Source organism: Rhinoderma darwinii, chromosome 3 (assembly GCF_050947455.1).
Source record: "Rhinoderma darwinii isolate aRhiDar2 chromosome 3, aRhiDar2.hap1, whole genome shotgun sequence".
NCBI lineage: Eukaryota > Metazoa > Chordata > Amphibia > Anura > Rhinodermatidae > Rhinoderma > Rhinoderma darwinii.
In genome coordinates, this window is record NC_134689.1 from 417,296,606 (window position 1) to 417,368,694 (window position 72,089).

At 39.9% G+C, this 72,089-nt stretch overlaps 3 protein-coding genes and 1 pseudogene across 3 annotated transcripts in view; 3 read left to right on the top strand and 1 right to left on the bottom strand.

The window, feature by feature from the left end:
- Positions 1-9,715: 9,715 nt before the first annotated feature.
- Positions 9,716-24,654, top strand: LOC142750574 (extracellular calcium-sensing receptor-like). Its single transcript, XM_075859572.1, has 7 exons — positions 9,716-9,720; positions 15,062-15,283; positions 16,362-16,653; positions 17,365-18,195; positions 19,917-20,129; positions 23,380-23,503; positions 23,756-24,654. The coding sequence occupies exons 1-7, from the start codon at positions 9,716-9,718 to the stop codon at positions 24,652-24,654; spliced, it is 2,586 nt and encodes an 861-aa protein (XP_075715687.1).
- A 12,385-nt stretch (positions 24,655-37,039) lies between these two features.
- On the top strand, positions 37,040-48,617 carry LOC142750575 (extracellular calcium-sensing receptor-like). Its single transcript, XM_075859573.1, has 6 exons — positions 37,040-37,285; positions 38,320-39,147; positions 42,878-43,105; positions 44,974-45,045; positions 47,208-47,331; positions 47,701-48,617. The coding sequence occupies exons 1-6, from the start codon at positions 37,040-37,042 to the stop codon at positions 48,615-48,617; spliced, it is 2,415 nt and encodes an 804-aa protein (XP_075715688.1).
- A 6,138-nt stretch (positions 48,618-54,755) lies between these two features.
- LOC142750576 (vomeronasal type-2 receptor 26-like) lies at positions 54,756-64,531 on the top strand (annotated as a pseudogene).
- Positions 64,532-70,310: 5,779 nt separating this feature from the next.
- LOC142750578 (extracellular calcium-sensing receptor-like) overlaps positions 70,311-72,089 on the bottom strand; it is an 8,983-nt gene continuing 7,204 nt past the window's right edge. Inside the window, exon 6 of the mRNA XM_075859574.1 lies at positions 70,311-71,230. Within this exon, the coding sequence (XP_075715689.1) occupies positions 70,311-71,230 (920 nt within the window). The remainder of the gene's footprint in view (positions 71,231-72,089) is intronic.

Sequence of the window (72,089 nt, forward strand, 5' to 3'; positions counted from 1 at the left end):
ACCCCCAATAACAGTGACAACAGTAGTAACCTAATAACATCCACAGGACCCCAATAACAGTGACAACATTAGGGCCCTAGTAACAAACACAGATCCTAATAACATCCACAGGACCCCCAATAACAGTGACAACAGTAGTAACCTAATAACATCCACAGGACCCCAATAACAGTGACAACAGTAGGACCATAGTAACAAACACAGAACTTAATAACATCCACAGGACCCCCAGTAACAGTTATCTCCATAGGATTAGTTAAGTATTAGAAAACTATTACCAAATTTTTATTGATTTAAATATTTAGGCTGGTATCTTCAAACTTTAAAATCAACATATAGAATAGGGACTACGGTCATCGCAAGGAATTGCAGTGAACAATACCCAAAGGACCCCCATAACACTGAAAGTCGTAGTACCCCCTATAAAAGTGACAGGTATAAACCCACTGTCCTCCAGTAACATTGCAACCACATTGCTCCCCATTTCTCCAAGTAATAGAATACCTTTCAAACCCCTTATGGCAGCTACCTAGCTGTGTGAGCTGGACATCAATCAATGGCATCACCTCAATTATTCTTCCTCCCCAAAGTCCAGGTGGTCTGGAGCTCGAAACAAATAGTTGTGCGTGCCACTTCCAGCATGTGTGCCATGTGTTCTCTATCAGTGTAGTAGGATGTAGACTGGAAGTAAGGACTCCTAAGCTACTATCTCTAACTCGGGAATGACCCTACTATGTACTATGCACAGACCTTAGATAACTAAGAAATGATGATAAAAACGTAAACCTGGAGTCCCACCATGATGTCCTTGTAATATTCAATCTATGACCTTATAGACACTCCGGCTTAGACAGGACGAGTTTACTATTTCTTGATCCATCCTCTAGAGACCTGGCCTTTCTCATCGAGAATCTATTCCAGACTAATAAAAAAACATTATCAACTTCTTAATGGCAAAACAAATCTCTGCCCTGTAGGATTGGATTCACACTGGGCTTCATGCCTGCTAAATCTTAAACAGATGGGTTACCATGGGGGCTTCTTTGGGGCACCAGTCTTCAGTCCATCCATAGTAGCTCTATTTATTCTGATAATGTATCAGAACCCTTCCTTCATCTCAACCCTATCTCAAAATAACGTTTACTGAAATACACGGGAGGCTTCTTTTGAAAATTTTCGGGTTTGCTTTGCCGTCTCCACCATATTCTAGTCACTACTAGATGTTCATGCTGAGTCTGGGGCACAGCCTTATAGTAGCCTATGATCTTATGATCCGGTACTGGTGACAACTATGACATGGACTGAAAAGTACTGCTCGGATCTGTACCACACTGGTCACATTCACACGCGCATACATCGTCTGGACTTATTTCTACATCTCAGGTAGTTGAGAAGGTAAGGAGTGGACAGCCAACGGTAATAAGAAGTAAATGATCTAGGACATCAATAGACAACTATAGCTTCCTGCTAGAGAAGGGAAATAAAATTATTCTTTCCTCTCTAATATTTCTGCACACTGTGATTACATAATGGCAAAATACTTGGCACCGATATAAAGTTGGTTCCTCTTTGATATTTAAAAGAAAAACATTTTGAAAGTTTTTCCTTAAATGGTTATTCAACTATGTCGAGATAATTCACTTGCTTCTGTTTTAAATTCCACTTGTTAGACATTGAGTACAGTCATTTTGTAATTTTAATGAGGGTCATAGACTACGCTGTTTTACCTAGTAATGGTGACTGACAACCACACTCCCATATGAGGGTACTAAAATCCCATAGACAGTTCCCATTGTTCCATAGGAAGCTGCAATAGTCCCATAAAGGGTACCCATAGTCCCATAGAAGGCTGCCATTTTTCCATATGAGGTTAGTATAGTCCCATAGACGGTTCCCATAATCACATAGGAAGCTGCAATAGTCCCATAGAAGGTACCCATAGTCCCATAGGAGCTTACCACACCCCCATATAAGGTTACTAATGTCCTATAGATGGTTCCCATAGTTCCATAGGAAGCTGCAATAGTCCCATAAAGGGTACCCATAGTCCCATAGAAGGCTGCCATTGTTCCATATGAGGTTAGTATAGTCCCATAGACGGTTCCCATAGTAACAGGAAGCTGCAATAGTGCCAAAGAAGGTACCCATAGCCCCATGGGAGGCTTACACACACCCATATGAGGTTACTAAAGTCCCATAGATGGTTCCCATAGTCACAAAGGAAGCTGCAATAGTCCAATAGAAGGTACCCATAGTCCCCTTAGGCTACATAGAAAAAAAAGATATACCTCCTAGGCTACACCATGATGGTAATTCCGTCAATATTGTGGGATGCTGCTCTCCAACATTTGCAACAGGGGGACAATTATGTATAAGAGGATAACTTCAGCCGACGTTAATCATTCCCATACAACACGTTTACCTGCTGGAGAAATTCTCGTAAACAGGTTACAGATGTTACAGGGTTAAAAAGCATACAAGCTTATTCAGGTAAAATACATACGAAACGCTCATTTACACTACTATGTGATTTCCTACATTTTCAGATTCTTAATTAAATCTAATGTTGTATCAGCAGGAACCAGAATCATATATATATTTGGCAGGGACGTGGTGTGCGAGAAGCCTGTGAGGAAGGAGATGTGAGTGTTCAGTCTGTCCATTGTTTGTGCCTCTATTTGTCTGTGTTTGTGAGTGTATATGTTCCAGTGTGTGTGTCCTTGTGTGTGTGTATTTGTGTGTCTAAGTGCCTATATATGTATGTATCTGTACAGTAGCATAGCAATAGGGGTCGCAACAGTCGCAGATGCGACTGGACCCCCAAGCCTGGGGGGGCCCGCAGGGCCCCTTGTTGCCACACAGCGCTGACCGTGCTTCCAAATGTATTTGCGTCCTCAGGACTTGCTCCAGCATTCACTGTGTCGTGAGCGGCTTGGCGCAGGCAGGCGCGATGTAGTGACGTCATCGCGCCTGTCTGCGCCGAGTCACTCACAGCACAGACCGGAGGAGAAGGATTTTCCACCCGTCGTTGGAACAGGGATAGGTAATTATTTTATTATTTTTCTATCAGGTATGTACATATGGGGGCATTATTCTGGGTTTGGGAGGGGAACTGATATGGTAGCTGCTGAGGGGGCATTATACTATATGTGGGGCATTATACTGTATAGGACAGCTGAGGGGGGCATTATACTGTATGGAACAGCTATAGGGGGCAATATACTGTATGGGGCATTATACTGTATGTGGCAGCTATGGAGGGCATTATACTGTATGAGGGCATTATACTGTATGGGACAGCTATGGGGGTGTATTATACAGTTTGTGGGGAATTATACTGTATCGGGCAGATATAGGGGACATTATACTGTATTGGGCATTATACTGTATGTGGCTGCTATGGGGGGCATTATACTGTTAGGGGGCATTTTATTGTTTGGGACAGCTATGGGGGCATTATACTGTATGGGGGGTGTTATACTGTATGTGGCAGCTATGGGGGGCATTATACTGTATGGGACATTATAGTGTATGGGGCAGCTATGGGGGCATTATACTGTATGAGTGCATTATACTGTATGTGGCAGCTGTGGGGGCATTATACTGTTAGGGTGCATTTAACTGTATGGGACAGCTATGGGGGGCATTATACTGTATGGGACATTATAGTGTATGGGGCAGCTATGGGGGCATTATCCTGTATGGGGCAGCTGTAGGGGGCATTATACTGTATGGGGGCATAATACTGTATGTGCCAGCTATGGAGGACATTATACTGTATGGGTGGCATTATGCTGTATGTGGCAGCTATGGGGGGGCATTATACTGTGTGGGGCATTATACTGTATGGGACAGCTATGGGGACATTATACTCTATGGGGGTGTTATACTGCATGTGGCAGCTATGGGGGCATTATACTGTATGGGACATTATAGTGTATGAGGCAGCTATGGGGGCATTATACATTATGGGGCTGTTATACTGCATGTAGCAGCTATGGGGGGCATTATACAGTATGGGACATTATAGTGTATGGGGCAGCTATGGGGGCATTAAACTGTATGGGGGGCAATATATTGTATGGGGTAGCTGTAGGGGCATTATACTGTATGTGGAAGCTTTGGGGGCATTATATTGTATGGGGGCATTGTATTGTATGGAGTACATTATACTTTATGGGGGCATTATACTGTATGGGGCAGCTATGGGTGGCAATATACTGTGGGGGCAGCTATGGGGGCATTATACTGTGGGGGCAGCTATGGGGGGAATTATACTGTGTGGTAAGGGCATCTATGGGGCATTATACTGTGTGGGCAGCTATGGGGGACACTATACTGTGTGGGGGCATCTATTAGGCATTATAGTGTGGGGTCAGCTATTGGGAGCATTATCATGTGGAGGCATTCATTTGCTCTGTCGAGCAAGGCGGCTGTGCATAGAAGTGCTGTTGGGAAGGGGTAGGGGGACCGAAGCTGAATTCTTGCACCAGGGCCCATGAGCCTTTAGCTACGCGCCTGTATCTGTATGTGTATATATTTCTGTGTGTGCATCTGCTACAGTATCACTGTGTTATCTGTGGCGTTATAAAGAATATATCCAAATAGGAACCTCTAACTAGTTTAACTGAAAAAATAGTACACGGTGCTGTGGCGTTACATAGGACTGCGGGTATCATCTACATTATCTGTACTCAGAGAGTTATCACTGTGTTATTTGTGGTGTTACATAGGACTGCAGGCAACATCTACTACATTATCTGTACTCAGAGAGTTATCACTGTGTGTTATCTGTGGTGTTACACAGGACTGCAGGTAACACTACTACATTATCTGTACTCAGAGAGTTATCACTGTGTTATATGTGGTGTTACATAGGACTGCAGGTAACATCTACTACATTATCTGTTCTCAGAGAGTTATCACTGTGTTATTTGTGGTGTTACATAGGACTGCGGGTAGTAATAATGTTTAAAAAAATACAGAGACAATATTTTATTGAAAAAAAAAAAAAAAAAACACACAACCCTCATTAACCATTTTATTGAGAATCCTATGTAGTCCAACATCCGAACCTGTAAAAAACACAAACACAAATAAATTTGTAACACATAAAAAGCAAAACAATTATGATTCTGGCCTTTCCTGGTTTCAGCGCTGGAGCCGCAATGTCAGCGAGCTGAGCCCTATATCTAATCCTATCATGTGTGATACTGTCTGCTGAGCTGTGTATCTAATCCTATCATGTGTGATACTGTCTGCTGAGCCACTGTATCTAATCCAATCATGTGTGATACAGTCTGCTGAGCCAATGTATCTAATCCAATCATGTGTGATACTGTCTGCTGAGCCCTATATCTAATCCTATCATGTGTGATACTGTCTGCTGAGCTGTGTATCTAATCCTATCATGTGTGATACTGTCTGCTGAGCCACTGTATCTAATCCAATCATGTGTGATACTGTCTGCAGAACTGTGTATCTAATCCAATCATGTGTGATACTGTCTCCTGAGCCAATGTATCTAATCATATCCATAGCTATAGGGTCGTAATTGTATGGATATGTTCTCATATATAAATCCCATTCTAAATCCATAGACATTAATATGGAGTTTGTTAACCCTTTGCAGTAAAATTTCTTCCACTCTTCTTGGAAGGATTTCTACAAGATTTTGGGTTGTCTGTGGGAATTTTTGACCTTTCATTCAGAAGAGCATTTGTGAGGTCAGACACTGATGTTTGGGGGAGGGGGCCTGGCTCGTAATCTTCGTTGTAATTTATCCCAAAGGTGTTGGATGGGGTTGAGGTCAGGACTCTTTGCGGCCAGTGAAGTTCTTTCACCCCAAACTCCCCCTACCAACCAACCAACCATGTCTTTATGGAGCTCGTACCCTGGGACACAGTCATGAGGAATAGAAAAGGGACGAACCCAAAACTGTTCACCCAAGGTTGGAAGCTACAATTGTCACAAATGTCTTTTGTGCCGAAGAATTAAGATTTCTCTTCATTGGAACGAAAGGGCTGAGCCCTGAAAAACACCTCCATAGCGTTACCCCTCCTCCACCAAACTTTACAGTTGGCCCAATGCAGTCAGGTGGGTTATTTCTCTCCCGGCATTCACCAAAATTACACAAGCTTTACAGTAGAAATTGGGTATAGACGCTGCAAAAACCGCAAGTCAGAAAAAAAACAACCGTTCTTTTTGTTCAAATTTAATAAATCCTAAGGGGCCAATAACAGACTGCAGCAGTCACATGGGCTGCAGCGTCATCTCTGGAGGCCGGGCTGCATGGAGAACAGAGGAACATGTCGCTATGGTAACGCCCAGGGGGTAAGTATTGTCCCTTTTTTTTTTCCAACTCTGTTTTCCACTGCAGAGATTCCACCCAAAAAAGTGCAGTTTTCTGGCCGGAATTCCCTGAAGGTTCTAGGTCGGATACGCTGTGTACTTTTACATACCCTTATACTATGGATTGCACTGTATGGATTGCACTGTGCACTTTATTTTGGTTACTCTGCATAACCGGCAGTGATACTTTATTGCTCGCTCAGTGCCCTTTATCCAGGTTGTTCTGCATTGCCTGTATTCATAATTTGTATACTCTGTAATTCGTGTTTCCTGACGACTGGGTGACTTTTGGCATGTTTATATCCTTGAAGATACCATATTTATTGTGTGCAATGTCCTTTTAACTATTGTGTATTTAATCATGTAGTGAACTAATAAAATATTAATTATTTTTATATGATTTGTGTGGCGTGTCAGCCTGTTTTGTAGATGTTGTGTGTATATATGTATATATGTGGGGCCCCACCTGGTTTGGGGACTAGAGTAACAGTCCAATTCTGGTTTTGTCATCCACAGCCTCTGCAGTAACATAAATAAATTCATACCCCAGCCCAGACCCCTAAATAAGTTATACAAAATATAAAAGCGTGCACCACACAGCAAAAGTGATGTTCTCAGTGTCCCCAAATAGTAATAGTGCCCCATTTATTCCCCAAAAAAGTAATAGTGCTCCTTTTAGTGCCTCTTTGTGCTCCCACACAACAATAATGACCTTTTTGTGCCCCCAACTTGTAATAATGTTTATCGTTGTTCCCCCCAATAAAGTAATGATGCCCGTTGGTGTCCTCTAGACAGTAATAACGCCCTTAAAAGTAATAATGTTTCCTGTGTGGCACCTAAAAAATAATGCCCCATGTGCCTTTAAACAGTAATCTGTGCCCCCCACAAACATTTTCACCTTTGTGAACCTAATCCTGAAGGGTAATAGTGCCCCCTTTGGCTAAGGTTCTCCTGATTTTTACAACACAGCGCAGGCGGCGTGATGCAGTAACGTCATTGCACTGCCTGTATTGGGAGGTAACGTACTGTGCGTGGTCCTGGCGACTTGTAGGTTACAGGACTATAGCGACCTGTGGCTTACAAGACAGAGAATGGCAAAGCAAGAAGCCTATAGCTCGGACACAGTTGAAGGTTGCAATCGCCTGGTGATCGGGACCAGGACGGCTTAATGACCAGCCTAGCACCCCGACTATCTGGCCAGTTGGGCAGATTGCTCTTTCGGGCCTGGGTAGTGAACCTGCATGTGCACTGGGCTGACCATATTGGTACACTGGTACAAAATACAGAGTACAAATAGTACAGTCCCTAGCCTTTTCTAAATGCATTGTAATGCAGGCTGGGACATGACATGGACATTGTCATGCAAGCTGGGACATGGCATGGGCAATGCAAATGCCATGTTCCAGCTCGCTTCACAATCCCCATACGACGTCCCGGCCTGCATGACAATTCGCATGGTATGTCCCTGTCTGCATCACAGTGATCATGCCACGTCCCAGCCTGCATCACAATGCCAAGACCACATCCCAGCCTGTATAACAATGCCCATGCCACATACCGGCTGGCATCAAAATTCCCATGCCACATTCTAGTCTGCATCACATTGCCCATGCCATGTCACACCCTGCATCACAATGACCATGCCACATTCCAACATGCATATGCCCATAACACGCCCCAGCTTGCAACACAATGACCATGCCATTTTCCAGCCTTCATCACAGTGCCCATGCCACGTTCCAGTCTGCATCACAATACCCATGCCATGTCCCAGCCTGCATCACAGTGCCTATATCCTTTCGCAGCCTGCATCATTATGGCAATTCCATGTCCCAGCCTGCATCTCAATGCCCATTCCACTTCTCAGCTTGCACCACATTACCCATACAACGTCCCAGCCTGCATCACAATGACCATGCCACGTCCCGGCTTGCATCACAATGCTAAAGCCATGTCCCAGCCTGCATCACAATGCCCATGCCACATCCCAACCTGCATCACAATGCCCATGCCAAGTCCCAGCCTGCATCACAACGCCCATGCTGTGTTCCATCTTACATCACAATGCCCATGACATATCCCAGCCTGCAACACAATGTCCATGCCATGTCCCAGCCTGCATCACAACGTCCATGCCACGTTCCATCTTACATCACAATGTCCATGCCACATCCTGGCCTGCATCACAATGCCCATGCCAAGTCCCAGCTTGCATCACAATGACCATGCTAGTCCCAGCTTGCATCACAATGCCCATTCCATGTCCTAGCCTGCATCACAATGCCTATGCTGTGTTCCATCTTACATCACAATGCCCATGCAGTGTTCCATCTTACATCACAATTCCCATGCTGTGTTCCATCTTACATCACAATGCCCATGCCATGTTTCATCTTGCATCACAGTACACATGAGAACAACAAAAAAACACAAATTTGTATAACGCTCTAAAAATGAAGATTAAAGGTGATACCACACTGTATGACCTGCAGCGAGATGATGGGTAGGAACATTTCTGGAAACAGCAACTCCCAGCTGTAGTTATAGTTTCACCTATACAACTATGAGGGAAATTAATTAAATAATTTACGCCACTTTTATGGTGTAGAAATTGTTTTAATTATTGTGCACGTCATGTTTGTGCTATAATGTGCGACTTTTAACACCTCTTACATCTATGGTGAGAAAAGTTGGCGGGGCTTAGTGATAGGTGGTCTCGTGCGGACCGACAGATTTATCATCACTTACACCAGAAATTAGCATAAGTGATGGCGCATAGATTTAAATTTCTAGTGCACAGACAGCCAAAGATGCGCCAAAGTTATTAAGTGAATAGATTTGTTTCATTGTACTCCAGCGCGATACAGTTTAGGACTGACAAATAAAACGGCCTTCTTAGTAAATTCACCCCTATGAGGCCCGATTATAATGTAGTTCTGTGTTGGAAACAACTGCCGGATTATCAGAATGTCTAAATGATCAGATGCTGAATTTAAGGGATCGCAGTATAGTAGCAATACTAGTCGAAATAGTTCTTGTGCCTCATTGATCATGAATTATAAATCAGTGTTTCGGAATCAGCTGTGATCTGTCACTCTATGTGATTATGTCTCCTGTGTGATGAGTGGGACCCATGTGGTATATAGACGACACATATACCTGGTGGAGACATAAGGCCCCTTATGTTTTACCTCAACTTCTATTATGCGCACTGTGGGAATTGTCCCTATGGTAAAACACACTAGTAATGACGCCGTATGCTGATAGGCGAATAGGATATGATACCTTGAAGCCCTCTAGACATACAGTATATATAGAGGGGAGCGTTTATAGCAGGAGTGAAATGTATCACCTATGAAGGACAATGAGGTAAGTCACATGTATACATGTCTATTACCTATAGCTCTATGCAGGGGTGTAGCTATAGGGGGTGCAGAACTAACAGTCACTGACGGGCTGGTGACTCCAGGCAGCCACAATTGTATAATTTAGGGCAGTAGCTGTGTTAGGGAATCAGGGGGTTTAGAGTTCTGTATCAGAAATTATCCTAAGCACAGAATTTTAACATGGTAGTGTTTGTTATGTGCACTGTACAGTTACATTAGTTATATGTACAGTATTGTAGTGTTAGTTATGTGCACTGCACAGTGACATTTGTTTTGTGTATAGTATGGTAATGTTATGTGCACTGTATAATGGCATTAGTTATGTGTACAGTATTGTAGTGTTACTCGTGTGCATTGTGTAGTGGCATTAGTTATGTATACAGTGTGGTGGGGTTAGTTATATACACTGTGTGGTGGCATTAGTTATGTGTACTGTATGGTAGTATTAGTTATGTGTACAGTATGGTAGTATTAGTTTTGTGTACTGTATGGTGGCATTAGTTATGTGTACAGTATGGTAGTATTAGTTTTGTGTACTGTGTGGTGCCATTAGTTATGTATACAGTGTGGTGGGGTTAGTTATATGCACTGTGTGGTGGCATTAGTTATATGTATAGTATAGTAGTGTTAGTTATGAGCACTGTATGATGACATTAGTTATGTGTACATTATTTTTGTGTTATGTGCACTGTATTGTGGCATTAGTTATGTGCACTGTGTGGCGGCATAAGTTATATGTACAGTCCGTTAGGGTATGTTGACACGGCAGCGTCCATTACGGCTGAAATTACGGCGCTGTTTTCAGGAGAAAACAGCTCCTGAATTTCAGACGTAATGGCATGTTGCAGCCGTTTTTCGCAGCGTCCATTACAGACGTAATTGGAGCTGTTTTTCTATGGAGTTAATGGAAAACGGCTCCAATTACGTCCCAATAAGTGTCAGACACTTCTTTGACGCGGGCGTCTTTTTTACGCGCCGTCTTTTGACAGAGGCGCGTAAAAAAAATTACCATCGGCACAGAACATCGTAAAGCCCATTCAAATGAATGGGCAGATGTTTGCCGGCGCATTGGAGCCGTATTTTCGGATGTAATTCGAGGTTAAAACGCCCGAATTATGTCCGTGAATAGGGTGTGTGAACCCAGCCTTAGTGTTAGCTATGTGCACTGTATGGTGTCATTAGTTATGTGCACAGTATAGTAGTGTTAGTTATGTGCACTCTGTGGTGGGCTTCGTTTTGTGTACAGTATGGTAGTGTTATTTATGTGCACTGCATAATGGCATTAGTAATGTTTACAGTATGGTAGTGTGAGATACGTGTACTGTATGGTGACATTAGTTATGTGTACAGTATTGTAGGGTTAGTTATGTGCACTGTATGGTGACATTAGTTATGTGTACAGTATTGTAGGGTTAGTTATGTGCACTGTATGGTTAAATTAGTTATGTGTACAGTATAGTAGTGTTAGTCATGTACACTGTACGGTGACATTAGTTATGTGTACAGTATGGTAGTGTTAGTTATGTGCACTGTTTGGTTACATTAGTTATGTGTGCAGTATAGTAGTGTTAGCAATCTGCACTGTATAATGGCATTTGTTTTGTTTACAGTATAGTAGTGTTAGTCATGTACACTGTACGGTGACATTAGTTATGTGTACAGTATGGTAGTGTTAGTAATGTGCACTGTGTGGTTACATTAGTTATGTGTACAGTATAGTAGGGTTAGTCATGTACACTGTACGGTGACATTAGTTATGTGTACAGTATTGTAGTGTTAGTTATGTGCACTGTGTGGTTACATTAGTTATGTGTACAGTATTGTAGGGTTAGTTATGTGCACTGTATGGTTAAATTAGTTATGTGTACAGTATAGTAGTGTTAGTCATGTACACTGTACGGTGACATTAGTTATGTGTACAGTATGGTAGTGTTAGTTATGTGCACTGTGTGGTTACATTAGTTATGTGTACAGTATAGTAGTGTTAGTCATGTACACTGTACGGTGACATTAGTTATGTGTACAGTATGGTAGTGTTATTTATGTGCACTGTGTGGTTACATTAGTTATGTGTACAGTATAGTAGTGTTAGTCATGTACACTGTACGGTGACATTAGTTATGTGTACAGTATGGTAGTGTTAGTTATGTGCACTGTTTGGTTACATTAGTTATGTGTACAGTATAGTAGTGTTAGTCATGTACACTGTACGGTGACATTAGTTATGTGTACAGTATGGTAGTGTTAGTTATGTGCACTGTGTGGTTACATTAGTTATGTGTACAGTATAGTAGTGTTAGCAATCTGCACTGTATAATGGCATTTGTTTTGCTTACAGTATAGTAGTGTTTATGTGCACTGTATAATCACTTAATTATGTGTACAATATGGCACTGTGAGATATGTGTACTGTATGGTTACATTAGTTTTGTGTACAGTATTGAGGTGTTAGTTATGTGCACTGTGTGGTGGCATTAGTTATTTGTACAGTATGGTAGTGTTAGATATGTGCACTGTATAATGGCATTTGTTATGTGTACTGTATGATGTCATTATCTATGTGGACTCTGTTGTGGCATTAGTTTTGTGTACAGTATTGTACTGTTAGTTATGCACACTGTATGGTTACATTAGTTATGTGTACAGTATTGTAGTGTTAGTTATGCGCCATGTATGGTTACATTAGTTTTGTATACGGTATAGTAGTGTTAGTTATGTACACTGTATGGTGGCATTAGTTATATACACAGTGTGGTAGTGTTAGTTATGTGCACTGTATGGTTACATTGATTTTGTGTACAGTATTGAGGTGTTAGTTATGTGCACTGTATGGTTACATTAGTTATGTGTACAGTATTGTAGTGTTAGTTATGTGCACTGTATGGTTACATTAGTTATGTGTACAGTATTGTAGTGTTAGCTATGTGCACTGTATGGTTACATTAGTTATGTGTACAGTATTGTAGTGTTAGTTATGTGCACTGTATGGTTACATTAGTTATGTGTACAGTATTGTCGTGTTAGTTATGTGCCATGTATGGTTACATTAGTTTTGTATACGGTATAGTAGTGTTAGTTATGTACACTGTATGGTGGCATTAGTTATATACACAGTGTGATAGTGTTAGTTATGTGCACTGTATGGTTACATTGGTTTTGTGTACAGTATTGTGTTAGTTATGCACACTGTATGGTTACATTAGTTATGTGTACAGTATTGTCGTGTTAGTTATGTGCCATGTATGGTTACATTAGTTTTGTATACGGTATAGTAGTGTTAGTTATGTACACTGTATGGTGGCATTAGTTATATACACAGTGTGATAGTGTTAGTTATGTGCACTGTATGGTGACATTAGTTATGTGCACAGTATTGTAGTGTTAGTTATGTGCACTGTATGGTTACATTAGTTATGTGTACAGTATTGTAGTGTTAGTTATGTGCACGGTATTGTTACATTAGTTTTGTGTACAGTATAGTAGTGTTAGTTATGTGCATTGTGACGTGGCATTAGTTATTTGTACAATATGGTAATGTTATTTATGTGAACTGTATGTTGCCATTATAATAAAGGGGTATTCCCATCTTGAAGTTCAAATTTCAATTGGTCCCTTATCTAAAGTAATAAAACTGTAATAACCCTTATTTTATATTAGTTCACCATTTCTGAGATATTCCTCCTATTGGATTTGTGTTCTCTTCTTTGTATATTGTCTGTTTTCAATAGATAGGACCACCACCAAGGTCCTGCAGCAATGGCCGCGCTTGTGCAGATATGCCTCTACATCTTTCTATTTGTCTGTCTGGGTTCTCAGGAACGCACATTGGTCTCGCATGCGCAAAAACAGCCAGCCTGGCCACCTCTCTTTACATGCACAGTCACCTGAGAGCTGTCCTGTTCAGCTCCTAGCCCGGTCTCCCCCTCTACATTCCTCTCTGCAATAGAATTACCTAAAAACTTTTCCCGGGCATGTGAAGTAGCCGGAATACTGTCCTATTTAGGCTTCGTTTACAACTGCGTCAGGACTATGTTCATGGGTCCCGTCGGACCGTTCCATCAGGGGAACCCATCAACGCAATCTGAACTGGAATCCAAATAGGTTTCCATTTGCATCACCATTGATTTCAACAGTGACAGATCCGATGCAAATGGTTTCCAATTGTCACCGTTGTGTAAAGGTTTTCGTTTGACGGAATCAATATCATAGTCAACTGCGCTATTCATTCAGTCAAAACGACGGAGCACTTACAAGACGGTGACAAACGGAAACCATTTGCACTGGATCCATCCTATGGTTTCTGTTTGTTCCAGTTTGGATTCCGTTCATGACACGCAGGAAAATAGGACATGTCCTATTTTTCACAAACCCTTCACATGCCCCTTTGAAACAATGCTGAATTATCAGGGCTATCACACTTGTCTTGCTCTGAAGTTCTGTTATCTCTATATGTAAATATAGGGATAACAGGGAGGACTTTGGAGCAAGCAAAAAGAGTTTCTATTTCTGTGGACATGTTTGGGAGAACTCAACACTGAACTGGAGGAAGAGGGGAGAGAATTTGTACTTTTACACAAGACAAAGTGGATGATAATGAGGGGGGGGGGCGAGCAAGCCTCCTGTTAGAAGTCATTGTGGCACGATGTTGTAATCCAAATGCTGGATGTAATAATATTCATAGCAGTATCGGGAGCGTGCATGCTGATGCAAGTGACACAGTGATATTTATTACAGCGCCACCTGTTGGTTATGTGAATGGAAAGGGCTTTGTACTACCGACTCAAGCAGAAAAGATCGAGAACAAGGTGTGGCACCATGCACTCCCGTAGTGGGAACATGGGGGTAAGATAAAACAATGGAGGGGTGTAATATATTTTATTTTGATTAAAAAAAGAAAGAAAATGTAGGGTATAAAAAAAAAATCGGGGCGATGGGAATACCCCTTTAAGGTAACATAATCCCAGCAATAAAGATATAGAACAGGGTAAACAGAGAAGATAGAAGCACCTGTATGAAACTGGATAAAAAAAAAAGTACAGTAGTGGCAGCAGCCCCCACTTTAGTCATATCAGTTGGCAAGTCTTTCACTAGAAATAGATATCATGCGTGGAGCTACCCTATAGACTGAATTTACAGGAGAATTTTTTTACAATGTAGATATGATGAGCCAACATATGTTTAGATGTGTAACTTGCGGTCTCATATATCAAGGCTACAGTTTTGTGCTGTAAATAATAAGGTTGCCATGTAGACATGGCTTAGAATATTACATAAGTTCAGAGATAGATAGATAACCTTTCTAATCTTCTTGTGACTGATTTCAGGCTGGTGGAATTCTTCTACAAGACCTTGTGGCAATTCATCCTCCATTACCTGGTTCCAACATCTTATTCCTTTATACAACACTGCACTCTGGATACTCCTGACCTATCGGGTATCTCTGCTAGTGGAGACATCTTATTTGGAGCCATTTTACCTCTTCATATGGAGAAAATCTACCCCAAGCTCTTATATACTGAGAAACCAAGTCAAGCCATCTGCCGAAAGTAAGGCAAGAACCTAATAAATGCTAATATTTATCTCATTGTAGACATTGGGGGACTTTATTAAGCATGACTTTTCATATGCTAGTCTTAATATATAGAGCATTGGAGTAAAATGCACCTAATTTATTGAGGGGAACACGCAAAGGTCGAGAGGGTTAAGCCTGGGAGCTGTTTCTACTCAGCTGCTCTAGTTTCTATCATGAATGAGTTTACATCAGTTACATATAAACCCTTCTGAATCTGGGCTCCTTGTCAGTTATCGTTTTTCTTCATGGTTCATTATCTCTATGTTTTGTGAGTATTCCCTGTTACCCCGCTTTGCATTCTTCCTTATTTCTACTGTGTATGACCTGGATTGACTTGACATTTCTTTGCTTGCTGATTTGGTACCGTTGTGTAAATATACTGTGTATGAGCTGGACTGTGTTGATTTATCTTTTGCTTGCTGACTTTGTATTGTGTTACCGCTCAGTTGCTGACATTGGCTAGTCTGACCTCTCTACATGTCCGTTCCACCTGCCGGCAGATGCATGGTGAAATCAAGATCTCTTTTCCACCAACAAGGTTCATTCAGGGTCTGCTTGCTAGGTTCCTGATAGTGGTTTTGCCTTTATCAGTTTGGTTTATCTGCATTAGGCAGGGCCTTAGTTTCTTCAGGGGCGTCACAGGGTTAGTTCTCCAACTTTTGCTAAATCGGGCAGCTAGCCTCAAGTCTGGAAGTGGGTGTGTTTTTGCTGGATTGTTTACCTTTTGTCTGTGAGATGATGTAGAATTTCACTAAAATTTACGCCAGCTTCTGACGTAAATAGTTGTACATTTTGTCAGTCCTTAGGTGCCCCCCCCCCCCCAGGGTCCCCCCAGGTTGCTAATCTCCTCGACACTTTTTGTGGTGTTTGCAAAGTAAATGCATCAAAAGTAAAAAAAATTGGCGCAAATTGATACTTTTGGTGAATTTGTGACTGTTCGACACCAAAAAAATAGCGTAGGAAATGTATAAATCCCACCTATAATTCTTTGATGATAGTTTCATTGCTCTGTTATATTAATATTATAAATTGTGGTGTTTTTTTTCTTTTAGATTATCGTTGGACACATACCTTCAGCTCCATGTGGTAAAATATGCCACCGATGAGATAAACAGCAGTCCAGATATTCTCCCAAACATCACCCTGGGCTATCAGGTATATGATTCCTGCTCGGTGCTTCAGAGGGAGTTGGAGGGGACAATATGGATGATGACGGGAAACACAAAAGCCATTCCCAACTTTCAGTGCCAAAGAGAAGAGAAACTAGTGGCTATCATTGGCCATTCCATCTCTACCTACTCCATCCTCATGGCTCATATTCTTGGGCTGAGCAGGTATCCACAAGTAAGACAAAAAAGCCAGACATGTTTTACAAATGTCTAGTAAATACTTTGTTAAAATTTATCTGTTTCAAATTTCACTTTTCCATATAATTGGCTATAGTTTCCCTTCTGTTGACTGTTAAAAATGCTAATTGTGCCCAAAAGACCAAACTAAACTACCCTCCTATCTCTCTTAGTAGTCAGTTGTTTTTTGCATTAGGGCCCAGTATCTTCAAGTTAACCCTCTAAGGCCGTGCTTGCGGCCTATAAAGCTCTGTGTGTCATGTCTGTGACTAGATTACTCTCACAGGTCCTCCTGGTATATTGATCACTATTCACCCCTTGTGTCCCTGTATGGAACATTCTTTCTACACAGACTTGACCCCACTCCCTTGTCTCTCCTTATATTTGACAAATTGAATGTGATATTAGTGAAGTGCCTCTTAGCGGACTTGCATGTCCTTTATTCTGCTCCTCCAGGCTCCTCTCACAAACCTTATAGTCCAAGATGGGGCGCAGTGATTGTGAATGGAGAAATCCTGTTCATATAACATTGCAGATTGTACAGGGTTAGACATAGACAGACAAGTAGTTCAGTTTTTCACAGGCGGAGAAAAGCATCTTTCGTTTACAGCATTTTCAAGACTGTAGGATGTCTAAAAAAGTATTGAAAAGATAATTTATACATTTTTGGTAATTGTTCTTATTTGAATGCCTTTTTTTTATCCAACAGATAAGCCACTTATCAACCAGTTCCCTCCTGAGTGATAGGACACAGTTTCCTTCTTTCTTTCGGACTGTGCCAAGTGATGCATTCCAATCTAAAGGACTGGCTCAGCTTGTTTTGCATTTTGGTTGGACATGGGTGGGATTGGTGGCTCTTGCTAATGATTATGGTCAACAGGGTATTCAGGTTATTAAACATGAAATCCTTAAATCTGGGGTGTGCGTAGAGTTCACAGAGTATATTCAGATTGGTAAACCCAGCAGTAACGTTCCTCATATTGGTCAGGTTATAAAAGAGTCTACAGCTCAGGTTGTGATTATCTTTTCTACTGATGTCCACTTTCTGCCCCTACTAGATGAGCTTTTAAGGCGAAATGTAACTGAGAAGATATGGGTAGCCAGTGAAGCTTGGTCAACCACTTCATTATATTCTTCAGAAAAATATTCCAAGCTTCTTGCAGGAACCGTGGGGTTTGCATTCTACAGTGGAACTATTCCTGGATTCCAAGAATACCTAGACCATCTCAGTCCAGTCAACCTGCCAGAAAGACCTTGGAATTGGATGTTCTGGGAAGAAAATGTTGGTTGTGGATTTTTCAACTTTGAAAACTTTGAGTTTCCTCGACAGAAACCGTCAAGAAACTGCACAGAGAAAGATAGAATTGAAGATTTTCAAATTTACCTAAAACGAGGGTCTAGCATTCGCATCTCGTACAATCTTTATGGTGCCATTTATGTGATTGCTAAAGCTTTGCATGACCTAAATGCGTTTAGACCACAAAATGGTCTTTTCATTGACAGACTGTGCTCAGATTTCTGGAACTTTAAACCTTGGCAGGTAAAGATTCATTGGATTATGATGTCGATTATATGATTTTTCTGTGTAAAGGAGAAGTTTAGATGGTTCATGATCCACACAATAAAAATCGAATAATGGATTGATCTGGTTTACAAAAAGAAAACGGGAAAGATTCCTGTTTAGGACCTTCATCTATCACCCAGAGCGGAGAACAGCTTCAAAAAAACAACTTTCTCTCTGGAGGACCTAGCATGTCCATATTTTACAGCCCATTAATTTAGTGTAATGCTTTATTTTTCCTGTGGGGGCACTGCAGAGTATTTGAACACTTGCTGCCAGGTTCACACACAGATTACAAATGATCACTGAGGGACCCAGCAGCGGGACACCCTGCAATCATCTTAATTTTGGGAGATCCTATCAAAATATTGTCAAAGAGGAAGTCCCCTGTAGGCAACTGAATTTTTTTACATTTTTTTCATATTGTAAAATCGGAATGCATTTTGAAAGAACAGTTTTTGTAATTGAAAAATGAGGAACTGAAATGGTGAAATTGGGTGTGGTTGACTTTATATCGTTCCATACATTTGATCTTTATACAATACTATTTCACTCAAGTCTCACCTTCAATTTGCCAATTTGCTAGCCGATAGTTTACAGTGGGTGAATTGACTAGAAATGGCAAATCGGTGGATGTCAACTTTTCTGGGTCAAGTTACTCATCTCTACTCTACCCATAGATTGTGCATATTGTATATGTTGTAATTTTATGGTGTAGGTATTTTAGGCTTCGTTCACATCCGCTTTGAGCCTCTGTCGCAGTATCCATCAAAAATGCTGTAAAAAATTGTGCAGCTCTTTATCTTCCGGTAAAATTACGGTCACAAGGCGGCGGAAACCCGATGGAACCAATTAAAGTCAATAGTGTCCGTTGGGCAGCGTTGTTTTCCGTGAGATGACTGGTTTGTCCACTGAATTCAGTTTTTCCTCTCCAATGACGGAACAGAAAATCACAATTCTTAGTGCAAATGTGAAACTAACAAATTATGGGTAAATTCACACGTAGTGCAAGTAATGCGGAAACTCTGCAATGTAATACAGTAGCAGCAAAGTGGATGAGATCTGAAAAAATCTCATCCACACACTGCGTAAAAAACCTGCCGAAAAACCGCTCATACAGTACATTGATCTGCGGTGCGGTTTTCTTAATCAGTAGAATGTAAATTTATGCTAAGGAATCACTGCTTTTCTTTTGTGGGTTTTCCCAATTGAATTTAATGGGGAGGTAAAACCCGGAACAAATAGCAGATGACGCGGGATGCATGGCCATTACGGGTAAGTATAGACTTTTTTACGTACTGTTTTCCACAGTGGACATTCCGGACAAAAACCGCACCACAATTTGGTGTCGTTTTTCATCCGGAATTTCCTGCGGGCTCCAGGGCGAATACACTGCCTACATTTACGCAGCATATCCGCCCTGTGTGGGCATACCCTAAGCGTTGAACATGGTTTTTTTTGGGGGATCATTGGTAGTAACTGCGCAGTTCAGATGTTGTATACATTCGATTATCTCATAAGTTTTGCCAACTTCTCCATCAAGATTCCATAAAATAAACTCTATATACTCTGATTCTGGTAGTTGAAACTTTATTTTTGTCTTGAAATTGAATTTTTAATATGGAATTATGGACTAACAAATGAAGGTTTAGGATTTGAAAACAGAATCGGTAAATATGTAACATACGGTGTCCTTGCAGATTCTAAAATATATGAAGACAGCCAGAGTGAAGCTGAGCAGTGGGCGAGACATGTTTTTTGATTATAATGGGGATCCTCCTCCTGTGTATGATGTAGTCAACTGGCAACTGAGCCCGGATGGTGGATTGATACACGTCAACGTTGGTCAATATGACTCGTCCGCCTTAATTATTAATACAAGTTCTTTAAGATGGGACATGGGTTACACCAAGGTATCCAAGTTACAATGATCGAAATAATGATATAAACAATAAACTATTTAATCTATAGAGTATTCAATTAATACTACCATTTAGTGCCCACATAAAACTGCCATGTATGTCCCACACAATACTGCCATTCAACGCCCAAATGAAGCTGCCATTTAACCCAATTTTGGCCTTAAGGACGTAACTATTTTTCATCGTCGCGTTCCAAGAACCATAACTTTTTTTTTTAATGCCATCATCTTGGGGTACGTACAAAGTATTGTATGAAATTCATCATAGTTTTTAGGGTGTAGAGAAAAAACAGCAATTCAATTTTTGTTTTTTTGGGTTTTGTTTTTAGGGCGTTCACCCTGCAATTTAAATGACTTGACAAGTTTGTTCTGAGGCGATACCAAATGTAATATTTTTTTTTAATGCTTTGCTACTTCTTCACAATAAAAAAACATGTTTTTATTAATTGTTTTTGTGTCACTGCATTCTAAAATCTGCAATTTTTTTATTTTTGCGTTGACATAACCAGGTGAGGGTTCGTTTTTTGTGGGATGAGTTGTATGATTTTTTTTGTTTTTCTTTATCACCATTTTGGGGTACATATAATGTATTATATAAGTTTCAGATTTATTTATTTTTGAGAGGAATGTGAAAAAAAGCAATTCTGCCATTGTTATTTGTGTTTTGATTACCCAGCGATCACCGTGCAATATAAATGTTTTATTACTTTTACACAATAAAAATACTTTAAATCAAGAAATCTATATTTTCCTATTGCCACATTTAATATTCTGTCAATGGAGCTTTATAAGTACTTGTTTTTTCAGGACGACTTGTGGTATTTGGCAAGCAGGATGTACAAATTACACCAATTTTGGCATTTTAATGTATTTCATTTTTATAGCGTTCCCTGTGCTGGATAAATAACATGATCACTTTATAGCACGAATTGTTTCCAATATGGTGATAACAATTTTGTGTCCTTTTTAGAATTTATTTCACATTTAACCACTTAACGACCACCAATGCGCCTTTTCACGACGACCGTTAAGGGCACTTATGCCAGAGCGCCGCCTTTTCACAGCGCTCTGACATAAGCCTGCCGTCTAAAGACAGCCAGACACCTGCACTAATGGTGGGATCGATCTCAACATCGATCTCACACGTTTAATCCCTTAGATGTGGCGCTCAATAGCGAGTGCTGCATCCAAGTGGTTTTGGAGGGACGGATCACCCTCTCGCACCTCATCGGCTCCCTGCGATTGCAATCTCAGGGTGCCAATGGCTTCTGTGGCAGCCCGGGGCCTAACAAAGGCCCCCAGGTCTGCCTGTAGTGGATGCCTGCTATGTCATGCCTGAGGCATGACCTAGCAAGTGCCTGTCAGTTTTACACTGACAGGCAATAATATGCTGCAATACTGTATTGCAGTGTATTATAAAAGCGATCAGAAGATCGCATAGTGAAGTCCCCTAATGGGACTAAAAAAAAAGTTAGCGTAAAGTTTACTAAAGTTAATAATAAATAAATAAAAATCCCTTATAAAATACTTTAATATGAAAAAAATAAAATAAATTAAAACAATACACATATTTGGTATTGTCGCATCCGTAACGACCCCACCTATAAAGCGATTACATTATTTAACTTGCCCGGTGAACGCCGTAAAAAATAAAATAAAAAACAATGCCAGAATTGCTGTTTTCTGTTCATCCGACGTTCAAACAAATGTGATAAAAAGTGATCAAAAAGTTGCATGTACTCCAAAATGGTACCAATAAAAACTAGACGTCGTCCCTTAAAAAACAAGCCCTCATACAGATGCATCGGCATAAAAATAAAAAAATTATGGCACTTCAAACATGGCGAAACAAAAAACAAATAATTTTGAAAAAAAAGTGTTTTTACTGTGTAAAATTAGTAAAACATTCAAAATCTATATAAATTTGGTATCGCCACAATTGTAACGATCCACTAAATAAAGTTATTATGTTATTTATACCACACAGTAAATGGCGTAAATCTAAGACACAAAAAAGAAAGGTGAAATGTATGGGTTTTTTCCCATTACCCCCCCCCCAAAAAAGTTAATAAAAGTTAATCAATAATGTTAATTATATGTACCCCAAAATGGTGCTATTAAAAAATACAACTTATCCCTCAAAAAACAAGACCTTATACAGCTATGTCGACACCAAAATAAAAATAAAAGTTATAGCTCTTGGAATGTGACGATGGAAAAACACATTAAGGTTTAAAATAGACTGGTCATTAAGGGGTTAAAGCATTTTGCATTGTAATAAAGCAGATTTTTTATGTTTTTTTTTACTTGAATAATTATTTTTTATACGGATGTAGCCATCTTAATCTTGCTGCAGCGTGATATCACACAACAAAAGCCATTGAAAAGTCATTGAAAAAGTCAAGATAAAGGATCTAGCCACTGTTTATTTAATGCATTAAAAGTCAACATAAAAATGGCTACATCTGTACTTCAAAATATTTTGTTACAATATTTTTTAGTCCCACAAGGGCACTTCAACATGCAAACTTTCCATCGCTTACATAATACACTGCATTACTGTAGTCGGTCAGTTTTTTACTGCCAGGAATTCTTTTGACCTGGCCTTTGCCTCATATCCATGGAAGACATGGAGGTCTTTTGTTAGCCCCCCTGGTATTTTAGCAACCTATTGGCAATCTATGATTGCTTCATTGATGGGCTGACAGAGGAAGCTGTGATTTACAGCCACACAGTTCTCCCTATTGTTGGGCAGTAGTCTCTCCACCCTGCTCCTAGAGGTCCAGTCATCAAAGCACTCTAGAAAACAGAAGCTAATGGCATTTGCCCAGTTTGCCAACCCCTAAAATTATCCCTGGCTGAAAGACTACATTTTACTCTACTGAGCTGTATATCAGATTGAACGACTGACAGACTTAGGCTCTATTCACATAACGTTCATAACGTGCAACAGATCCCATCAGCATTAGATAGACCCGGTCGACTTATGATGGGGTTCATTGGGGTTCCGTTGTGGTTTCCAAAGTATTTACTGCACGAATAATATGACAAAAATGAATCTCCAATAGCAATATGAACATAGCCTTGTAACTAGAATATTTTGTGATCTTGTAAATGAGTTGAGAGACCCTTCGTATTATTGACTCATAGATCAGATCACTGATATAAGAAACACCTAAAACATGTTCTCTACTTGGCTCAGATGTTTTATAAAAAGATTATTTATTTGTTTTTATCTTTAGAAACCCATCTCAGTTTGTAGTGAAAGATGTCGTCCAGGTTTCAGAAAAGCACCTCTTAGTCGAAAACCAACCTGTTGCTTCCAGTGTATCCCCTGCCCTCTCGGAGAAATCACAAATAACACTGGTAAGGCGTATGTTTTAATTTTTTTTCGAATGGTCTCCTAAATATACCATAAGGTGACCCACTGATGGGGTTCTCTAAGCTGTAGTCTGCAGAGGAACACAGCATGTGTTGATTTTTTGTGCAGCGCTACCAAAGGGAAAATAAAGTATTACATGGTACCTATTCAATGCATAGGATCTCTAAACCGGACAATCCCTTACTAGTACGTAGATATAAATAATTATATTTTTCTTTTCTTCATCTCATTTTCAGATGCAAATACATGTCTTAAATGTCCTTGGGACCAATGGCCAAATCAACAAAAAGATAAATGTCTACCAAAACCTACAGAGTACCTCTCCCATGGAGAAACCTTAGGAGTCATTTTGATGTCCACCAGCATCACATCCTCCTTAATTCCTTTAGGTGTCCTCAGTCTCTTAATATATTACAAAGCCACCCCTATAGTAAAAGCCAATAATTATACCGTTAGTTGCCTACTCCTGGTGTCTATGTCCCTCTGCTTTCTCTCTTCTTTGGCATTTATCGGCTATCCTTACCATGTCAAGTGTCTTCTACGCCAAGTGACTTTCGGGATTGCCTTTGCTCTTTGTGTCTCATGCATCTTGGCCAAAACTGTTATGGTTATGATTGCATTTAATGCCACAAAACCAAACAGTGGTTTGATTAAATGGGCCAGACCTCAACTATCATATCTGGTGATTGGCCTGGGAACATTTCTTCAATTACTTGTAAGTGTTATATGGTTATTTTTTGCACCACCTTTCCCACAATACAATGTGAAGACCAAATCTGATATTATCATAGCTGAATGCAATGAAGGGTCCCTAACAGCCTTTTGGTGTACCACTAGTTATTTAGGCCTACTAGCCTTGGCTAGCTTTCTTGTGGCTTTCTTATCTAGACAGCTTCCTGGTAGCTACAATGAAGCTAGGTTCATCACCTTCAGCATGCTTGCTTTCCTATGTGTTTGGGTGTCATATATTCCGGCCTCACTTAGCACCAGTGGTAAATATACAGTAGCCATGGAAATATTTGCAATCCTTTCCTCAAACTGGGCAATGCTGTGCTGTATGTTTGCTCCTAAATGTTATATTATTTTATTCCATCCCAATATGAACTCAAGAAAACACCTCTTGGGGAAAACATAATATAAAGTTTTCTACAATTATATTATCAGTGTTAAAGAAAAATAAAATAAAACATTTTTTGTAATTTAATAAAAACTATTTTAATCTTGCCTAATGTGTCAAGGAGTCACTACAAAGGTTGTACGAGAACATAAGTTCTAGGTTAAAGTAAATTAAGAATAACCAGTGTCATTGAAGTGTTGATGCAATCATAGCCAAGACATATTAGACTGAAATTTTAGCTAAGTGTATCAACTGACACTCGCTCATTAAAGTTATCCAGATCCAAATGATAGGATATATCGGAGAGAAGTAAGAGACACAGAGACACTGCTTGTATACTCAAGATAGACGTACGCATTTGCAATAATTCATAATACAAAAAGTTTTTAACATACCTCATTCCTTTTTATAAATTTTTCCTGCGCCCAGGAGATGTGACCTCATGACTGCTAATTCCAGCCCGCAATACATGAGTGAAAAGGGTTTGTGTAAGAATAAGCTTCTTACTTACCGCTGTTTCTGAAATTTCACTATTGCAATGCCAGACCTCCAGTGACGGCTATCAAACGATTAATCTCCCGGGTTTCGGCACCAAAAACTGTTGACGCAATCATAGCCAAGATATATTAGACTGAAATTTTAGATACGTGTATCAACTGACACTCGCTCGGGAAAGTTATCCAGATCTAAATAATAGGTTATATCGTAGAGAAGTAAGAGACACAGAGACACTGCTTGTATACTCAAATATCCTTTTCTGGCTTTATTGATCAAAACAATTACAATAACATCTTTCAAAAATGGAGTAGACTTGATTTCAGTCAATCGTTTACAATGTGACGTTTACAATGGTTCTGATTCAGCCAATAGCATACAGTGAAAATATGTTTGTCCTGAACCAATCATGGGCTTAAAAAACTTTTTAAATGTAAAACTATAATTTCCCAAAATATACCATGTCACCTTGGCTAAACAGTCAGACTGGCCGCACAGTTTCAGTATACAAACTGTTTCTCCCAGACAGTGGCAGATAGTAGACTCATTTTCCCATAATATAACGGGTAAATATTTATCTATATTCTCCATAGCAAGAAAGACTTAACACGCAGCTCAGGAATAAAAACATATAATTGTTGCAGACATTGCTGACATAGATATATTAGCTTAAAGCAACATGACTTCTTAATCACAAAATTGATTCTTTAGGCTACAAGATGGATGCCAGATATACTAGATGGATGCCAGATATACAAGATGGAGTCTACACAATCTGGAATCATTTAAACAGATTTTAATCACTTTCACATTTCCCACCTTTGGTTTATTTGAGGACATTTTGTATCCATACCAGGTACTTAAGGAAGGACTTATCCCACCTTGAGGACTTACCTAAACTTTTCACCTCATCCCCTGGGCACGTCAACAAAATTCTGCAAAATACCTATTTCACTCATGGGGTACGCCCAAACAACGGATCTAGGATACTGCAAAGCATTGCAAAAGTTTTGGCAGGTCCCAAAATATGAGGCGCAGAAGCAAATATAATGCAATACATAATAAAACAACCTGCAGGACACTCTGGAGCAAACATATTACCCATCCCCCAATACTCTTAAACCAGTTAGAGGGGTCCAGTCATGACAACCAGTCTGGCCACTCCAGGCTCCAATCATCTTTGGAATTGGCTTTCCTGAACTCTTCCTTTATTTTCTTGGCTTGTTCTGTCATACTTGACCTGCATAATGCCAGAAAGGACTATATAATGTCAAAATGCCGGGCCAACTACTTGGCACATGCCGATTTGGGTAGCAGTCAAATAATCTAGCACTACTAAATATTGATTAGTTACTAATATTAATTATCTAGCAAATACAAACTTTACAGTCAAAGCATCAAACACAATCTGTAACATTGTCAAATATTTCAGCTAATTTCTCTATATTATGTGCATTCTTTACTGCTAAACCTGCTAATGTTAGCGATAATCCTTCTCCTGCCACGGCACATATATTGGTCATAGTAATTGGGTTGCACTGTCACTTACTGTCCTAATGGGACTTTTTTTCTCCTGCAGCTATAACAGCTCGTGTACAGCATCTATCTCAAACCTAAAAATACCCAGGTAACATAACCTCCGGCCCACATTGCTGCCATGTACTTGCTACTTATGAGTCACAACAACCAGTGACCTTCACCTCATACCTCCACATAAAACACAGAGATTGTAATTTGCAGTACCGTGGCATATTTACACACATTATAATTATAAACCTCTGACAATATAAACAAAAGGGCCTCAACTAATAAAATAATGCTATCACCAATCTCATGGTATCAACAATCTCAGTATTTTCCCCTCAGGTTTGGGTTTGGGTCCCATCAGTTTATTGAAAAGTCCTGTACATCATCATCCTCTTCTGTCTTGTGCACTTCACTGATTGCCACCCTTGGAGTTTCCCACACAGTTGAGTCAGACTGTACGGTGGTGTCCAGTGGGGGATTTATTATTACCCACCACCTGGTCACTTACTTATCTTCTGCTGTGAACACTTGGATGCTGCTGACTGGTTCACTCAAGTCTTTGGCCTTTGCTTTACTTTGATGATTTGTTATGTCAGCAGGACTTGGTTTAGTCCTTCTCATCTGTCAGACACTGTAGTTTGTTAGTGTATGTCACCGGGCGTTAGTGTACACTGCACCTCATACTGTGAGCCTGGGGTGAGTTTCCTCGTAGGCGGATTAGTGGAGTTTTATTATGACTGCGACAAACCCTCCGCATCAAAATCCTCTTCCTCCAGCAAGTTGCTTATCTGCACGGATGCTTAAAATTGTGACACTGCTGTCAGTTCATGACAAGCACGTTGTTTCGGCTCAGGCTGTACCTGCCGCATTTCAGGGATGGAGTTCATCATTTTAAAGTCTTTGATTTAAGTTTGTTGGCACTTGCTGATAAACCGACCTCTGTCAATTGTTACAATAAAGGCTCATCTGGTGATAACATCAACATTTGCATACTGTATAAAAAAAAAATATTCAATAAAAGTGACAGGCCCTTAAACTAAATAAAACAAACACCTTTATATAAGAAAAACTTCTCTGTCCCGCTGGACAGGGCATCTAGAAAATGTGTATCTACTGGGTACATTTTATTTTGCACTTGGTGTTACTCTTTTCAGCAGGATTTGTACCTTGATCTGCACTGATTAACTGTAACAGCTTCTCCCCACAGAAATGTTCACAGATACTATATACTTTATCTGAAAAACATTGTTTTACTTACTTTTTAGAACAAATTAACACACTTATACACATATCTAATATCTTAGAAAGCTAAATGAAAACATTTTGTATTCTCTGGAAGGTCTCTCCGTGGGAGGCAGATGTGCTGATAAGGTTGGCACCGGTCTGCCAGGACTGTTCTCTAGGCAAATAAAACAGATCTTTGTAGTCTTGGAGGCATATGTGAGTCCATACAACATCAATATAAGTGCCATCAAGAGAGCCTTGGGTGCTACCGGTTTACCTTCCTTATCCATTCACTTTCCACTAGAATCTGGATTTCACGCCTTCCGCTCCCAGTTGGACACTTCATGTGGAGAACAATCGTTTCTACCATATAATCATTAATTGATCTTAATCAGATAATTCAATTGAAGGAAAATATTAACAAATTACATCTTCCAGTTAAACATTCACATTGAGCAATATACTAAAAGTGATACATACAAACTATTTGTTCTTCTTTTTATGTATACTTCACAGAATTTTCCTATCAAACAGCAAGTTAAATCCTCAGCAGAATAAAATAATATTGTGCACACACAGAATAGATCCAAGTATAGTTTCTGATCTGAATTTTTTTTCCCAAAACTTTCCTTTCACAACAAAAAATATTTTCCAAATGGGAATCTATTTCTACTGCTGATCCACCTTATATCTGACGCATGCCTCCAATCGTGCAATTCTAAGGCACGCTAATCCAGAACTTTACATGAAATTTAACCTCAGTATTTAATATTCCCACAACACTTCTTGAATACCGTTATCAAACAAAATATGCTAATTTTGGGATAGCATATAGAGAGCTGCTGATATCTTAAACATTGTACAAACACCAGTTTGCTACCTAATACTTGGGGTAAAAACTATTCCCCTGTCACTTACACACCACTTCACAGACAATTTTCTTGGCCGTGTTCTTTACAGTAGGGAAGATACTGGCCAGGCTTCAGGTCTATACATACGAGCACATTTTCATACACACCTACCTCGGCTATTTGTATGTTCTTCAGTCGCTGGAATGGGTAATCTGGCCGGGCTGCACTTTTCATAGGTACCTTTGCTGTTTTACCTATTTCATGCCATGCGCATATCATGCAGGCTACTACAAACCCAGTGGTAGCATTATTGAATCCAGGGGCAAGCCAATTTTCTGATACCTGGCTGAACATACTCTACTTGCCAGCTGTGTCATCTCCTGCTCTCTCAATTGGCTTACCCGATGATCCAACAAAGTTCCTACTACCAATGGGCCCATAATCGTGGGCGATGACAAAAGCGTACCTAGAGTCAGTGTAAATGTTGGTATTCTTACCTTTTGTCAGGTTACAAGCCTCAGCGAGTACCTCCAGCTCCGCTTCTTAAACAGTACAACAAGGTGGGAGTGGTCTCTGGATAATTTACCTGCATCGTGACTACGCGTATCATATCTTGTACACACTGTATATGATATGGATGAGCTATTGTTCAAAAGTAGACTCTTATTTATTCTCAAAAATAAAAAAATAAATGTTATATACTTCTCCATACTCACCTGATAATCCAGAACACTTGAGTTTCCCAACCCCCATCAGGTCCTGTGAATGCCTGATTAATACCACAAACAAAAAACTGAAATCTGGCACAAAACTAACAATGTTTAGGTCATTTTCACCTCCTTGCCATCTAAATCTATAAAGACTCATCTGTGAGTGATGTCACTTCGACCTCCTGTGCAGATTTGCTGGAGGGGAGTGGTCTGCCACACAATACCTCATGTTGAGTGACTACAGCACAGCATACCCGGTGCCATAGTTGCTGTCCTGGAAGAATCTGGAACCATCTACAAAAAAACTCTAAATCTGGGTTACCCTCATACACATGTTGTAGACCTCCTAGCTCTGAGTTCATTTATTCAAAACAAAATTGTGCAGTGTCTCACTGAGACGTAACTAACCAGTCTCACAGTCTCATCCCTACTTCCCCCTTTTTGGACCCTGTGGAAGTATTGTACGGGGTTTAAAACTGCATATCCCAGCACAGTAGGGTTTGGCCCCCCTGTAGAATGCAATGGCCTAGAACAGTGAATTTCTCCTGCCAAAATTAGCATTTTATCTGTAGATACCTCGTAGCTCCTTGCTGCCAAAAACAACATACATTTTCAAAATTACATTTAGCCAGTCTTATTCTGACTCACAGGCCAGAAGTCCGACATCAACATACTGCAACAACTGGGTTAGTAGCGGCCAGGGTCCAACCTTGCAATACTGCAGCCTACTATATTGCTTGCCTGCATGTGTACAAACAGAAACTGACATTCTTCATCTAATGAAACAGAGAATAAAATGTCTGCTAAGGCAATTACTGTAAACCAATAAGATGTGTCTGGGATCTGATCAAACAAAGTATGGGAGTAGTGAACAGTAGGGGTCTGCACAAGTACATACATTTTCAAGACTCCGTGTCTCACAACATCTGTAACACATAAATATGCAAAAAGGGAAACTTCATACGTAGCACCACACATTCCAGCAGTCTATATTTTGTCATTTATCTTTTGTGCTGGACTAAACTTGTTTGTAATATTTTACTCTCTCTCTGCGTAAAGATAAGACACATTCCTACTCACAGGAGAGACATAGACACGGGAGTTAACACAACTGCCCTCCTTCCGCCTTCAGACCCACACTTGTTGCTGGAACAAAATAAAAATGCTACTGCATTTATAACTCTAACATCTGACTTTACACAGTTAATTTTTTTTAACCCCACACACAAGGCACACTACAAAGCCAGAAGCATTTACACCTTGTACATAAATTTACACAGTACTGCTGTTAATTAAATATAGATCTAAAATCAATGCTACACTGTGGCCCATCAGCCATGCAATACCTGCTCAATTAATAATCATTTGTGCCAGTCTTCTGTTCAGACTTTTCTTCGACACACACTGCACACATGTCACATCACACATGTTCACACATCACACACGTCACTCTTCATGTCAAAATCTACACCTGTATGTATTCACATATCTGTCACACCAACTTACTTGTAACCTCCCTTGGTTCATCTCTCCACAAACAACCATTTATCAACATCCACACAGCCTGCCTTTTTGAAAATTTTTCCACAGTTTGTCATAGCGTCTTGCTTACCCTGTTTGTCACAATTTCTTTGGCTGTATACCACGGGGTGCCATTCCCCCTGTCACTTTGCCCTCTAAATTCATGACGGTAATACTGGTACTACCTACAGGGTATCACCGACGAATATCCAACTTCTCTGCCCCGACTGTCTGCCACCGACGTATACTTGTGCCACCGACGGACACTTTTAGTACCTCGCGGAGTGAGGCGTTCCCGACACGCGAATATCTCAGAGCAAATGGGCAACAGGATAACCTTGTCTCCGATCCTTAAGAGTTTTTACAGAACAGCCAAATAATAAATACAATTTCAAACAGACCTACAACAATACAAGTAAAATCCAACAGCACAGTTCATTGCAGGTTCATTTTACAAAGCCTTTATCTTCCTCACCTCAGACACAGTCACTACTGGACCTACCAGACCTATGCAATTACAACTCCTCTCAACCGTCCGCTGCGTCACTGCATTCTAAGGGGGGTGGGTCATTCACTCACTTCTCAACAATTTTAACACTTCTGGTTCTAACAACCTTAACAGTTTCATTGTGGGCAAAATCCTCTCATGTCCAACATACCATGTACCTCATACCAACAATTCAAGATAGATTTACACATCTTCAACATTAACTCAAGTTAGACATACACATCTGCAATAATTCAACACACGAAAAGTTTTCAACATACCTCTTAACTCTGGATATATTTTTTCTGCGACCAGGAGATGTGACGTCATGACAGCTAATTCCAGCCCGCAATACATGAGTGAAAAGGGTTTGTGTAAGAATAAGCATCTTACTTACCGCGGTTTTGACATTTCACTATTGCAATGCCAGACCTCCTGTGACAGCTATCAGACGATTCACCTCCCGGGTTTCGGCACCAAAAACTGTTGACGCCATCATCGCCAAAATATATTAGACTGAAATTTTAGATAAGTGTATCAACTGACACTCGCTCAGGAAAGTTATCCAGATCAAAATAATAGGACATATCGGATAGAAGTAAGAGACACAGAGACCATGCTTGTATATTCAAATATCCTTCTCTGGCTTTATTGATCAAAACAATTACAATCATATCTTTCAAAAAGGGAGTAGACTTGATTTCAGCCAATTGTTTACAATATGTGACATTTGGTTCTGATTCAGCCAATAGTATACAATGAAAATATATTTGTCCTGAACTAATCATAGGCTTAGAAGACTTTTTAATTGTAAAACTATAATTTCCCAAAATATAACAGGTCACCTTGGCTAAAGAGTCAGACTTCTTAATCACAAAATGGATTCTTTAGGCTACAAGGTGGATGCCAGATATTCAAGATGGAGTCTACACTAAATAGAATAATTTAAACACATTTTAATCACTTTCACAGGAGGGAAGAGGTCTCAGATCAAAATTATGGCACTGGGTTTTTCCTCACAGGACAAGAAGGCCAGGTGTCTGTATGCCTTTCAGCAGCCTTAACTCTTTATTTTTTCATTGATGTTGCTGTACGAGATCTTGCTTATGCAGAAGAAATTGTAACTTTTTTCTGCACAGTTTGGGGTACAAAAAATATTCCGTGTAATTTACGTAATTTATTTTTGCGTCGTAAATATCTAAAAAGCGATTTTTTAGCTTTGTTTTGTATTATTTTTTTATCTTGTTTACGTTTCTTCCTAAATAACCTGTTAAATTAATTCTTCAGGTTATTACAGTCGTGTAGCTACCCAATATGTGTTATTTATTTATTTTATGTTACTTTTTTTTTTTTAATCCCATGAAGGGATACCTTTTAAACTATTTTCTTTTATACGTACAGGGGCGTAGCTAGGGGGGCAGGCGTGGCATGTGCCCCGGGCGCAACTTAGAGGGGGGCGCCAGGGCCGCACGATCCATGACGCAGCAGTCTGCCTGGAGAGAGGGAGCAGACACACCGAAGCGGAGCACTGCAGAGCAAAAGAAGTGACAAGACAGTGGTGAGTACACAGTTTAAACAATTTAGTTCCTGGCAACACTAGCGTTTCTAAAATCATAAAATAAATGACATTATTTTATGATTTTAGAAACTCTTGTGTCTCCAGGCACTTTCTTTTTGTGGCTCCCGCCCCCCACTCTTTATTTATAGGTGTAGAAATATTTGAAAAGTAAAAAGCTGAAGACATCTGAGCGGCAAACTGCAGAAATGGGCTGTGACCGTGAAAAGTCATCACATAGGTCTGGACCGGATGGAGGAAAATAACTAGAATCTAAGACGTCACTGGTGAGTCACTTAATGTAAATGTTTATTCTGCCTCTAATCAGTACTGTAGTCACTGTATGATCTGCAGCGAGATGATAGGTGGTATGATTATGATATGTGTTGTTTTTTTTTGTGAAACAGCATCTCCCAGCATATCCTTACCATTGTTTGGGCCATGCTCGGAGCTGAAAACAATTTAGTGCAGACTTATACGTCAGGGGTTGCACTAAATTGAGCTATATTTGTGCTGGTGTTGTATATATGTAATAAGCTGGGTTCTGGTACTATATATATATGTACTGAGCTTGGTTCTGGGGCTGTATTTATGTACTGAGCTTGGTTCTGGAGCTATATTTATGTACTGAGCTTTGTTCTGGTGCTGTATATATGTAATGAGCTGGGTTCTGGTACTGTATATATGTAATGAGCTTTGCTCTGGTGCTGCATATATGTACAAAGCTTGGTACTAGAGATGTATATATGTACTGAGCTTGGTTCTGGGGATGTATATATGTATTGAGCTTTGTTCTGATGCTGTTTTTATGTACTGAGCTTTGTTGTGGTGCTGTATATATGTAATGAACTTTCTTCTGTTGCTGTATAGATGTAATGAGCTTGGTTCTGGTGTTGTGTATAGAACTATATTGCTTGTAAAATGTAAAAATGGCTTTATGCTCGAGTTACATAGAAAAAAATGTGGAAAGGAAATGACACGTCATTGATTGCTAGAGAAAACAATCATGGCGAGGGGGAAGGAGATGTCAGGAAAGAGGTTGGGCGGGGGCGCCAAACTGAATCTTTGCCCCCGGTGCTGGAGAACCTAGCTACGCCTCTGTATACGTATAATGTATTAGCATTCTCCAACTCATAGAGAAGGGCCCATAAATATCACCTGTCCTCTGTTGTATCATTAACTAAAGTGTTCCAAATACCAATCTTTGTGGCCCTGACCTCTTCCTCTTGTAGAGAAGTCCAGGAATTTGAGCTATTATTTAGTCAAAGCGTCAACTAGGCTCCATACATATGCATTGCCCCTGCTCTCCTCCTCTCTTGGCATCTCACTATCTGGTAGTTGGATGGAAGAATCTGGGTTTGTCAAATCGATGGACATAGAGCGCTATCTACCAGAATGCATAGTGATTACATGGCCATGCTCGTAATCACGGTCCGCGATTAGGGGCACGGCCGGCTGCTGGCGGTCACCTGTAATTTCGGCCCGTGCTCCCATAAAGTATGGGAGCACGGTTCGTAAAAGTCAATAGATAGGACATATCCTATTTTTTGCAGAGGCTTTCTACTGCCCAGACACCATTCCCTAAATATACGGGAAGGTGTCCGTGGTCAATAGAAATGAATGGGTCCGTAATTACAGACAAATTCTACGGTCGTGTGCATGGAGACTAATGGTTTGGGTCTGTTTTTGAGCCCCGTATTTCTAGGAAAGCTAGGGCGAGATTAGTTACTGCACTCATGTTGCGCCCAATGACATGTCATCTTTCTAGGCCGACAATAGAAAGTGGCAGGGGATCCTAGTGACAAGTGTCTTGAAAATTGCACCGAATCTGAAAGCGATTTTGTACCTTTTTTATGCCTTTACAGACGTTTTTAATACTTATATATTTTAAATCCACTTAATGTCTTTCAGTTGAACAGAATTGGATAAGAAGAACTACCTAAATAAATCATCTTATCTCAGAGCTTTCTCTCAGAGGACCTAAAAACCCCACCAGGAGACAAAGGGAATAAATACAGAGCTGAATGTCCAGGAACAACATTCTCTCCTTGTTCTAGAAATATAAAAATAGAATAATTAACATGTCCTTACGGTGGAAATTCAATTAGTGATATTATCATCCCCTGGGATAGAGAACCTCCTTGTCGTGTATATACAGTATATATACACATGAGATACCGATGGTAGCTGTCCTCCTCAGGCCTTTGTGTCAGTATAATCAGGTATGTAATTATTGTATTTTTTTTATTTATATATTTTACACTGCAGTTGATCTGCTATTTGACTCATTTAAATTCTTCAAAAAAATAATAAAACATTTTTATTTTTATTTTACTGTGCACAAACTCAGAAATAAAAAAAATTACAATAACAATGCCATCATATAATTTTATTGTAAATGCCCCGTTAAAAAATAATATACAAAAAAAGTAAAAAAAAATATTTTAACACATGTAATCTTTTAATTATCTTTATTCATATTTTGTTATTTATTATTATTATGAATTTATTATTAGTATTAATTTATTATTTTTTTATTATTAATTTATTATTATTATTTTTATTATTATTATTAATGTATTATTATTATTCTATTAAGTTATTATTATTTTTATTACTATTAATTATTACAATTGGCAATACTACTAATACTGAAGAATAGTCTAGTTGTGTATTTCATATATCTCTACAATACCAGGAGGAAGATGTTTTTCTACAAGATACTATGGCTCCTCATCCAGTATTGCCTTCCCTGGCCCAGCTGTACTCTGAATGCTCCAGACCAGACGGGCATATTGTGGAGTGGAGACATCATAGTTGGAGCAATATTAAGTTTACATGTGGACAAAGTAAATAATAACATAACATACAGAGAGGCGCCACCACCAATCATCTGCAGGAGGTAAGGAATTTGTATTGTAATCCTAGATTAGGAAATGTTACAATTTTAATTCTTTTTAGGCGACTTGTATTTGTAATTTATTTCCCCACGCCGAGGTGGATGTGCCAGCATTGCGGTTGTGCCCATATGATCACTAGTGCGGAATGTGTCTGCAATAAACGTCTGTACTCCCGCTGAAACTGCAGGGATGAGTGAAAACGCAGATCAAAAAAATTAACCCTATCAGGACCATGATAAAATCTCAGTGTAGCACTAACCAATGGGTGGACTACCTTTGTGATCTTGATGGCTGGCATCACTATGAAGACCTGACAAAGGCTCCCAGGGCTGTCTCTTGTAAATGCCCATTAGGGTATACCAGTAGTACTTTCAATTGACTGTATTTGAGTTGTACAGGAAATTTCTAAAACATTTTGTTATAGTAACTGCTCTATTTTTCTTCGATCTGAGGCACGGTTAATAAAAAATGTGTTTTTGTACCTATGTAAATACAGCATTCCTTTTTTTCATCTTAGACATGGTCTTAGTGCACTTCACAATGAAAAGCAAAGTATTTTAGTGCTGTGTAAAAGCAGTTTGTTGCAATTTGTGTAATATCGGTGCACTGTCTTTTTGTTATTCCCTTTACATATTCTGAGAAAAAGAGGTTCCTAGTTTACAGCAGAGAGATGGCCACACAATAGTATGACTGAGGTTAAAGCCTTTCTAAAGCTTGACATTCACATAAGATCAAAGTCGGCCAAACACACCAAATTTCTGTGTGATCGGGAGAGAATCTAACGTTTATTAACCCTTAAGGATTGGGCATATTTTGGAGTCAGGTGAAACAACTTTAGGCCGAATGATCTAAATGATATGCCATAATTTCAAGAGATGAGAAAACACCTTTATGGGCTTAGACTGCAAATGTTTCAATTAGAATTTTTTGAAATTTTTGTTTTAGAAATTCCACAATAAGAAACTTAAAACTGGACTTCATAACTTTACTTTTTATTAAGTTGTCATTGTATTTTTGACCAATTTAAGATCATTGCCATACATAAAATCTTAAATAATTTAAATTCTTAAAATGCACATTCTTGTAGCTTTCCACTGGATACATATCTTCAATTACAGACCATAAGGTATGCGATGACAGAGATCAACAATAATCCCAACATTCTCCCTAACATCACTTTGGGCTTCCAAATTTACGATTCTTGTCGAGTTCTCCAGAAGGAACTTGAAGGCACATTCTGGATGATAACAGGACAGAAAAGAGCTATACCCAACTACCAGTGTCAAAAGAGGAATCGACTGGCTGCTTTCATTGGCTACACTACATCAACGTTCTCAATACTCATGGCTCACATTCTGAGAGTTATCAGGTATCCACAAGTAGGTTGAGATGAAAAATTCCTGAAAAATTAGTTTCATTTTTGTTGTTCCCATTTGTTACTATATGCCCATTTGGAGGTGACTTTGGAGACAATTATTTGCGAATAAGGACTATTTTTTATGGGTCAATTCACAAATAAGCTATTAGAACTCATTGATAATATGTTCTGTGTGTGCAATGATAACAGCAAACTTTACAAAGTAATTTGAGGGTATGCACATACAGTATTGTGTATAGAAGGAGGGTAGGCCTTGAAAGATTTTCTTCTGGTGTGGCCGGCACTTGTCAATCCTAATCTGCTTTCTTTTATTCACCCCTCAAAAAGACAATGGGGCAGATTTACTAATACTGTCTAAGTTTTGGACAGCTTAAACTTAGATAAGGCAGTCAGAAAATGTGCCATATTGGTGCAGGCTGTATGATAAATTAGGTGCATCTTGCTAGACATGCTTGACATATTTGTCTTCCTTATACCACCTATTAATTGACTTAGTTTACACCATTTTTTGTGCCTAAATTTTGGCACATTTTTTTGCACACTTGTCACATGCCCATATTTTCTAGAATATGCCCCTTTGCAGCTAAGCCACGCCCCGTGTTTCACGTGTCAAAAAGTGTCTAAAATAGTTAATAAATGTGGCGCACAGCATGTACGTCAGAATTTTAGCCCCAGTAATTCTTCATTTTGAAACCTTACATCAGTGGAGTGTGTGAAGAGGTTTTAGCCATGTTTTTATTACAGCTTGAACAGATTTAGACACAGACAGAAAAGCAAGCTGGCACTCCCACAGGCTGAGGAAAGCAGCTGCAGTTCCACCATGTATAGGACTCTAAAAACCCACAGAAAATTCCTAAAATAATAAATAAATGCAGCCTGAGCACATTGAGGAGCTTAGACTTTCTTAATAATCATTCAGTTAGTTGTCTATAAAGATAAAAACATAGAACAATTTTATGTTTAAAACTTTAAAAGTAAAATTTTGTATAATTTAAAAAAGAATTTCAATTGTTCAATATTTTTTTCTCATTATAGATCAGCCATGTTTCCACAAGCTCCATTCTAAGTGACAGGACTCAGTTCCCTTTCTTTCTTCGGACTGCCCCAAGTGATGCTTTCCAATCTAAAGGACTGGCCCAACTATTGCTACATTTTGGATGGACCTGGGTGGGGATGATAGCTGATTCCAACGATTATGGATACCAAGGCATACAGGGAGTCAGACAAGAATTCCTCAAATCAGGAGCTTGTGTTGAATTCCTGGAATATATCCAGTACAATCGTCCAGATCGCAACATTCCACGTATCATCCAGACTATCGAAAAGTCCAGAGCTAAGATAGTAATAGTGTTTGCATCTGATTTTGATATCATTACGCTGTTTGATCAACTTGTACAACATAATATCTCTCAGAAGCTTTGGGTGGCCAGTGAAGGCTGGGCAACTTCCAACTTGCTGTCTTTTGATAGATATTCCAAGCTCCTAGCAGGAACTATGGGCTTTGCTTATGCCAGTGAACATATCCCAGGGTTCCAGGACTTTATAGAGAATTTTAATTCCTCAAATCTCAAAGAGCCCTGGGATGGGATGTTTTGGGAGGCCAATGTTGGTTGCTCATTTCTGGATTTCAAGGACACAACATTCAACCGTGAAAGGCCAAAAAGAAATTGTACACTTGATGAAAGATTGGAGAACTATCACATAAACCTGAATAATATCACCAGCTTACGAAATTTATACAACCTCTACAATGCTATATATGTAATTGCAAAAGCTTTGCATGACCTGTGTTTATGTAGAGCTGGAGGAGGCCCTATTCTAAATGGAAGCTGCCCGGGTAGTTTGAACATTAAACCATGGCAAGTAAGAAATTTGCACTTAAAAGTTGTCTTACGAAAGTTTAAATGAGAAATAAGCAATTGCCTATACCTAATATATGGTTATTAAAGGGGTATTCCAGCCAATAACAATTATATCCTATCCACAGGATATTTATTTATTTACATTGCATTGTCACCCTTCACATCAGTCTCTATCCCAAATGGGCTTACAATCTAAGTTCCTCTCTCACACACAATGGGGTCATACAAACACATACAAACACGGGTAGAACATACCAACTCCATGTAGATGTTGCCCTGGGTCGAATTCGAATCCAGGACCTCAGTGCTCCAAAACAACAGTGGTAACCACTAAGTCACCCTATTGCCCTGTTAGATGACATATTTTAGATCAGTGGAGCCCATTCCTCCAGTCTCCCGTTCCTTCTTACAGAATGTGCACAATGATGAAGAGTTGCATGAAATGATGGATTTCCACCCAAAACCTTAAGTATAACGTAGTCAAGGTTAGTTTTCCTTCAATGACAAAGTATTGGCACCCATCAGCGGCCCGCAAATACGATCATGGGCCTCTGATGGGGTGCCATGGCAGTACTTCAAGGACACTGCCTCCTATCATTCTACCACCAGCCACGCCTGACAGGAACTTCCACAAGGAGGTCTACAGACTCTGTTCCAGGTCTCCACCTATAATTCCAGTCCACAAAGGATCAAGGTGACCTTTTCACTAGGGTCTTAACTCAAGAGTTACCAACCGCTACCTTTCCTAATGGCTATTCCAGCTTTACCTAGGACTACAATCACCAGGCCATGTTTCAGGCCTACAGGGCAACCAGTCCCCACTGTAGCTTCCCCATAGGCCCACCAATCTAGGGATCTCTTTATTTCCCTACTAGGCCACACTACAGATTTCCCCTTCATTTGAGCACAGTATCGCTAAGTTGCGCAACTGGTCCCCACTTTCCAGGCTGACTCTCTCTACAGCCCAAGAATTCTTTCCAACGCTACCCCTTGGCTGACAATACTTCAGCGATGGCCCACAGAACTCCATCAAGCCATCCTCTTTCATGGCCTGCCTCTGTCAGCCCCAGACCCTAAAGTCTTCCAATAGCTCATTTTCTGCTGCATGACACCTACTTCTTGGCTCCTCCCAGCAAACCAGCCTCACTGCTTTTCTGCAAGAACCCGCTCAGTACAATCAGCAGTCTTCTCTTTAAATACCACGTAGGCCCTTCCTCACCCAGTGTTATTCTCTATCCCAGCAGCTGAAGCCTTCAAATTTCCCCTTTATCCACAGCAGGGAGAGAAGCCTACTCTGGTCCCCAGATTTCTTCCCTACTGCACACCACTCACTTCAGTAGCCCGTCCAGCACCTCACAAGGTTCACCTGCTCTCCTCCCCATAGCCTCCAAACCAATCTCTTACAAGGTCTTCTCTCCGTCCCTTCTACTGTCAGTGTAAGGGCTCAACCCATTAGTGTCTCCACACTTTACCTCTTGCCAACATCAGTTTTTTTCTGGACCGCCAGACCTTTTCACTTCCCCGTCACTGTTTTCCTGAAGCCTCTCACCACTTTACTTGATAACTATAACGCGCACGCGGCATCCTTTGCGGCCTGCCCTCCTCCAGGGACCTACAAGACAATGGCTAAATATAAACAGTGCAAGACATCATCACATCAGGTGCCCTAACATTCGTAAGTGCCAGGTACCTATATAAATAGAGGATACATATATAGTTCATAGGCTGTAAAAGTGGGGGGTACTTAGATCACCCTCCTTACAAGTTCTTATTTTGTTAGTCAGGTATAGAAATTCATTGATGACTACCTGCGTGCCTCCAAATCAGGCACAAAAACAGCACTCTGAAGACCCTTTATATAACAGCCTACATCTTTGCCTCCTGACCCCTATAAGCATGACTTGGGAGGATGTGGGGGGACTGGGATTAACTGAACTCAAACTTGAATTTTCTAGTTTGATTGGAGGTGTGCTTAGATAACGGATAGTAAAGTGATCTGAAAATAGAGCAGACCAGCCACGAGGGATGCAAATTTCCTTCAGCTTCACTGTGAGCCTATCAGCATTTTTATAGGATTTTATGAGATTAGATAAAAGAAAAATGTATTTATTTTTTAGCAGGAAACAGCTCCACTCTTACCCAAAGTCTGTATCTGGTATTGCATTTCAGCCTGATTTAAAGAGACCCTCCAGCAATTATTTTTTTTATTGTGGCGCCTTTTTGTAAAGTACACATGGTAAAAGTTAGGTCAGGTCATTCTATTACTAGGCGCTTTGTTGCAGAAATATCCCGGCTGCAATTATGTCACATGACCGCACTGTGACCGGCCGATTCCTACAGATTCTGCTGTGTGGACCGGAAGTCACTTTTACTATGCATTCCTATGAGACTCAAATTGAGCGTCTTATAGGAATACATAGTGAAAGAGAATTCCGGTCCACACCGCAAACACTGTAAATATCGGCAGGTCACAGAGCAGTCACGTGACATTATAGCGCCAGGGATATTTCTGCAACAATGCGCCCGGTAAGAGGATTACCTGTTCTACCTTTTACCAGGTGTACTATACAAACAGGGGCCCCAAAAATAGCTGGAGTGTCTCTTTAAGTTTTAGTATATGCAGAATCTGGAATGTGTTTTTTCTGCTTCATTCTTCCGCAAGAAATGGGACATGTGGTTTTCAAAAATATTGCATGCCACAAAAACAGCTGAGGTTTCGGCCACATTTCTTTTACTACTTCTCTATAATCTCTCCCAGATGCTCCTTTCTATAGCAGAGAAGTAATAGAATTGAAACTTGACTTCTACCAGTCTGTATTACACCACATCCACCTTGTTTAATTTTAATTATAGACTTCTACAATGGTGACCACACAATGACAGAAGACCATGTCAATGTTATGACAGTTTTTGCTGTTTTAATTTTTTTGGTAGAGATTCTAAATTATTTTTCTTATTATTTTTACCAGAAAATTTAACAAAAAACATCACTTATAAACATAGCCTAGTAGTCAAAATTATAATGTTTTCTGGCATTACATGCTAAGCAGCAAAGTTGTGTGGCCTGATACACTAATGGGGGTAAAAATATTCATAATAAGTAAAGTTTTTTACAATACTGTGTTATTATAGTATTTATAAGTCTAATTAACCTATAGAAGAGAACGATTTTGAGAACTAAATTTCCCTAAGAGAAACTAGAATTATTATATTAAACTATATAAAAACTCAAAAAATTGGGTCTAGTCAAAGGCTTAATTTGACGCTCATGGACCCAAATGCAAAATCTGTAACAGGGCCGTTCACCCTTCATGTGCCCTTTATCATGCTGGTGTTTTCTTTTGAGACAGAGGGGTCTTTGGACCATCTCATGCATTAGGGTCTAGGTGAGATAGCTACCTCTGTACCCGTTTTAGTTATGGCCAGTTATGGATTTACTCCTCCAGCACTAGAATGGCATTCCTGATCACCATGCAAATTTTCCAAAAACTACTCAATGACAAAAAGTGAGGGTCATACCCGAGTTCCGGTGACTGAACTAGTGCATGTATGACAGGTAATAGGAGGGGAAGCTTTACCACGAAATTCAACTAGTGGCACCTTACAGTTTTTAAATAGTCTTTGTAGCTTTTTTTATTTTTTAACAATTTAAAAAGTTGACTGGTCATGACCTAGTACATTCATAGTTTTATAGTTTAAGAACTTAATGATCCATTATATTCTCATTACAGGTTCTCCATTACATGAAGAAGGTCCGAGTAAAGCTAAGTAGTGGAAGGGATTTGTTTTTCGATGAAAATGGAGACCCTCCTCCAATATATGATATTGTCAACTGGCAAATAGACCGGGATAATTCAATAAAACAGGTCAAGTTGGGAAGTTTTAACAGTACAGCCACTCACAGAGGAGCCCTAACTATAAACACAAGTTCTGTCCAGTGGCCAATCGGAAATGAAAAGGTAAGAAAATTTCAAAAAATATGTTGTCGATAGATGTGACAATGATATTTGACAGGTCAAAGTTTGGGGTTGTCCATGACAGAGCTCGGCAAGCTGTATAAGATGAGCAAATAGTCCAGGGGAAAATTTTGAAATTGTGGAGCCACAATTTCCTCATATAAGGCTGAAATAGAGATCTGTATTAACCCCTTAAAAAAGTTTTCCAGCTTGTCTACTATTCCCCCCCACCCGATCCTCCATTGCTATCAATTAATAACTTTTAAAATTGCTCAATGTGTAAATGGTGCCACTTTCACCCTACTCTGCAACGTGGCCACATGGTGCTGGGGCTGCTACGATTTTTCTGCGAAGTGATGACGTTTCTTTCCGAGTCTGTGGCAGTGAACCCTTCACTCACATGCCATTCGGGGGTGCAGGATACATGTAGGGCAGCATTTGAGTGCTAAAATTGGAGAAACCGAGAAGCAGCATTGCTAGACAAGCGAGGCATAAAAGTGTTATTACTTTTTTGTTATTTTAACATATTAGCTGCAATTTTTTATTTTTTTTATAAGCCGGATAACCCCTTTAAGTACGTGGCCTATTTTGAGCCTTCGGAATGCAGCAATTTTTATCATTCTTTTCATTACCGCACTGTGAGAGACAATTTTTCATTGACCATGGCTTGTTTTTTGTTGGACAAGTTGTATTTTTGAATGACACCATTTTGGAGTACATATAATGTACTTGATAACTTTTATACATTCTTGGGGAGAATGAAAAAAAAAGACAGCAGGTCCGTCATTGTTTTTGGGGTTTGTTTTTTTAGAGAGTTTATTATGAGATATACAATTAGGTCCAGAATTATTTGGACAGTGACACAAGTTTTGCCATTTTAGCTGTTTACCAAAACATATTGAGTATACAGTTATATAATCAGTATGAGCTTAAGGTGCAGACTCTCAGCTTTAATTTGAGGGTATTCACATTCTAATTTGAGGAAGGGTTTAGGAATTATTGCTCTTTAATATGTAGCTGCCTCTTTTTCAAGGGACCAAAGATAATTGGACAATTATATCAAAAGCTATTTAATGGGCTGCATGGGCTATTCCTTCGTTAATCCATCATCAATTAAGCAGGTAAAAGGTCTGGAGTTGATTCCAGGTGTGGCATTTGCATTTGGAAGCTGTTGCTGTGAACCCACAACATGAGGTCAAAGGAGCTCTCAATGCAAGTGAAACAGACCATTGCTAGGCTGTAAAAAAACTGAAGAAATCCAACAGAGAGATAGCACAAATGTTAGGAGTGGCCAAATCAACAGTTTGGTACATTCTTGAAAAAAAAAGTGCACTGGTGATCTCGTGAACTCCAAAAGGCCTGGACGTCCATGGAAGACAATAGTGGTGGATGATCACAGAATCCTTTCCATGGTGAAAAAAAACAACCTTCACAACATCTCACCAAGTGAAGAACACTCTCCTGGAAGTAGGTGTATCAGTATCTAAGTCTACCATAAAGAGAAGACTTCATGAGAGCAAACACAGAGGGTTCACCACAAGGTGCAAGCCATTAATCTGCCTCAAAAATAGAAAGGCCAGATTAGACTTTGCCAAACAACATGTAAAGAAGCCGCCCAGTTCTGGAACAGCATGAAACTAAGATCATCCTGTAGCAGAATGATGGGGAGGAAGAAAGTATGGAGAAGGCTTGGAACGGTTCATGATCCAAAGCACACCACATCCTCTGTAAAACATGGTGGAGGCAGTGTGATGGCATGGGCATGCATGGCTGCCAAAGGCACTGGGTCACTAGTGTTTATTGATGATGTGACTGAAGACAGAAGCAGCCGGATGAATTCCAAAGTGTTCAAGGATTTACTTACTGCTCAGATCCAACCAAATGCAGCAAAGCTGAATGGACGTCGATTCACAGCACAGATGGACAATGATCCAAAACAGACTGTGAGAGCAACCCTGGAGTTTATAAGGCAAAGACGTGGAATATTCTGCAATGGCCGAGTCATCACCAGATCTCACCCCGATCGAGCATGCATTTCACTTGTTTAAGACAAAACTTAAGGCAGAAAGACCCACAAACAAGCAACAACTGAAGACGGCCGCAGTAAAGGCCAGGCAAAGCATCACAAAGGAGGAAACCAGCGTTTGGTGATGTCCATGGGTTCCAGACTTCAGACAGTCATTGCCTGCATAGGATTCTCTACAAAGTATTAAAAAAATATATATATTATTTATGTAAATGTTAATTTGTCCAATTACTTTTGAGCCCCTGAAATGAGGGGACTGTATAGAAAAATGGTTGCAATTCCTAAACGTTTCACAGGATATTTTTGTTCAACCCCTTGTATTAAACCTGAAAGTCTACACTTCAATTGCATCTCAGTTGTTTCATTTCAAATCCAATGTGGTGGCAGCAGAGCCAAAATCATGACGATTGTGTCACTGTCCAACTAATTCTGGACCTAACTGTAATTAACATGTTCATTTTATTCTGCAGGTCGTAACGATTGCAGAGATACAGTACCAAACATGCTTTTTTTCTTTACTACTTTTGCACCTTTTGTTTTTGTATCACTGTATACCAAGACCCATAACTTTTTTATTTTTTGTTGACGTAGCTGTATGAGGACTTTTTTTTGTGGCTGTTGTTTTAATGGCTTGTTTTTTGTGGCACGACTTGTAGTATTCATTGGCACCATTTTGGGGTACATATAACTTTTTGAATTTTTGATTAACTTTTATTGATTTTTTGGGAGCTAAAAAAAAACCAACAGCAATTCTGACATTGTTTTTAGCAGAGGTGATCATATAGATTCTACACTAAACAAATGTGTTACAAATTTTCCAAAAGTTTTGTTTTTTCGCGAATATGAAACTTTTGAACGAATTACTTAATGAATCGCTCAAAATGCTGGTACTTTCTGGGGATATAGAGAGGAGAGAGAGGACATCAGACAGAAAGTGAGAGATAGTAAAACACAGACTACAGATAGATAGTGGATTAGTGGCAGTGACTATGTTTAATAGTGAGGAGAATAGAATAGAGAGATAGATTTATAATAATTTGATAGAGAGAAAGATTTTAGAGATAGACAGGAGTCAGTCAGGGTCAGTGTGTTAGTTGGCAGGCAGCCATTGCTGTGAGTGAGTGCTGCTGTAGCTAGACATTCCTCACATTAATTTGAATTACCAATCACATCACATCACATCACATCATTCACAAGTCTTCTTCAATAATATTAATCTTGGTGCTGATAGTGTGCCACTGCATCCTGAAAACAGACATCACGGACGTGATGTCACTCATTGCTTTGCATATATCTAATTGCTAATATAAGTGGCACCAAAAATTGTCGTATTGTTCTGTGTCAAGCATTTATACAGTGCCGTTATACTTCATTCTATGTCCAAAGTTATTTTATTTTTAAAAAGCATAAAAAATCGGAAAGTGCAATGTGTTTTAAAACCGTTAACTTTGTTAACTCCGGCCACCATAGCCATATATGTTGCTGTCATTTTGACATTTCTAATGATGTCTTGGTGTTAAAGAGCTTGAAAAAGGGTTGGATATAATCCTATAGGACCTCAGAGTGTCATACACAACATTTCATGGCAGTCGGGTCACTTTCGATCCGTGATGATTTCTTGGAAAAAAAGCAAATCTGACGGCCGCTTTGATTGGATCGGACCTAAAATTAATTTTGGGAAATTCTCTCATCTATAATATTTAGTTGTTTTTTTTTGTTATATTGTTTTTTTTTATGATTTAATATTTTTGTTAAAATAAACATTTTGTAAGGGTGCTGCAGACGCTAGGGGTTAAATGGATGGAATCAGTGTTATCAGTGAATCAGTGTTATCTCTGATCCCGTTGAAGCAGTATTTTGGCTGTATATTACAGCAATACCCGCTCCCCATCCTGTGCTGTTACCAGTCAAAGAATTTCAGCCCTTATTATATTCTATATGAGAAATAAAGCTCCATTATGGGAAAAAAGTTTAAACTTCAGCTAGTCACTTTTTGTTTTTAATTCCGCAGAGCTATAAAAGGAAGTTCAAAATCCATGTTAGACGTGTTAACCTTAATAATTATTTATTAATTTCTAGGTTCCTATCTCTAGCTGCACTGAAAGTTGTCCACCTGGTTCTCGGAAAGCTTCCATTCCAGAAGAACCAAGTTGTTGCTACAAATGTGTTCCCTGCTCACAAGGAGAGATTTCCAATGAAACCGGTGAGTTTGTGATGGAATTAATATCCCAATATTGCTCAAGTACAAGAGAATCAGTCGGTCCTGCTGTGAGCAGTAGTCCTCTAGGCATTCGGCAGTACACTGCCCACAGAGGCACGAAAGGGGCTGTGGTATAAGTCTTGGGAGGTGCCGGACTTCGTAGGTAAGGCCATATATAATACAATGCAAGTAAAAAGGGAAAGCCACACTCACCCGGTCTGACGTAGAAAATTGTTTATTGCTTGTAAAAATGTTGTGGGGGTAGGACAAAGACAGTGTCAGGCACTGAGTGCAGCTTTTTTTCTCTCTACTTGCATTGTGTTACATAATGTCCCAATATTATCTAATTTTATATGTGCTATCTCTTCCCAGATACAACTGATTGTTCTAGATGTCCTTGGAATGAGTGGCCGAGTGAAGAAAAGGACAAATGTCTACAAAAAACTATAGAATACCTCTCATATGAAGAGACTTTGGGCATCACGTTGGCATCCACCAGCGTTACCTCTTCCTTTGTTCCTATAGCCATTTTAGGGCTACTGATTTTTTATAAGACCACCCCCATTGTCTGTGCCAACAATTACACCATCAGTTGCCTTCTTCTGATATGCTTATCCCTTTGTTTTTTGTGCTCCTTGGGATTCATCGGTTATCCCGAAAGTCTGAAGTGCCTTCTACGTCAAGTGGCCTTTGGCATGGTTTTTGCGTTATGTGTTTCATGCATTTTGGCCAAAACGATCTTGGTTATGATTGCCTTCAGGGCCACTAAGCCCAACAGTGATTTACGGAGATGGTCCAGTCCTCAGGTGTCCTACTTGGTCATTTGCATGGGCACTGTCATTCAGTTCTTCATCTGTACTATATGGCTCCTTATTTCTCCTCCCTTCCCTGAATATAATGTAAAAGCTAAGACTGGAGCCCTAATAATTGAATGTAATGAAGGCTCACCCACAGCTTTTTGGATTACTTTAGGATATCTGAGTTTCTTGGCCCTTATTAGTTGTCTAGTTGCCTTCTTGGCAAGACAACTTCCTGACAGCTTCAACGAGGCCAAGTTCATAACTTTCAGCATGCTGGCGTTTCTTACTGTCTGGACATCCTTCATACCAGCCTCAATAAGTACAAGTGGTAAATACACTGTGGCTATGGAGATCTTTGCTATCATGTCCTCTACTTGGGCCATTCTTTGTTGCTTGTTTTTTCCTAAATGTTACGTTATGTTATTTCACCCCCATATAAACTCAAGAAAACACCTTCTTGGAAAAAATATTATTCTACGCCTCAATTAAAAAAGTTTCTACCAAATAATGTTGTGTCTGTATTTTTCAGTAAATGTTTTTAGGTCATGTAAGAACAGGATTACACATACAAATATGGCTAGTAGCTAAAGTAGTTCTCTGATTATTAGCCTTTGAGATACACCAGGCTACCACAACCCTGACCATGGTGACTTCTATGTTATGTCGGATATAGCCAGCCAGGGGTGGTGGACACTGAAAACAGAGGGCTCTGTGTATGAACAGTATATGGGCCATTTGTTTTTCCTAAGCAAATTCAATGAGAGCTGGGAACTTGTCATAGACCATTACATTCACGGGTTCCCAGACACCCTCACTAGTCTGCCAATCCTCCAGTAGTTGCGGGAATGAGCCTTGTCCATATGTCATATGAACATGAACGTCATAAAGGGGGTCCGCTGCCCAGGACACTCTTCAAAGGGCTGGAAAGGTGGACTCAGCGTGTCCATGCATAAACTGGCCAGAATGTGTTGCTACGTTTCTTCTGTAGCAGGAAAATGTGAGGCTGGTTGAGCCTTTCCCAGCAGATCATCACAGGTAGAGACGCCAAACTCGCAACCATCATCTGATTGTTGTGTTGTCCTTTTTTTTCTTCTAAAAATGCTTCTTTATCTGCTAATACTTTTAAGGTAGCAGTGGATACCACGAATGCATTACATCTGTAAGTAAATGCTATTACTTGCGGGTAATCCACAAGTCCAGAGAGTTTAAAATACATTTAACTGGTTCCCGACCGCTGGCTGTATTTTTACGGCCAGCAGCCAGGGACCAGGGTCCTTAAAACCCGAGCCATATACTTTTTGCGGCTCAGGTTTTAACTTGCTGCCCGCGCGATCGGGCAGCTGAATGTCGGGTCTCCGGCTGTCAGTGACTGCCGGGGACCGTGAGGAGAAGATAGAAGCAGCTTTCGCTGCTTCTGTCTTCTCTGATCACTTGTACACAGGAGCTCAATGAACGCTGTATATATGAATAGAGGAAGCGGCCGCGCCGCTGTCTCTATTCCTCCCGGTGATCATGTGACTAGACACATGATCGCCGGGTGCCGTTACTGATAGACTGCTGCTGGGTCTTACTAGACCCAGCACAGCCCTATTAGTGACAATCGTCACTATGAGAGGGCTGATTTCCCCTGTAACGGGCTGCTGTGCAGCTCCAGTTACAGTGGAAAAACATGATGTAAAAGAAAGAAAAAAAATATATAAAGTTCCCCAAAGGTCTTTTTTGACCTTTGGGGGACAGACCATAGTAATAAAAAATAGTAAAGTCAAGTGCAACATTTTTTTAATAATAAATACACATAAAACACCCACCCCCCAAAAAAAACACGTTCCCCCCCGCCAATCATTGTTGTAACGCTAGCGCTGACCAAATTACCCTAATATAGACATGTAATATATTAAAATTTACGGTAGACAATGATGATCACAAATAAAAGGTCTATTTTAGGGTACAACTATGTTATTACCAAAAAAAATAGCTGAAACGTAAAAAAACTTTTTTTACTATTATTTTCAAACTTTATGAATAAAAATTCTAAAATAGCAAAAAATGATAAAAAAAAGAAACCTGCATTGTCTACGGAAAAAATGTTGCAAAAATCACGTCGTTAGCCCAACAAATAAAAACGTTATAGCCATTTAACTAACACGTGCTAAAAATGGCTAAACGGTGTCTGGTCCTGAAGGCGCAAAATAGCCCGGTCCTGAACTGGTTAAAAAAAAACACTCTACTCACCTCCCCTGACCATGGTGACGCTTCCCTGGTCCTTCGCCAGTCTCTGTACACACAGCCTGCATCGATGGCATGTAGTCACAGCCTGTGATTATATGTCATAGCTGGAGGACGGGGGTACAGAGACTGGCAAAGGACCAGGGAAGCGTCGCCATGGGAGTGCCAAGGGAGGTGAGTAGAGTGTTTTTTTTTGTTTTTTAAGACACCGTTTTCTCCAAGCAAATCTGAACCAAATTCAACATGTTTTGAAGCGAATTTGCCATCGCAGATTTCTTTGCAGCCTCCACTGGATTTGCTGCGGACATTCGGTACATGTGAACATGTCCTTATGCTTCCTGATACCAATGATAGATCCTAAAAATAAGGAGGACTTAGATACAATACAATACAACGATTTAGTCAGACCGGCATTTTATACACCAGTCTTAAACCCAAACCCGCTGGAGTGAGATGCACTAAATTTATTAAGAGGCACCCACCTTTTAAAATTCTAAGAAATCTGGTGCATCTTGGGCAGCTTGTGCAGATATGAGCATACATTGATGTCCGCTATAAGTTTTGACCATTTCTGGCATAAACGATCGTAAATCTGCCAAGCCTCGGATGGCGCATCCCGTCCCTGTCCCGTGAATCACAGTTTATTTTTTTTTTTAAAGTTGCAAATTGTTGCACAAACAGGCATGTGTCTATATGTAGTCATTATTTAAGTGCTACACTAGCTCTGTGGCCTCTACATTCTCGGGATTGATGGGGTCTGGCAGTTGGACCTTCACCGTTCAGAAAGCCTTATCATTTCCTAGTGCTATGCAGGGACGTAGTTATTGGGGCTGTAGAGGTAGCAGTCGTACCTGAGAGGTCCAAAAGCCCCATTGCTACATAAGAAGACACCAATATTCCATATGGCACATGGCTGGTTGGGGCCCTGGTACAGATTTTGCATTAAGGCCTGAGAGAAACAAGTTCTGTCTCTGGTGAGATGTCATCACTTCCTTATTAACCCTTTAAAATACATATGCCCTAAAAAAAAAGAACTATTAAATAACAGCCATTTGAACATAAACTAAAAATGAACGATAGGGAGAAGAACAGCTCAACAACGCACAGGCCGAAAACTCGTATGGAAACTGTGTGGGGTCCATTATCCGTTTTTGAGGGTTATTTTCTCTTATTATCAACACAAGTCTGACAGGGTAAATAACTGGTTAGGTTCCATCAACATAATGTTAATCACCTCCAAAGTTAAAGTCAACCTACCCAAAAACCACTAATAAAGAGATGTCTCAATATACATGGCACAAAATAAACGATTAACAAATAAACACTGGTAGTCACAGTCCAAGGGGGTATAACCTGACATACAAGCCAAACCCACCTGGTCTATTAAGCAACAATGATCATACACGTCTTGACATGTGGTTAGAAACTTTCTGACTACATAGTATGTCAGAAAAGACTCACACAGCGAACCTTACCCATGGATGTAATGACGTGGTCCTCAAGATCAGACAGCGCCCCAACGCGCGTTTCACCAATGTAGCTTATTCAGGAGGTGCCAATTATGTGTGAATGTCCCATTTAAATATGATATAGAAGTGGTCAGAGGGTGTGTTCCGGCGTATCACCGTAGCTGGTCTACGGCGCATGCGCGTGATTAAACTTGGGACCGCGAGACTACCACCGCCGGTCCTCATATCACTACTGCGCATGCGCATCGCCCAGGACGCGTCTCTCGGGAGATTAACGCAGGCGCAGAGCGCATATATTGACGAGAGGAGAATGGCGTCGGCGCCTCATATCACTGCAGCATGCGCAACCCCAGTAAAGAAGATACCAAAATATGTAAAACCAAAATTACTCAATATAGAGATCAGAGACATCATACATGTATACTTTTGTAATTACTAGGCATGTTCTAGAAATATTCCCCTTGCTTTGTGACAAGAAAAAAACATTATAGTGAAGCACATATTCCATGAACAAATATAATAATAGTAATTAGTTTATACAAAAAAAAGAGTGAAAAATAAAATAATAAACAGAAATGCAAAAAAGGAAAACAGTGACATAGTGAATTGCATAACTGTGTAAATATAAATCCTCTGATAAGCAGAGTAAAAGATAGAAAGTGGAAAAAGAAGAAAAAGTAACAAAAGTGCAAGAAATAAATACAGGTGACATCAAAAGGAACAATCCATAATAATAAGTCAAACGTGGAGTAAGTACGTGGAAACCACGTAAAGAAATGAAGAAAAGTGAAAAACAAACCATAAATATTAGGGAAGGGAATAAATGCCTGGAAAATTAGACTAATAATGATTGATTTTACATAAAGATACTAAATAATCTCTATTGTAGAAGAGGTCCGGTGGTATAGAGGTTCTCGGTTTTGCTTTGTGTTATATTGTATTTCATAGAAATTGATATTTTTCTACTTTTGATTATATATAGTATTTGGACTCCTCTTTTCTCATGTGTTTCCTTATTTTCTCATTGTCTCATTATATCATTACATATAATTATGTAACACTCCTTTACATGTGAAATACATAATATCTGTGCTGGGAATGAGCTCGTACACAGATCATTGAAATGTGCAATTATCATCAATCATCCAGATCAATATAATTCCCAGGCCGGACGAGAACTTCCTATATAAAGAGGGAACTTGTGTAATAACGGCAGAATGTGGGGAAATATGAGGTGAGTGGAATAAACACCAAGGTCTTGTACTATGATACAACTTACAGGGACAGTGGGCTGCGGAGCTGTGTATCTAAGCCTATCATGTGTGATACTGTCTACTAAGCTGTGTATCTAAGTCTATCATGTGTGATGCTGTCTGCTTAGCAGTGTATCTAAGCCTATCATGTGTGATACTGTCTGCTGAGCTGTGTATCTACGCCTATCATGTTTGATACTGTCTGCTGAGCTGTGTATCTAAGCCTATCATGTGTGATACTGTCTGCTGAGCTGTGTATCTACGCCTATCATGTTTGATACTGTCTGCTGAGCTGTGTATCTAAGCCTATCATGTGTGATACTGTCTGCTGAGCTGTGTATCTACGCCTATCATGTTTGATACTGTCTGCTGAGCTGTGTATCTAAGACTATCCTGTGTGATACTGTCTGCTGAGATGCTGTATCTAAACATATCATGTGGGACACTGTCTGCTGAGTTGCTGTATCTAAGCCTATCATGTGTGATACTGTCTGCTGAACTGTGTAGCTAAGCCTATCTTGTGTGATACTGTCTGCTGAGCTGTGTATCTAAGTCTTTCATGTGTGATACTGTGTGCTGAGCTTTGTATCTAAACCTATCATGTGTGACACTGTCTGCTGAGCTGCGTATCTAAGCCTATCATGTATGATACTCTCTGCTGAGTGGTGTATCTAAGCCTATCATGTGTGATACTGTCTCCTAAACTGCAGTATCTAAGCCTATCCTGTGTGATACTGTCTGCTTAGCTGCTTATCTAAGCCTATCATGTGTGATATTTACTGCTGAGCTATTGTATCTAAGCTTATCATGTGTGATACTGTCTTTTGAGCTGTGTATCTAATCCTATCATGTGTGATATTTACTGCTGAGCTATTGTATCTAAGCTTATCATGTGTGATACTGTCTGCTGAGCTATGTATCTAAGCCTGTTTGGTTTTCGGATGAAGGCAGCCGAGAGAAGGTCTCTAGAGTGCTTGTTAAGGAGGTGCCAGTATGATGGACAAGCTACTCTAGTTCTGGAAAGGGATTATGGGAAATACCACTCTCCTGACCCTTGGACTTGTAGGATAGAAGTGGATGGTAAAACTGTGTTGGGACTGAAGGATGGTACAAGCCCTTTGGTTAGATCCAAATCAGGGATCATGGAAGTCATCAGATTTTATTATGGCACCCATCTTGACAGGACAGAACTTGACCGTAATTGAATATTGAAGTCCTATCTGGATGTATCCAAATACAAGTGTCCAGCTCCAGATGGCTTAACATCTAAGTTCTACGAGACATAGAAGAACACATTCTCTTCATTGGACTGTCAGTATTTTCTACAAATCTGCTCTCTCCTTATTAGCACTGCTCTGGTCTGGGCCGAAGTAGTTTTGGTGCTGTCCGTGGTGTCTGGAAGGATGTGGAAAGTAGTTGTGCTGGGGAATAAAAAGTTTATTTGCTGCTATTGGATCAGGCTACGGCTTTTAATCAAGTCAGTCTCGAGTACCTCTCTCTTCTGCTGCAGAGATACGTGTATGGTTGGCCCCAGAAAGTTATTATTTAGCTTATATTTTTGTTAGAATGGACGTTTTTTATTAGGTTAGTTACGGTATCAGGCAAAGTTGTCCGTTGAGCCCCTCACTGTATACGTTTGCAATTGATCTTATTTATTCGGAAATTAGGTGGTGGGGGTTATGACAGAGCTATCCGAGGCCTTGAGGTCAGTAGCGTACACGGATGATGTCACAGTCTTTGTCTCTTCAAAAGAAGCGGCAGAGTGGGTGATGTAAGAAGTGGAAAGTTAAGTAGACGTGTTCGGTTCCATAGTCATTTGTCACAAGAGTAAGACTTTTTGGCTGTGGGGAAAGAGGACCCTGCTGTTGGTCTCCTGGATGCTCTCCCTGTGCATTAGCTTTCAGTTAAATTCCTTGGAATTAAATTTGGTCATGATGATTACTCCAAAAAGAGTTGGGAAGGCAAACCATCCAATGCCCCTCTCCTGGTAAACCGCTAGAAAGGGTGAAAGCTGTCCCCGATAGAAAGAGTTGACTTGATTTACCCGATTCCAGTATTTTTGGGTGTCTGTGATTTTTGTCTTTTGCCCGAATCATTTTGTACTTGGTTCTACAGTCAGTTTTTCCAGATGTTATGGAGGACTTTACCTGATCAAGACAGAGATTACCCACCCACCAAGGAGCAAAGGAGGTCTGAATATGATCCACCCATTAGTCTTATATGTGCACATATTTGTTAAATTCAGGTACTGTAGGTTTAAGGTTTTTGAAATTGGCAAGGATCCAAGTGAAATTTGGGAACTTTCCTGGTGTTTCTTCATGGTAGGCCATATAGTGTATGTAATGATAAAGGGTGGGTCTATAATGTAAGTGTTTTATACAAGGGTGAAGGATTAATGTTGGTTTTTGTATTAAAATTATACCAACATTTTTTCAGAGTAAAGTTTAGTTGTAAAGTAAGAAGATTAGGGACGCTGTATATACAGTAGGTGCATGAGGAGGAGAGGAAAAACAACTATCCTGTATTTAACGTATTTCATGTACTATACCTATTATTGTGTGTTGTAGGGAGCGGGGTATATTTATATTGACTGGTTTAGTATATCGTATAGGCTTTTTTCTGATATTTTGAATATTTGAAAGTTTAAGAAATAATTGTAATCCTATCATGTGTGATACTGTCTGCTGAGCCACTGTATCTAAGCTTATCATGTGTGATACTGTCTACTGAGCCACTGTATCTAAGCTTATCATGTGTGATACTGTCTGCTGAGCCACTGTATCTAAGCTTATCATGTGTGATACTGTCTACTGAGCCACTGTATCTAAGCTTATCATGTGTGATACTGTCTGCTGAGCCACTGTATCTAAGCTTATCATGTGTGATACTGTCTGCTTATTATTATTATTATTATTACTATTATTATTATTATTTATAATATTATTTTATTATTATATTATATTATTACTATTTATATTATTATTATATTTGTATTATTATTTATGTTGTTATTATTATTTATATTATTATTATATTTGCATTATTATTTATATTTGCATTATTATTATTATTAACCTTTCAATGACCGCCGATACGCTTTTTCACCGCCGATACAGCTTCAATGACAGCCGTGCTGCTGCTCCAACGGTAGCGATCGAAGTTTACTTTTAACTTTTTACTTTTAACCCCTCAAATGTCACGGTCATTAGCGACCGCTGCATTTGCGTTGTTTACAGAGGGAGGGAGCTCCCTCTGTCATCCATCAGTGGCCTGCAAATGCAATTGCGGGCATCCGATGGGTTCTCTTGGCAGCCGGGGGCCTAACAAAGGCCCCCAGGTCTGCACAGGCTATATACCTGGCTATATACCTGGCTATATACCTATTAGGCGATGCCAGAGACACGTCCTAATAGATGCCTGTCAGTTTTATACTAACAGGCAATAACGAAGTATACCAAAGCATTATATCTGCCATCTAAAGATTGCAGATTGAACTCTCCTGGTGGGACTAAAAAAATAAGGCCTCATGCACACGACCGTAGCCATGTGCACGGCCTTGATTTTGGGGTCGGACGGCCGCGAAGTTTCACCCGCGGGCCGCACGCAAATCACGGGTCTTGCACATGGCCGCATGCATTAATTTCAATGAGCCTGCGGCAATGCAGGGACCTTGGAAAATACAGTCATGTGCACGGGCCCATAGAAGTGAATGGGACTTCAATTCACCCTTGGATTTTCGGGGAATTGCGGCCGCAAAAGCACGTTCGTGTGCATGGGGCCTAAGTAGTGTGAAATAAAAATAAATAAAAAGGTACACCCAAATGGTAGCAATGAAGTCCCACAAAATACAAGCCCTCATATGGCGACATTGACGGAAAATGAAAAAAGTTATGGCTCTGAAAAGCAGCGATGTAAAATAAAATTATTTTAGTTCAAAAGAGTTTTTATTCTGCAAAAGTAGTAAAACATAAAAAAAACTATACATATGTGGTATCGACATAATCGTACCGACCCATAGAATAAAGGTAGCATGTTATTTATACAGCACGGTAAACGGCGTAAATGTAAAATAGAACATTGGCTAAATTTCTGCTTTTTTTTATCCCCCCCCCAAAAAAAAAGTTAATAAAAGTTAAAGAAAAAATTCTTTATACCCCAAAACGGTGCCATTGAAAAATACAACTCAACCCGCAAAAAAACAAGTCCTCAAACACCCATGTCCACGTGAAAATAAAAAAGTTAATGAATGTGACGAAAAACAATTGCTTGGTCATTAGGGCCCAGAATGCATGCAGGGGGAGGGGTTATTATTACTATTATTATTATTATTTTTTTATATTATTATTATTATTTATATTATTACTATTATTATCATTATTTTACTATTAATATCATTATTATGATTTATTTTATATTATTATTATTATTTATGTTATTATTATCTTTAGTATTATTATATTATTTCTTTCAGGTTTATGATTTCATACTGACCACTCTGTGATATCTTCTCCATCTGACATCGCGTTTCTTACAGACGATGCATCTTCTCATCATCCTGTATATCTTACACTTCTCTGCTTGCGTTGAATATGGCTGCAGACTGAGCAGCAGCGATATGACGGGCATGTCCTTGCCCGGGGATATAATAATCGGGGTGGTGGTGCCTGTTCACGTGGACAAAATATACACAAAGGTCAATTACAAGGAGAACCCTGTTCCTGCCATCTGTAAGACGTAAGGCTTGGGTGCTATCTATTATTGGGACGCTTCCTGAGGGTTTAGATGAAGGTCGACCATTATTATATTAAAGGGGTATTCCAGTCTTATGTAAATATAGCATAAAGGAGTAATCGGACCAAAGACATGATTTATGGGGTGCAGAGGTAGAGGTCGCATCTGGACCCTGGTGGGATTTGAAGGTCCCTCTGCCTACATGTAGGTGGGGTTCCTATTACAGATTTTGTATTTTGCATTGGGGCCCAGAAGCTTCAAGTTATATCTCTATGTCAAGATACTCATATTCAGCTTCTCCACCCCCCCCCCTCCCCCCCCCCCCCCGGCTCTGATCATAAAGCTCAGTCACATCTGACTACTGAAATTGACGATTATGTGGAATGTCTCACCGCTCCACTCTCAATTTACTCCTTGGGGTCCCATCTTCGAGGCCCTGTAAATAAACACATCGTTTTTTCATGATCACGGCAAAGAAAATGCATTTTGACCGAACCGAATGTTTGAACCCAACTTGTGGCTTCTAAAAATGGCTTGTTTTTTTGTGGCGTTTTCTAGACTGTTTTTTGCGAAAAGAATGCTGCGGCCAAATGTTAGATATAATTTCATCCACTTAGAGGTGTTTTTCTCCTACAGACCTCATCGTTTTTTTTAATCCTCTTAAAACAACACAAGTCAATGTGTGAGTAGCGTTTTTATGGTGTTTTTGTGGCAATTTTAATCCAAATAAATTTGTGTTGCAAAGACGACTCTTTAAATCACATGATCTTTGAATTACATGACTTGCAATCAGAGGTGTTTTTTTTTAGATGTATTTCTTTGCCCCAAAAAATGCCACCCAAAAAGTGTGTGTAAAGGAAGAATACGTAATTCCCATAGAAGTCATGTAAATCACGGGCGTGCGGGCCCTCCAGATCAAGAGAGAAGCCTATTATCAATGCTTTCTGCTCTGGCTTATTAGGGCCATGAATGGGGGACCCCCTGTATTAATTCAGAATTCCTTAATACGGTATTTGAAAATTAGACCTTTTATCCCCTTTACGACTAGGGGATGCTTAATTCTCTCAACCCATGAGATCGAGGCAGGAGTGATGGAAAAAACAAAAATTACACCGAAGGCCCAAAAGATGATGGATCTTAAAGGGTTAAGGGCTCTCCTAAGCCAAACACATAATTTGACCAAAGGTGCCCAAACTTTTGCATAAGACTGTATATTTTTACATTAGATCACTTCATTGCCCTAAACAAGTTAGTTATTACTATGTATTTTATGGAGGAGAATAATCCCCATCATCATAGACTGCTTGACTTAAAGGAGATGTCCAGGATTAGAAAAACATGGCGGCTGTCTTCCAAAAACAACTCCACATTTGTCCACTGGTTGCATCTGGTATTGCAGCTCATCTCCATTAAAGTGAAAGGGGCAGATCTGTAAATCCATACACAGCCTGTGGACAGGTGTGGCGCGGATTTTGGAAGACTATCACCATGTCGTTCTAATCCTGGACACCCCCTTTAATAGTTTAATAATTGGAGTTGCCAAACTAAGCTGTTTAAGAAATTTTTTTTTTGACCAATCCTTAGACTAGGCTTGGCCTGAACTCACTTTAGGTTTATAGCTAAATGATCTGTTCCATTGTCAAGGAGCAGGAGAAAACGAAAAAAATAGATGTCAAATGTATATTTCTGGTTGTTCATTAGTGACTATAGCCTATTCTTCTGAGTCTTAACTGAGGGTCAAATGATCATAGGCTGAAAAAAGCATGTCCAAGTTTTGAATTTCTAAAATCTTGGCCCCAATTCTTTTTGTGTACAATTGTCGTCATAGGACATCTAAAACCGATGACCAGTCCTCCAAACCACTAGTAGTCATCCTTGAGAAGCTAGAGTTCCCTCTGACATCTATAGCCCCGACAAACTTATAGACTTTTTAAAACCAACCTTCACCCAAAAATATATTCATTGACTTGATATATTGTGTCTGAGTATTTATAATTGTTAAGTTGTTATTGGATAGGATGACCTCACGGAATATTACCTCCTTGTCCATATTGTCCTCAGCTTCAGGTTAGAAAACTACCAGCGTGTCCAAGCCGTGCATTTTGCTGTGGAGGAAATTAACAAAACTCCTGATTTCTTGGCAAACGTTACGTTAGGATTCCAGATCTTTGATTCCTGTACAGTCCTCCAAAGAGCAGTATCGGGAACCCTGCAGCTGTTGAGTGGATATGGAAGACCTCTACCTAATTATCGATGTAAGCAGGACACCCTTTTGGCTGCAGTAATCGGACATTCTATATCTACATACACAATTTTACTAGCTCATGTACTGGGGCTATACAGGTATCCACAAGTAAGTTTTTGGTAATCCCCTAAGCTACTGAGATATTGTGGGTTCTTCTAGCCTGCTTCTTATGAATCAGGAGGAGCCTTCATTGACTGGTGTCATGAACCGCCCTGTCCTCTGTATAAATAATAATACTTTTAGATGTGACATTATCCATCAAGGTAGCATTTATTTATACAGGAGCAGATAAAGACACAACTCCATGTAGGTTCCTAGGCTATCATGATCAAGAGCCAGCAGACCAGGAGAACCTCCAGAATAACTACTTTGCAAGTAATTTTCAACCTAAAATCTCAAGATAAATCTAGAGTTTAGAATGAATTTGTACTTTAATGTATATTGTAAGTTAGGATCAATTATTACTTTTTTTCAAGTTTGCAAATGTGATCTGGGCTGTATTATAAACTTGTCTGAAGACCACATTGCTTTGGATCTGTGAGCTAGGATGTTCAATAGACAGCACCAATCTCTTTAAAGGGGTTGTCCTTGATTAATTTATATATGGTTGTCAAAGGGCAGGGGTTACCATTAATACCTCCCATTTAATAGCCGGATGGAGGGAGCTCCTTTATAGAGCTACATTGACTTACTTGATGGAACCATGTATTACATGGCCGTAAACTCGATTAATGCACGGAAATATTTGGATTTAGCTCTCATCTCAACTAGTCAACTCCTTCTTAGAATGAAGATGCACTGGCAATAAACCGAACATCATGGGTCTCTAATCAGCAGGCACTCAGCTGTAAGAAATCTGGTAGGAGCTGTAGGCAAGTATTTCTTCTGGGGTCCATTCAATGAATGAGCATCCCATGTTCCCATCAAGTTTACCAGTGTAGGAGTACCTCTTAAAAAGGGAACTCCCTCCCACCACCAGCTATTAAATGGGAGGTTCCAAGGGACACCCCCTACCAGTGACTCCCATATGTCCTAATTCATTACTCAAGGGACAAACCATTTAAACTTTATTTACTAGAAACTAATTATGGAATCAAACATACAATATCTATACAGCAGTTCATGTGGTAGCCAAAGCTCTGTACGATTCGGGAAAATGTAAGAAGGGAGAAGGACCATTTCCTAATGGAACATGTTCTGATATTAGGAACTTCGACCCTTGGCAGGTCAGTGTATTCTCATAAACTCAACAGAAGAACGTTGAAGATGTGTTAGCCAACATGGAATGTTCTTCATATATATGAATGTTTTTTCTCTAATATACTATTCCGTATTCCAAAACTTTTATGTGCAGTGCTTGGCTATGTCCTTATTCACGTAGATATTGAATCAAGCGGCAGGTGCATGCTCAACCGTTGCTACATTCAAGCTCCTTCTTACTGCGGGGGTGAGTGAGAAGGATCCGGAGGCTTGGGACCCCCGTTCTCATGATCAGTTGCGATCCCAATGGTGATCCCTTAGTGATTAGAATATTAAGTGGATAGGTGATAATTTATGATTCTGGAAAAACCCTTTTAAAAACGAAAAAAGACAAACAAAAGTTAAAGTTCCCTAGCATAACAAAATAAATAAATAAATGATGACATAATTGTTTTGTATGCATTCCGCTATTATAAAAAGAAAAATGAATTATATGTACCCAAAATTATCCTTCAAATATCTATAGCCATCTATAATATCTATCAAACGTCATTAACAAGAAATATTATGGCTGTCGAAATGCCAGTTGGGAAAAAAAAAGTGGTCCTGAAAGCCAAAAATGATTTGGTCCTTAGGGGGTTGAATTATTTCTGTGTACTCCTCCAGTTGGACTAAGACGATGAATGTCGTATCATTGCCATACAGTTGCTGCTCTACATGAAGAAGTTACGTCTGAGCATGCCCAGTGGAAGACAACTCTTCATCAATGAGAATGGAGATCCACCTGCTGCATACGATATAGTGAACTGGCAGTTGAGCGCAGGAGGACAACTCCGACAGGTCAACGTGGGCAGTTATGATACCAGTAAAACCAGCGGAAACGTCTTCAGTATTAACACCAGCCATATACAATGGGGAACGGAAGCTGGAGGGGTGAGATTATGTGGAAATAATTTTTGGGTCTTTCCCATTTACGGATTTGAAATTACTGAGCACATTTGACATGAAGTAGTACAATTAGTCATCTAGTCTCCATTCTTCATCAATTTCAAGATCTATGCTTGCTGCCAGTGAACGTGAAACATGCCCACCATCCTTGGAAGTTCCAGACAATTAAAAGTTTATTACTAGTAACCATTTGCCATAGGCGCTGAGTAGACTGGCAGCTGATTGGCTGTTCTGAGTAGGCCGTGGGAGTGAACGTTCCTGGCCACTCAGCATTGTTTAATCTGTGCAGCAGCCTCCAGTTAATAGGCTGTGAATGTTACAGTGTAATTCATGTCTTGGGGTCCCCAGGAGATAGGTGGGGCAGGGGCCACTTCTTGCTATGCTCAGATAGCTGGAGGGGCAGAGGAAAGTCAGGAGGAGGATGCGTCATTAGCTTTGGTGAGAAACCCGATCATGTATTATATATAGGTATATACTGTACCTGTGTGTATTATATATGGGTATATACTGTACCTGTGTGTATTATATATGGGTATATACTGTACCTGTGTGTATTGTCATGTTTCTCTACATAAATAGGGAGTGTCTAACATCAAATATACTTATGTACTATTACACTTAATTACTTGCTTAGAGGAGTATTTTTACTCTGCTGGAAAATATTTTCCTTTACCTCAGATGCCACACCATCAAATCTGACTTAAATGGTTCTTCCCGTCATGTACTTATATCTGTACCTCTACCGAGAAGAGCTGAGTGTGGCCAAAAGTAGCCAAAAGGATCCTAGTATCATCTTTAAATAAAATTTCACAATACAGCAATATTTGGGGGGTCTCCTGTCTACTTCCTTTGGATAATGACATCATCAGAACTTCACAAAGCGGTGTAATGGCGTACTCCACCCATTGCTGGCCTTGAGCCTCCGACAGAATGAGTTTGTATTTATACAATTATGTTTTTCTATAGAGTAAGGGCAGATTGCGACACCACTCCACGTGGCATGATCAATGGGAGTGATGAACAAGAGCAAGTCAGACATCTGTTCTTACTGGTCACTTAGAAATAAGGATTTTAGGATTTGGAGATTAGCACAGGAATTCTTATTATTTAAGCTTGTACATTATATGAAAGTATTCTTCCTCAAAAAATCCTTCCAAGGTACCTGTGTCAGTTTGCAGTCCCAGCTGTCCACCAGGCTTTAGAAAAGCAGCCAGAAGGGGAGAACCTTTGTGCTGTTTCCAATGCATTTTGTGCCCTCATGGAGAGATATCCAACCAAACCGGTATGAGACAAAAACCATTTGTATATTATTGCCCATAAAATGCTTTCCTCTCTTAATCCATTGTTAAGTTCTTTCTAAGAGACATCACGTTGTAGGATTTCTGGTCTACCTGTTTAACACCATGTTTTGTAAACATATTTTAGACTCACTACACTGTACCAGATGTCCATGGGATATGTGGCCAAGTTCAACCCAAGATCACAGTGTTCCAAAGACCAAAGAATACCTCTCACATGATGATCCTTTAGGCATTATCCTAACGGCTGCAAGCATCTCCTCATCGTTGGTTCCTGTGGCAATCTTTGGACTTTTTATTCACTACAGAACAACGCCCAATTGTTAGAGCCAATAACTACACCTTAAGTTGTCTTCTTCTGCTTTCATTATCGCTTTGTTTTCTGTGCTCTTTAGTCTTTATTGGTTATCCCCAGTTTGAGAAATGTCTTCTAAGGCAAGCCATCTTTGGGATTGTATTTGCACTTTGTGTCTCCTGCGTCTTGGCAAAAACCGTTATGGTCGTCATAGATTTTAAGGCCACAAGACCCGGAAGTCAACTAAGGAAATAGACTAGTCCACATGTATCATATCTCATAGTCACCTCATGCATCCTTATCCAGATCTTTCTTTGCATTACGTCATTGATATTCTCTCCTCCCTCCTTAGAAGTCAAATCAGAAAGTAATTCGGGAGTACTAATTATTGAGTGTAACGAGGGTTCACCTTTGGCTTTTTGGAGTATGCTTGGCTACCTTGGTCTCCTGGCATTCATTAGTTTCATTGCTGCTTTCTTGGCCAGGAGACTTCCAGACAACTTCAATGAGGCCAAGTTCATCACCTTCAGTATGCTGTCCTTCATTAGTGTATGGATGTCCTACATTCCAGCATCTCTCAGTTCACGAGGAAAATACATGGTAGCCATGGAGATCTTTGCTATCCAATCATCAACCTGGAGTCTGGTGATTTGTATGTTCTTACCCAAATGTTTTGTTATTGTATTCAGACCCAACACGAACTCAAGAGAGAAACTATTGATGAAACAGAAAAGCTAAATAATTGAAAATTGGGAATTTTATGATTTCTACCTCTGTTTTCAGTGTTTCATATAAAATGTAAAAATTGAGTCGTGTAATAAATTATTTTGATTTTTGAACTAAAGATTATTCTTTATTCTTGTAATGTCTTTATTTTTAATTGTGTCTAAAAAGTTCTGTCTGACATAGTATAATGCTAGTCATACTTTTAAAGATGATGCAAACCCTAAAAGTTACCAATGTTGCCGATCTAAATTTCCTTTTTACTTAATTTGCCCCATTTAAAACAGTGGAGGCTTCAAGATAGTGTTTTATTTTAGTCTCCATTGACCTTAAGTTTCTGTGTCACAGACGAGTTATAAAAGTAATAATGCTGATATGATCTATATTTGTCTGTAACAATAGAGGGAAACAAAGTTCTAAGGTTTACCCTTCCATTTTTCTGGATGGATGAATTCTTCCTGGTGTGATGTCAGAGCTGTGCTGTGCTCTGAACCAATCACCTGTTTCCCCCATTGCCTCTGAGGGGGTAGCTTCTGGAGTGTTCTTAAGTAGCTCTCACACCCGGGTCTTGGTGTCTGAAGGGGCCCAAAGGCCACTTTGGCCCTTAAAAAACACCAGTATTACAAATCGCAAATGGTGGGTAGGAGCTTGTTATAAATTTTGCATTGAGACCCAGGAGCTTCAATTTACAACTCTGGCTGTGTGTAGCGTCTATGGCCACGGGCCGTCGGGTCTACTCATCTCCCTACGCCCGCAGCCATGGATCCATGAGTGCTGATCCCAATCTCCTTCCTAAGAGACGCCAGCCCTTCTAATCCTTGCCTGAGCATTGTTAGTTTATCCCAGTCTGTCTTGCAAATGGTCACTTAGTGTTTCCCATTCCAGTTGTTACCCGTGCCCTGTTACCTGTTCCTGTATCCCGTGCTGCTCTTGTTCCAGTGCCTACCAGTGTTGGAGTCGTGTCTACTGCACCTGCTGTCGTCTGCCACGTCCAATGTTTTCTGCCACGTCCAGTGCCACATCGGATACTGCTCGCCACGTCTTGCGCTACCTGCTGCACTGGCCTCCATCCGTGCTGAAGCCACAGCCACCGTCTGGACTAGTTCAGGTACCCAAGCATTGCTATCTGCTATTGACTTTCGTATAGACTGTGACCTGGTCAGCTGCCTCTCCGCTACGGCGAAACGGCCTATTGGGTCCACATACCCTGTGACCGTGACAGTCAATACATAAATACAGCACCAGAACAAAGCTCAGCACATAAATACAGCACCAGAACAAAGCTCAATACATAAATACAGCACAAGAACAAAGCTCAGTACATAAATACAGCAGTAGAACCAAGCTCAGCACATAAATACAACACCAGAACAAAACTCATTACATAAATACAGCACCAGTGCCAAACTCAGTACATAAATACAGCACCAGAACAAAGCTCAGTACATAAATACAGCACCAGTACCAAACTCAGTACATAAATACAACATCAGAACCAAGCTTAATACATATATGCAGCACCAGAACAGAGTTAAATACATAAATACAGCACCAGAACAAAGCTCAGTACATAAATACAGCACCAGAACAAAGTTCAGTACATAAATACAGCACCAGAACCAAGCTCAGTACAGAAATACAATATCAGAACCAAGTTCAATACATATATACAGCACCAGAACAAAGCTTAGTACATAAATACAGCACCAGAACAAAACTCAGTACAAAAATGCAGCACCGGAACCAAGCTTAGTACATAAATACAACACCAGAACAAAGCTCAATACATATATGCAGCACCAGAACAAAGCTCAGTACATATATACAGAACGTGAACCAAAATCAGTACATAAATTCAGCACCATAACAAAGCTGAGTACATAAATACAGCACCAGAACAAAGTTCAATACACATATACAGCACCAGATCAAAGCTCAGTACATACATGCAGTACCAGAACAAAGTTCAGTACATAAATACAGTACCAGAACAAAGCTCAGTATATAAATACAACACCAGAACCAAGCCCAATACCTATATACAGCACCAGAACCAAGCTCAGTACATAAATACAGCACCAGAACAAAGCTCAGTACATAAATACAACACCAGAACAAAGCTCAGTACATATACACAGCACCAGACCCCGGCTTAGGGCATAAATATAGCACCAGAACCAAGCACAGTACATATATGTAATACCAGCATAAATACAGCTCAGTACAGAGATCATTTGCAAACTCAGGTTAATCCGTGCTATCTAATTTTGTACGGCATAAAACTGCAGCTCCCAGTATGGTCTGAACAATCGTAAGAATATGCTGGGATTTGCCTGCTTAACAAAAAAAGAATGCTACCACCCATCATCTCACATTAGTTACTACAGTATATATCATTCGAAGGGAGAATAAACATTTACATTCCGTGACTTACAGATGACTTCTCAGATTCTAGTCGTTCTCTTTTCTTCTCCAGCTGGTCAAGAACTTTTTGACGATTTTTCCCAGCCACTACCTATTTCTGCAGAGTATGCCACTCTGATGTCTTCTGGTCTTCACTTTTCCAACATTTCAGTACCCATAAACTAAGACAAAGTCTTCATGGTGCCACGCTCTATGCCCCTGAATATAATAGCACCATACACTGCACCCCCGAATATAATAGTATCATACAATGTGCCCCGGTCCTTGGAAAGCTTTGAATATTACTGTTTATATAGAAAGAGTAACTTTAGGGGTTTTGTAATGCAAGAATACCCGTCCAGAGCATCGTGAACGATCTGGCCGGCAATGCTGCTTCTGGATGGAGCCCCTAATGTCACTGTCCATATATGAATAGTGATGATAGTGGATTTGTAATGCCAAAATTTCCAGGCAAAGTGTTGGCAATGTTCTGGCTGGGGATTTAGCTTCTGAATAATTGGACAGTAAAGTTAAGGGCTTTATATTGCCAGAATCCGCTCCTGGAGGGAGCTCTTGATGTCTCGGTCCATAAATGGACAGTGACGTCTGGAGCTTCCACAGCACCGGAGACTCTGGGCAGAGCGCTAGTAGATACTCTGCCCCGAGACTTTCGCCCTGGGAAATCACCCGACGCATATATGGATAGTGACTTCAGGAGTTGTCCAAGGGCCAGCCTCCATGTGTTTGTGGCCTTTCATTGAAGGTATACATCTCAAGTCTTATATGTATACCTCCGATGGAAGTACTAAACGTGATGTGAATGGGGCCTAAGTATTTTTTGTACATGATGAATTTGTTTGTACATGTAAATAATGTATTTACTAACCATTTCACTTCTGCATGTTGATTATTGAAATAACCAGTTTCTCTGTAGCGCTACGAACTGCAGCTTGAGCAGAGGGGTGGCCATTCTAACAGTACACATCTGCTATTGTGCAAGATCGTGCGTGCTCACACTGGAGAAGAGTAGATTAAAAGGAGAGCATTTTGCATACTTGGTGGACGCCTTCTTCTCCAGAGAGAACGGTGAATCATGTTGGAGAAGAAAAAGTAGAAAATAGTTCAAAAAGGCTGAATGGAGAAAAAAAATATATGAGAGCGCAAGACAAGGTGGGGGCAATAAGGGAAAACGTTTTCTGAATTTTGAAATGAAAAATCATGTATGCTTTAAAGGAATTGTATCAGGAAGACAACCCCTGTCCAAAGGGCATATGGCCATCAAAAGAAAGGGGGCTCCTCTTTTCGACCCCCCTGTCCATGAGGCAGAATGGAGACTCACTTTGGTGGACTAAAGCCGACCATGGACTACATGGACGAACATTCATTTGAATGGTCACCATATATAACTACATTTCCTGGGCTGGCCGCAAAATCAGTTATTTGCTGGGGATGTCAATATCTTTTAGAACCATATACTGGTGCCTGTTTTATGCTTGTGTAAATTCTCAAAGCTGGCAGTGACATATTCACAGAGACCCAAGACTGTAATAGTTGCCAAAGGTTCCGCTACTAAATATTTGTTTAATCTCTATGTTATGGTAAAAAGGCATAATAAGTCTGTTGAAAAAATACAAAAAGTTTGCAATCTTCTCTGTCCCTTGCCACCAATTTTCCTTTCTCTCATGCATTCCATTGGTCTCCATGATGCTATGTCCATGTAATGGGACATTTTCCAGTAGCAGTAGGCTTAGGTGATATTTTCGACATGGCTTCATGACATGATGTCACATGGATAAAGCATCATGAAGGCCAAGGCAATGCAAGAAAATGAGTGACAGAGTCCAGTGGAGAGGGTCAGAGAAAGATTATAAGAGGTGAGTTAGATGCTTTTTAACTTTCCACAAACGCCGTTGAGGCCAGAACAAATTTAGAATGTACACATGCCCTTTTTGTTGCATCCTAACTCCTTCTCCCTGGGTGCATTCTGGGCCTTAGTGACCAAGCAATGTATATATTTACTTTTTATCTCTACATTGCAAGAGCCATAACTTTTGTCTTTTTCTGTCGTCAGAGTCGTATGAGGGTTTGTTTTTTGTAATTTTTTATACTGGGCTCACTGTACAGGTTCAAAAAGGTTAATAATGTTATTGTTTTAGGTCGTTACAAATGCGGCAATACCAATTATGTGTCGTCCTTTCGTATTTTTACATATGTAAAGCATTTGGTAAGGGAGAAACGTTGATCTTTTTTCTTTATTTGTTTTTTTTTTATAGCACTTTGTTGAATTTTTATTTACAACATTTATGAGTCCCACAAGGACACTTGTAAATGCGATAATTTAATTGCTACATAATACACTGCCCTACTTCTGTACAATGCCTGTCAGTATAAAACTAACAAGTATCTTTTAAGGCTCTGATTCCAGCAGTACCTGAAGAACTGTAGTGCAAAGACGACATCTTGGGGCCTTCATTGGTACCCTGGCTGCCATGTAAATCCATTGTTACTCCACAATTGCATCATGGGTTGCCGATGGACTTACATAGGGAGCCCTCTGCCTCTGAAACCACTTAGATGCCACAGTCACTATTGACCACAAAATCTTTGGAGTTAAATGGCTGGCATAAGAGTTTCCTTAAGAGCCAAGCACCCACACAAGTCTGCGCAGGACACCTGTTCAGGACTTAGACTAAAGGGCTGTAAAATGAAGCGCTTTAGCCTATTGACGCTTAACAGACTTTGTGAAAAAGTGTATCAATGGTCCTTAAGGGGTTAATCTTTTTTTCTTATCATTGCACACATAGGAAATATTATGATTAAGGTCTAATAGGTTATTTAGTAATCAATATATAAGAACTAGAAACAAAGGCAAGTGATTGGTTCCAAAGTCACCTCTAAATGGTTATGTCTACTTCTGGACCTTGGAGGCAGTATCACACTAAGGGCCCAGTATTGTGTCAGAGTATGGACCTCAGCAGAAGATACTCTATTGAGCCGAAGATAATCTAATGAGCCAGTCCAAACTTACGCTAGGGGATGATTTGAGATGTAGAGATGCTTCTTATTGTATAAAATGTTGCATGTACAAGGAGAAACAAAGAGAGTCCATACTGTGCAAAAAAGTCTACACGTCCAAACTAAGCACTGCAGGGAAATGTCATTGAGGAGGAAGGTCCTGACAGGAAGGTCCTAGATATCTCCTATTATAATGTCTGCAGAAATTAGCAGAACTAACAGCCTGGACAAAGAACTGAAAAATACAAACTAGGCAGAGGAAACTCAGATGTAGCACTTTATTATATATGAGAATGAGAAAGAATTAACAAAATAATGATAATTAAATGCCATAATTTCAAAGAAAAAATAATGCTATTATAGAACTTTACTGACTTTATAATTTGATATCATTATTTTTGGCTTTCCTTATCATGTTATCCCTGGAATTCATATCTGGTCTGAACAATATAAAGAAACATTTAGGAAGAAACATACAGATAATCACAGCCCAAGTAGATGCTAAGATAGCAAAGATCTCCATAGCCACTGTGTATCTTCCCTGAGTACTAAGGGAGGCCGGGATATAAGATATCCAGACACTGAGGAAGGACAACATGCTGAATGTGATAAATTGGGCTTCATTGAAGCTGTCAGGAAGTCTCCGAGCCAGGAAGGCCACAATGAAACTACTGCTGGCCAGAAGAAAGGGATAACTCAACATGGTCCAGAAGGCAATGGCTGATCCCTCATTGCAGTCAATAATGATGAGTTCAGGCTTAGTCACAGTGTTATATTGTGGAAATGGGGGAGTAAGGGACAACCAAGTGACACACAAGATGAACTGCAACAAACAACAAATAAAAATAATCATGTAGGAGACTCTTAGGGTTATCCACGTTCTCAGTCTCCTTCCTGGTCTAGTGGCCATAAAAGCCAAAACAACCATGATTGTCTTGGCCAAAATACATGCAACACAGAGAGTGAAGACAAGACCGAAAGACACCTGACGTAGGAGACATTTACCATGATCTGGGTACCCAATAAATCCAAAAGAGCAAAAAAAGCAGAGGCTGAGGGACATCAGTAGAAGACAACTCAGAGAGTAATTACTGGCTTTTACTATGGGTGTGTTTTTATGATAGACAAAAAGTTTTAATACAAGGACAGGAATAATGGAGGATATAATGCTAGTGGCAGCTAATGCAGCTCCTAATGCATCTTCATAAGACAAGAACTCAGTGGATTTTGGAAGACACATGGATTTTTCTGGATTCGGCCACTGGTCCCATGGACACCTGAAGCAGTTTAACAAATCTGTAAAAAAAAACAAAATAACATAGTCAAATATTGTAGTATTATTATTATTATTATTATTATTATTATTTTTACATAAACATTTTATACCATGCGAAATATGAATGCAAAACATTTTATTACTTTTTATGTATTATATATAACAGTTATGGGTACTAGATACTGAAGATTGTCGTTAATCCCGGGAGTTATTCTGATTGCCCTATTTGGAGTCGGGAAGGAACTTATTGCATCATTGCCCAACTATCTGAGATCGGCTATTCGACAGATCGGGCTGTCTTAACTTGTTTATCGGTTTTCGTAGTGGGACAAACACATTCAATTAAAACGGTACTATTTTCACTTGTTCCATCAGAAAGCAGAAACATTATTATGGAATACATGTTTTTTTTAAGCTTTCAAGGTATTTGTAGACATTGACCTTGTTGTATTCAATCCTATTACCCAGCCTGAAAGAGCAATAGAGTCAACAATTGTGTTACCATTACATTTCTAGTTTTTTTTCCCAGTAAACTTTTTTTGAAATTTAGTTAAGTCAAGTCAAATTTACAAATATATAATTTGATTCATCCACAGGATAGGACATCAGTATATGATCGGTAGGGTTCTTTCTCCCGCACCCAGCACCGATCAGCTGTTCCTGCTATCTACGGGCACCAGATGTCTGTGTCGGAAGCAGATGTCTTTGGTCACAATGTAGCGGCCGTGCTGCAGCTCTGCTCCTATTTAAGTGAATAGGAGCAGAGTTGCAGTACTTCAGCATGGCTGCTATGCAGTGTATGGTGCCATCTGTGTCCGGCATAACATCCGGTGCCCGGAAGCAGCTGGATACACTTGATCGGTACGGGGTCCAGGTGTC

What these genes read in the sequence shown, in the direction of transcription:
- LOC142750575 (XM_075859573.1), top strand. Translation starts at nt 37,040, where the DNA reads ATGACAGAGATCAACAATAATCCCAACATTCTCCCTAACATCACTTTG. An exon ending in TGAACATTAAACCATGGCAA is followed by an intron (nt 39,148 to 42,877) that starts GTAAGAAATTTG and finishes TTCTCATTACAG; the next exon opens with GTTCTCCATTACATGAAGAA. An exon ending in ACAATGATCCAAAACAGACT is followed by an intron (nt 45,046 to 47,207) that starts GTGAGAGCAACC and finishes ATTAATTTCTAG; the next exon opens with GTTCCTATCTCTAGCTGCAC.
- LOC142750574 (XM_075859572.1), top strand. An exon ending in GGCTGAGCAGGTATCCACAA is followed by an intron (nt 16,654 to 17,364) that starts GTAAGACAAAAA and finishes TTTATCCAACAG; the next exon opens with ATAAGCCACTTATCAACCAG. An exon ending in AGAAATCACAAATAACACTG is followed by an intron (nt 23,504 to 23,755) that starts GTAAGGCGTATG and finishes TCTCATTTTCAG; the next exon opens with ATGCAAATACATGTCTTAAA.